General features: G+C 39.3%; 5 protein-coding genes across 6 annotated transcripts in view; 4 read left to right on the top strand and 1 right to left on the bottom strand.

Moving 5' to 3' along the window:
- Nucleotides 1–3,190, top strand: part of kcna1b (potassium voltage-gated channel, shaker-related subfamily, member 1b) — a 5,090-nt gene extending 1,900 nt beyond the window's left edge. Inside the window, exon 2 of the mRNA XM_033990265.2 lies at nt 1–3,190. This exon is cut by the window's left edge and continues 1,228 nt beyond it. Within this exon, the coding sequence (XP_033846156.1) occupies nt 1–428 (428 nt within the window). The 3' untranslated portion in view covers nt 429–3,190.
- A 9,086-nt stretch (nt 3,191–12,276) lies between these two features.
- LOC117392310 (potassium voltage-gated channel subfamily A member 1) lies at nt 12,277–29,258 on the top strand. The gene is made up of 2 exons (XM_033990366.2): nt 12,277–14,877; nt 26,950–29,258. Exon 1 carries the CDS (start codon nt 12,602–12,604, stop codon nt 14,285–14,287), a length of 1,686 nt encoding a protein of 561 aa, XP_033846257.1. The 5' UTR covers nt 12,277–12,601; the 3' UTR covers nt 14,288–14,877; nt 26,950–29,258.
- A 933-nt stretch (nt 29,259–30,191) lies between these two features.
- LOC117391596 (CCR4-NOT transcription complex subunit 2-like) lies at nt 30,192–37,081 on the top strand. Its single transcript, XM_033989438.2, has 15 exons — nt 30,192–30,275; nt 31,541–31,672; nt 32,740–32,812; nt 32,930–33,077; nt 33,155–33,367; nt 33,677–33,756; nt 34,567–34,692; nt 34,784–34,914; nt 34,988–35,111; nt 35,396–35,552; nt 35,716–35,777; nt 35,849–35,898; nt 35,980–36,080; nt 36,159–36,303; nt 36,404–37,081. The coding sequence occupies exons 2-15, from the start codon at nt 31,553–31,555 to the stop codon at nt 36,488–36,490; spliced, it is 1,617 nt and encodes a 538-aa protein (XP_033845329.1). The 5' UTR covers nt 30,192–30,275; nt 31,541–31,552; the 3' UTR covers nt 36,491–37,081.
- Nucleotides 37,082–40,653: 3,572 nt separating this feature from the next.
- LOC117391363 (calcium-activated potassium channel subunit beta-4-like) lies at nt 40,654–50,639 on the top strand. Its single transcript, XM_033989151.2, has 4 exons — nt 40,654–40,873; nt 42,078–42,248; nt 48,945–49,072; nt 50,197–50,639. The coding sequence occupies exons 1-4, from the start codon at nt 40,709–40,711 to the stop codon at nt 50,507–50,509; spliced, it is 777 nt and encodes a 258-aa protein (XP_033845042.1). The 5' UTR covers nt 40,654–40,708; the 3' UTR covers nt 50,510–50,639.
- Nucleotides 50,640–53,787: 3,148 nt separating this feature from the next.
- The window catches only part of ptprb (protein tyrosine phosphatase receptor type b), a 17,337-nt gene continuing 164 nt past the window's right edge, over nt 53,788–70,960 (bottom strand). The window contains exons 1-40 of one of the 2 annotated variants that reach the window (XM_033989149.2): nt 70,786–70,960; nt 70,033–70,453; nt 67,673–67,810; nt 67,367–67,507; nt 67,030–67,290; nt 66,695–66,961; nt 66,418–66,531; nt 66,199–66,345; nt 65,991–66,108; nt 65,772–65,917; nt 64,889–65,155; nt 64,757–64,815; nt 64,473–64,677; nt 64,297–64,394; nt 64,060–64,225; nt 63,865–63,989; nt 63,641–63,785; nt 63,276–63,545; nt 63,037–63,194; nt 62,815–62,965; nt 62,631–62,731; nt 62,379–62,544; nt 62,025–62,300; nt 61,021–61,299; nt 60,581–60,730; nt 60,345–60,484; nt 59,817–59,953; nt 59,554–59,660; nt 59,365–59,470; nt 58,612–58,692; nt 58,099–58,116; nt 57,657–57,738; nt 57,492–57,582; nt 57,137–57,213; nt 56,927–57,061; nt 56,440–56,562; nt 55,587–55,750; nt 54,683–54,818; nt 54,437–54,557; nt 53,788–54,365 (exon numbers count right to left, since the gene is read on the bottom strand). The exon at nt 70,786–70,960 is cut by the window's right edge and continues 164 nt beyond it. In XM_033989149.2, the coding sequence (XP_033845040.1) occupies nt 54,334–54,365; nt 54,437–54,557; nt 54,683–54,818; nt 55,587–55,750; nt 56,440–56,562; nt 56,927–57,061; nt 57,137–57,213; nt 57,492–57,582; nt 57,657–57,738; nt 58,099–58,116; nt 58,612–58,692; nt 59,365–59,470; nt 59,554–59,660; nt 59,817–59,953; nt 60,345–60,484; nt 60,581–60,730; nt 61,021–61,299; nt 62,025–62,300; nt 62,379–62,544; nt 62,631–62,731; nt 62,815–62,965; nt 63,037–63,194; nt 63,276–63,545; nt 63,641–63,785; nt 63,865–63,989; nt 64,060–64,225; nt 64,297–64,394; nt 64,473–64,677; nt 64,757–64,815; nt 64,889–65,155; nt 65,772–65,917; nt 65,991–66,108; nt 66,199–66,345; nt 66,418–66,531; nt 66,695–66,961; nt 67,030–67,290; nt 67,367–67,507; nt 67,673–67,810; nt 70,033–70,453; nt 70,786–70,845 (5,979 nt within the window). In that variant the 5' untranslated portion in view covers nt 70,846–70,960 and the 3' untranslated portion in view covers nt 53,788–54,333. Of the gene's footprint in view, nt 54,366–54,436; nt 54,558–54,682; nt 54,819–55,586; nt 55,751–56,439; nt 56,563–56,926; nt 57,062–57,136; nt 57,214–57,491; nt 57,583–57,656; nt 57,739–58,098; nt 58,117–58,611; nt 58,696–59,364; nt 59,471–59,553; nt 59,661–59,816; nt 59,954–60,344; nt 60,485–60,580; nt 60,731–61,020; nt 61,300–62,024; nt 62,301–62,378; nt 62,545–62,630; nt 62,732–62,814; nt 62,966–63,036; nt 63,195–63,275; nt 63,546–63,640; nt 63,786–63,864; nt 63,990–64,059; nt 64,226–64,296; nt 64,395–64,472; nt 64,678–64,756; nt 64,816–64,888; nt 65,156–65,771; nt 65,918–65,990; nt 66,109–66,198; nt 66,346–66,417; nt 66,532–66,694; nt 66,962–67,029; nt 67,291–67,366; nt 67,508–67,672; nt 67,811–70,032; nt 70,454–70,785 lie in introns of both variants that reach the window. The other variant, XM_055231534.1, reaches the window with a different exon arrangement.

Genomic DNA, 70,960 nt, shown 5'->3' with positions numbered 1-70,960 from the left:
CCTTTTTTACTAGCATCCCGGACGCATTCTGGTGGGCCGTGGTTTCCATGACCACAGTGGGATATGGGGACATGTACCCTGTCACCATCGGGGGTAAGATTGTGGGCTCACTATGTGCTATAGCAGGAGTACTGACCATCGCCCTACCCGTACCTGTTATTGTGTCCAACTTTAACTACTTCTACCACCGTGAGACCGAGGGCGAGGAGCAGGCCCAGTTTCTGAATGTGAGTCAGCAGAACCTGGCCTCAGAGACCAACTCGAGCCGCCGCAGCTCCTCTGTGGTCAGCAAGTCCGAATACATGGAGATAGACGAGGATATGAACAACAGCATCGATAACTTTAGGGAAGCCAACCTGCGAACTGCCAACTGCATGGCTCCCAGCCAGAACTGTGTGAGCAAGGGCAAACTGCTCACTGACGTGTGAGGACGCACTCGGCGCCACTGTAAATAATGTAGAAATATAAGCAGCTTTTCTTCATCATCTAAAAAACTTCATTGCACATAGACTACTCAAAAGAGGAGGATTAAGTCAGGACAGAAATAGTCATTAAGTGGACATTTTATTATAAAAACTTATTTTTTATTATTTATTTCATTTTTAAGATGCTTGTAAAGCAAGACATTTTGAGGAGCTTATAAAGTAAAATTGTGGAAAATATTTTAACCAAAAATAACCATTTATTTTATCGCAGTGAAAGACACTCTTTTTTTTTTTTTTTTTTTTCTTTTTCAAGTCAACACTCTTCTCCAATTCGTTAACAAGCAAAGGAAATTCTAGCACATTCAAAATGATTATAAATCACAACTTGAAGCAGGTTTGATTTATACAAGTTGATAATGTGCACATGATGTATGATACAATCAACAGAGACATTGTTTGGCTTATAGCTGTATTACTATTATTTTTTTTACGGTAAATGTTTGAAACAGGAAACTGATCAGGCACCTTAACGGACCGATGGTGGGCTTTGTGGAAGACCTATACTGCACTGCTGCTGCTACACACTGGAGGATGATGCAATGCAAAGCTCCTTTATATAAAGCTTGGAATGCGCATGTGGAGGATCTCTCCTGTCTTATAATGGCATGCACAAGCCATCACCTCATTTCATGTCTTTTACTCACTTCTGCCCATCCTGGATCACGCTGATTTGTTTTCACCAAAAGTGCACTAGTTATTTAATTCATTTTAACATTGAGGTGTTGAATGTTAACTTATCAAGGAAACAGGAACACTTTTCAAAGACCATGGCATGATCAAAAACAAAGCGATAAGGCCTATTAGCTAAAGCTTTGTATACTCAGTGCATGATGTCAGGGCAAGGGGAACTGTGACCCTTCTCATTACACATCAGGTGCATGATGGAGCTAACTGCTAATGGACAAATCTGCTTCAGAAAATATCAAACGCTAAAAAGATATAATTATTCAAATACAACATCTTCCTTTATGTTTCTTCAAAGCTCTCTAATGGTCAAGTGCATGATAATATTCAATTGTGACCTACTTTTTATTTGACTTTAAAATCTTAGGAAGGATAGTTATAATAGCAAAACAGATTTCATTGCTCTAACTAAAATTAGTTGCCTAGTGCCTTGAACCCTGTCTCATTTTAGAACTGAGTGAAGTGCCTCCCAAAGAACAGCTCATCTTCTCCTGCCATAAAGATGCACTGCAGACACACAAACAGACATCACATTTTAGTCAGTCTCCTTTGCACCATGCATGAGGGATGACACATGGCAGCAATGCACAGCTATTGGAGGTGGTTTTCTATATAAAGATAACAAAAATAAAAGACAAACAAACAAAATTAATTCCTAAATAAAACTGCCAAACTTTGCACTGCCTTCTCATGCAACTACTGCTGACAAGATACTATCTTGACAATTTTGGAAACTGACATGCACCAATTAAATAAGTCTCTTGATTGTGTTAAAGTGAAGAGACTACTGTCTGACCACACAACACAACTGTCGTAGACATTGTAGCTCTAGATAGGTTGTGTATAGACAAATGATAATCTTAAGACTGGTTATAATGCAGCTTTAGATGCATTTAAAATTAATTGACAGCAACATGGTGATTTGGAAATGTGTTTACCTTTTTACTATTTATTGACAACTAAGGATGCTTACTGACACAATGTATTGTAACAGTCAATAATGGGTCTGAATTAAAACTGCTGTAAACCTACAGATTTAAATGTTACACCAGATTTGATCCTTTGTGATTTGGGATACAATTCTGAGAGCATGTAATCATCAGTAATTGTAATACCAATTGCTCATACAGAACATTCCTAAAGTTGATCAGCATATCACTGCCCAGACACCAGAACAGACCCAGTAGTTTCCATGCTCAACATCTGTATCTAAATGCCTCACAGTAGCATTGCATTGCTGTGTTATCATGCAGTTGTCATGAAAAAGATCCCTTTAATCATTTTGGATGGCTCCATGAAAAGCATGCAGTGAGTTGCGAGGAGTTATCAAATCTGAACATATTTAAAAATATACACTCCACAACATGGGGAGTTGGTTAGAGATAGTTTTCTGTATCTGTAACTGTTCATTTGTTTGAGTAGGCAAAAGTTCCTACAACAAACTTAACAGGACCAAATGCAAATGTAGTATTGTTTTTGCAGCAAAATGCAAGGTACAAAATAAACTGTTTTCTGTGTAGAAACTTTACTAAATATTACATTTTTTTAAAGTACTAATTTAAATACAGTTTATAGATTAGACCATCATGTCAGAATATATTGCAACAAAGCAATGGTTTTTTTGTTTTTTTAAAAATTGATTTTACAGTGAAGTCTACCTGCATGGTAAATGAAGCGAGAAATGCATGAAAATCATAACTAATGCTGGTGACATGTTTCAGCTCAACTGGTGAAAAACAATAACTATTATTCTGTCTCTCATAAGACTTCAGGATGGATCTGTTTTTACATTTATATGTTTTAAGTGTCTCTATTTCAATTTTGCCAAAGCCATTTCCCTTGAAAATCTACATTTTTGTGAAGGCCCACTTTGGGTCACCTACAACCATTTGTTTAATAGCCTGTTCTGGTTTGCAATCTGCTGGTGAGGCATAGTCTATAACCTATGCAAGGTTCTTCAACAATAACTGTCCATTTTGATTTCTGATCAAATAAATTTGGAAGTGGAATGGTGAAATGGTAATGAAATTGTTGCATTGCTATTTACTATTTATTTTTCCCCAAATATCAACTGTCAGTACAGCACACATTTAGTATATGACACGTCATAATATGATTTCCACTAGAGTGACTTATTTTACTTTGTTTAGTTTTAATGGTAAGACAGCTGTAGAGCATGTATTTATATTGGAGGGAAGCGCATACTTTGTGCACTGTAGACAGGATAACTTGTGCTTTGAGCAGAAAGAGAAAAATCTGAGTCAGAGAGGACTGATCTAAGAATACAACAGCATCACACTGTGTGCTAGCAGCACAGACATAACACTGAAGACACTTGCGTTTGGCTAATGTGTGTAACTGCCTGCTTCAAGCTAACACTGCAGTATACATTGTTACATTTATATTTATACAGTAGAGTTGGTGAGATGAGTTGGCCTGGTCTGTAGGGAGGCCGAGGGTAGGAGTGTGCTGAGTGCAGTTTAGGTAAGCGTTGGGTAAGAGTGGGAGGATGCACCAGGAAAACACAGGTACAAACACATAAAAACTAGTAAATGATCAGAGAAGTATTTTTTTTCACATATTAGTGTTTTATGGAAACAATTATGTTAACATATTATCTCATCCAAATACTCAGCATAAACTGACGTACTGTGTAACATCCACTGTTGAGCTAAGGTTGTTCTCAACTTCAGAACTTCTCCATCTCTTATTTGGCAACTCCACTTACTGATTACAGAAACCATTATGGCTATCAAATCAGTTTGTGAGTTTGTTCCAAAAATACAATAAACAACATGTCTTCTGTCCTTTAAAAGCCTAACCAGGGACGGGAGCTGCAAATTAGTCTGTGGCTACAAGCCTTATGTACATGGACATCGGTGACCTATATGGTGGCAATGTTTTCAATGTACTGTCCCTGTCAAATAAATAAATAAACAAATAAATAAATAAAGTAAACATAAGGACATTTTTGACAAAACCAATCATTTTTATTTTCTTACAAGCGTGAGTATCATGTATCCATGAGTTTGTAAAAGTTGAAGTTGCACAGCCCCACTGGCCCCAGCCTCAGTGTCTGGAGCAGACAGACTGACGTGCTGCACTAATGGCCTGTCTGTCTCCTCTTGTTTCATTTTCCATCGCCGAGTTCCAGCTCTTACCTGAGCTGACATCACTGTATTCAGGCTGAGAGCACTGAGGCAGGTATAGCCCTCTGCTCCACACAAAACACAGACTCACAGATCAGCACAGGGCAATCATTGGGTTTCACCTGCCTCCTCCATATGGGCTCACAGCAGGACGCATGAGAGAGCTGCCCTCGGCAATACACACATCCAGAGCTAGATTCTGTTTAATAATAATATTTAACTTACACTTGTAATGCGCTTTACAGGCTTGTCAAAGCCTCTCAAAGCACTACACTATAGTCATTATTCATTCATTTCCACACTTGGTGATGGTAAGCTACTATTGTAGCCACAGCTGACTGCAGACTGACGGAAGCGAGGCTGCCAATCTGCGCCATTGGCCCCTCCGACCATCACCTGTCATTCACGCACACACCACTTTCATACTAGGCAATGTGGGTGAAGTGTCTTGCCTAAGGACACAACGACAGAACTTGGTCCGAGCCGGACTCAATCCTCCGACCTTCGGGTTGGTCGACCAACACTCTAACCACTGAGCTACTGTTACACACTGTCACTTAGTTTGACTGGTGAAAATGAATACAGTCCCTTCAAAGAGCTGTCTAAAATATTAAATATTCACAGGGATAACATTAAAGTATGTGATTTGAAATTTTTAGAAAGTTTGTGCAAACCATTATAGTTTTTAAAGTTGAAATTAACTGCTGATTAAACCACGGAGACTTTCCCTGATTTCTGGTCCTGTCTTTTACAAAGACGTGTTTGTGTGTTGTCAGAAGGTCAGATTGTCAGCAGTAGCTCACTTTCTCAACACCTGCACAAGCATGTGAGTTTCACATGTCTGCTTTACAGCAACATGAGCTGTTAGCATTTTCCATGTCGCTCTCTTTATGAACTTCAATCTGCATCTGGCACCAGAGAAAGACAAAATAAATCACATCTCATTCCTGCTTCTCAGCATAGTGATCTGCCTGCTCGTGGTACAGGTTGTGGGCTAACAGAGATCATCATGTACAGGCATGGGACTATGACTTTTACTTTCACAGAAAAGGTCTTTGAAACACTTGGATAAATTCATTAACACACAACTTCAACTCTTTTACATTTCTATTCAAGCCTGCATAAGATATATTTGTTTCCAGGATGTTGGCCTGTGGTGAAAGCAGGTGGGGCCACTCACCTCTGTGTTCTACAGCGGGCTGGAGCATGTGAACAACAGAACTAAATGATTGATACCAAACAAAGCTCTCCAAAGCATAGCTGTAAATGATGGATGATTCAGGGCAGCGGTCCCACAGACAGCACACACTCTCCTGTTTCATGGTGCAAAGTGCAAAACTTGCCGCTGATTTTGTCGCCTGATGTGTGGTCAGTTTACTCCGCCCACACCAACACTTTTATACATTTGTGTTTTGACAGAATTCTGAACACCATAAGGAACTTTGTAATCATCTGCAAGGAGAGATAAAAAAAACAAACAAACAGAACAACAACACTGTGTCCCTGTTGAGTACTTTGTTAACTTATTACAGTAGTTTGTTATTTCAACACTTCTCTAAAATTAGACTTCTCTTCTGAAATTGTGAGTAGTTCATTTTGAGCTTGCTGTGTCCATTGTATAAGACAGCATCCTGATGCCGTGTGTGGGTGGCCTACTCTTTGAGTTGCATAAGCGATGCAGGTAAAATGTTTCCATGAGGCTCGTTGTCCCACAGCTATTATCACACATAAAGCAGCTTACATGGTTACATGAACTTTGGTTTTGTTTCAGCATTTAGGTAGTTATTTCTATAAATTATGTTAAATTTAGTATGTTTTACTGTTATTGATAAGCATAGACTCAGTGCACAAATCCATGCACAGGTCAGGATGATCTGGCAGCACAAAGTGGCCTCTGTAAATGCACAAAGGGGGGACTGTTTGCTGTCATGGGGAAGTTGATGTCTATTGGTGCATTTTTGTATGGACAAGGACGAGCTGGACATATTGCTCATATTGACCAAGTATTTTACATAGCCCGTCTAACCAAAAGTGTACTATTGCAATGTAAGCATTCAGGGATCAGCAAACGTTTGTCAGAATGAAAGCAAAGATTGACGCAAGAACAATTATTGTACTTGTCCCTGACAACATCAAATATCTAGCTCCATCTTGTGGCTTCTTTTAGTCATGACAGGTTTTCAATTCGAGAGGGCATAAGAGGCACAGATCATTGAATACAACATCCAATACTAAGTCCATCATATTGCCGTGGGAGGGATGCTGCGCTCGTGCTGGAGACGGGCCTTAGAAACGGGCAGATAGGGCTGTGCGTGTCACCATGGAAACCCGTGAACTGGTGAGTGGAGATGTAAAGACTGAGGGAGGAACATGACAGCTGCGAGACTAAAAACAAACAGGGCTACATTTGAACGTGCAATAGACTACATTTTAGTCCATCGGTTCACACATAAGCTGACTTCGGCTCCCTCCTGTGGCTTTAATCAGTCATGTCCTGATGCGTGGCACGTTTTAAACAGACAGGCTGAGGTCTAAACCAGGGCAGTCCTTTTCTGCTGGGCACTTCATCTTAGACAAATTTACCTGCCTTTGCACAAACGCGTGCATTCAGCGAGGCCACAAGAGGCACTGCTGCCACAGCGGCCACACACAGCTGACTTGATTTATTTTAATGTAACATTCAGCGGTGGTTATGTAATCAAGTGCTTGTGGCAGCATGGATTTTAGTATGCAAGAAAAATGGATGTCTGCCTCCTTGCTTTTTATTACACTCATGTTGTGAAATCATTATAGGCTTTTTACAAAATAATACTAATAGGCAAACTAATTTTAATCTATTACTATTACGCCTAGAGCTAGACCTACTACTATTAGGCTACTACTAATAGTCATCAGCGTCTGGTTATCAATTCTGGAGAACTGGACTTGATGGAGTAGGTATTTGCTGCCCCCATACTAATGCCCTTTACCACAACCTAAAGGGGGATAATCAATATTATCTGAGGGAACAAATACAACATTTGTTGTGTAACCTTTCATTTATTTGATGTATGTTATTTTATGTATTAACATTAATTTGGGGACATTAGTATTTTGTTTATTGCCTTGTATTTATTTTATTAATAATTCATATTTATTATTTTATGTTGGGTAAGGTACATTTACTTAATAATAATTTTGGTTCCTATTGTTTTGTTTCGGTACAGCTCATTTTGGGGAGCGCACCAAGGAACGCGCATTAGGGCGCGCACATGTTAAGTTGGGAAGAATTGAGAGTTGCTGAATAAAAACGGTTGAGCGGTGCACTGTCCTGCCGTGTTGGTTTTTGGGTAGCAAGGGAAACAGCAAGAAGAAGATAACACATAATATATCTAACTGTAACCCGACATATCCACAGCCTCCAGAGACTGGTGAAATCAAAATATAAGGGTTACAGTTGTATAGCTACTGTGCATATTTGTGATCTGACCATGCCATGCTGCTAAGAGTGTTCTTATTGGGGAATGTTGTTACTGTAGTGTGGAAATGTCATGTGGGGTGCACGTGAGGAGCGGGCGGCCTGTGGGACTGACAGTAGGCCTGAGTCACTCACTCTGCAACACCTGAGGCTGCGCGCTAACCCTCGTGCCCACCACTCTGTATCTTCACACGGCTCTGAGTGTGCGTGCAGGCCTGTGTGCGGGGCGTGTGCGTGGAGCTGTGGGGGTGTACTCGGTTCACCCATGAGTTTAAGGAGTCTTGACAGCAGATGCCTGCATAATAACATACAGAGAGGACATGTGCAAGCGGCAAAATCAAGGGCACCACGTCATGCTTGCCAGTCATTTAAAGTAACGGTTTTCCTCCCAGAGCTTAAAAACACAGATTATATGCAGAAAAGGCTGTCATGCAGCTAAATGGATTTGTAAAGCAGAGCTGCAGAGTGAAACCAAGGAGGATTTAAAAATAATATTTCTGTATATTGATGAGGTCTCGGGTTGCATAGAAGCTCATCCTTTAAATATTAAGGCTTAGTAGAATCTACACCTCCACCAGATTAAACAATCCTATTCAGTGTAAATAAATGTAAAATCTCTCTGTGCGCTCCAAATCGACAGATCACAACACAGGGTAAAGTGTCAAAATGAAGAGGCTTGCTGTCAGCTTGTCTCCTTGATCATCTGCCAGCCTACGTGTGCTCACATTCAGCTTTGGAGAGATGGTCATCATGGACATGATGGCAGTGGTTTAAAACTCCTCCATACACCTCCTCCACACTGAGTGCATCTGCTCAATCCTGTATCTATGAACAGTTAAAACTATCACAGTCAATTTGTATATATATATAATTTATACATGCCAAATGTGCATTGCTAGTATCTGCCCTTGTAAACAACACGACGTTAATGTTTTTTCAAAATCATATCTTAAATTCTTTATTGTGCATTTATCATGCTACACTTGAGGTTTGGAGAATACAAATGTGTTAAATTGGTATAGGCAGCTCTTTGCTCTGTAAGTGTGCACATGACAGAATATTCTGAGTACACTGTGTGGGCTACTGAGAGCGCTCAAAAGAGCCATATATGTGTGCACTTAAATGAGCAGTGAACTGGAAAATAACTGTGCATGGAATCCTCATCCTCCACTGGTCACAAATCACACCTCTGGCTTTAAACATGCAGCGGTGGACCCCCATCTCCAAAAATGCAGATCCACAGTGGAGTTGAGATTGGCTGCATGTGTTCAGAGGGCCACAGAATCTATTCAGATCACTAGATACAAGAAAAAAAAGAAATCACTTGTTTACAGCAGCCTAGGAAGGATATTAACAGCACACATACATGAGTCCTCAGTGGAATAGAATAACAAACACGCACACACACACAAACCAACTCAACAAAGGCTAGAGGGGAGATTAGAGATGTCCAGAAATAATAACATCCTCTCCACCTGCCCCTTTGCCACTGAACACAAGCACACGAATACTGCACAAGTGGAGTGAGGTTGTGTGGAGGTAAAGGTCTATCAGTGTGCCCTATACGCAGTGCCAACACACCACGGGGGTGACCAGGCGACGGACAGGACGGGGTGATGGGGGCGGGGCATGGATTGTGTCGAGGGATTCTAATTGACAGCTGTCCAAATCCCCAGACAGATTCTCTCTCTCTGACTGTGAGTGAATGCTGCCAGTGCCCCCTCTTGCTCTCAGACGGGGGTATTAAAAGGAAAGCATTAGGAAAAGTGTGGTATTAAAAGTCACACACACATGAACATGCACTTATAAATATATATACGTCCATGCATCAGGCACTAATGTATCTGTACAGCTGTAACATTATGGCACTGCTTCTTGCTGTCAGGCAAAAGGTTGCAGTGTAACCACTTATTTTAGATTAGTGCATAATTTGTATTTATTTGAATTGCCGATGCTTGTAGAGCTTTGCAGAGCTTATAAGTAATTTAGCTTTGTTTCGGTGCATGCTTTTGTGTAAATCAATTATTAATGGTTTCTTATTTGACACCATTGGGCTGTGTTTAGGTGATTTTTTTTAGCACAAAATAGTACTTTATGTTACTACTTACTTATATTAGTACTGATAAAGCTCAACATCTAAAACTGTTTAGGAAAGAAAAGAAAAAAAGTTCTGATGTAGATTTGGTTTTGTCCTGTTCTGTCCTGGTTAAGTCATGGTCTCATCCAGGTGAAGGCTGGGATCATAGTCCCATTTTTTTTTCATTCCCTGCATTTGACCCATCCTTTAACCAATGCCACTGGGGCAACCTGTCAGGAGAAGTAAGATGCTGCCGCACAGCACTACAGAGCTTAAGCTAGACTTGGTCAGGACTACTTTAGCTGAAATATGCATTATGCATATTTTGGGGTTATGGGGGATCTGGAGTGTCTGGAGGAAACCCACCAAGATGCAGCACAACATCAAACTCTACACACAAACTCTACACAGTAATCACCCAGGAATCAAACCCGGAACCTTCTTGCTGTGAAGCATGAGTGCTAACCACCCACATACGTTGCAGCCTTTACTTTATTTTTTTCTCATTTCATTTTATTTCCTGTTGCTTTATGCTGTGTTGTGTTTTTACCTTTACTTTTTTGACTCTTGAGTTTCGGGCACGAGTTTGTCAGTGCTGTGATCGTGGTGAACCTCACATTCATCTGCCCATCTGACCCTGCCCCAGCATTTAGGTGAACTTAAACTATTAGTAAGACTCTGATATTTGCATTGTTATAGACAGAAGCAGCAACCACTGCAGCTCTGTAATTAGAGCGCTAATTTGTGCTGCAGTTGTTATGGATGGTGGTTGTTAGTGGTAACCTGTTGTTATGGTTACTGTTTTCCTCTGTAACTGGCAACCATAGACTGTATGGCAACAGGACCTGAAGAGACTCAGGTCTCTAGGTAGGCATTTGTAGATGAGTTTTATGGATAGAGTACATAACATCCAACTCAAATCTCCTTCATATGTACAAATGTTGCATGGAATTTATCAAGAAACAAGTTTCTGAAACCGGCAAAAACACTGGGTTAAGACTATAGCCTAAAATTAAATATAAAAATCATAAATAAATCAGTATTATACTTTATAATCCACAAATGGAAAATACATGTTCCAAAATTTAAGAACGTGCAGTAAGACTTGTATAGCTACATGACATGTTAACAGCAGTGTAAATCTAACTTTATTATGAAAACCTCCTAATGGCCGTATCCAGTGCGTGAAATCACAGTGTTGCCGGTGGGCACTCACAGTGAGATGTTGCTGGTTATTATTCATGGCTGCAGTCTGAGGACAGTGCACTAATCCAGGGGCGGGGAGATGCACATAGTTCTTATCATGATGAGGCTGGGGCATTAGATAAGGAAAAGGATAAATATAGTGCTGGTGCTTTGTTTTCCTAATCCATCCATGGGGCTAAGAAACTAACCTTTTAAATAGGTCACCTCTTCTGCTGCTTTCAGAAATATATCAAGGCTTTTTGAGTCCACTGTGTGAGTGTGTTCTGTCTATGTGGGGGGGGAGGGGGGAGGGGGGGGGGGGTATATTGCTCTATGGTATAGTGTACATATTTGGGAGTACAAACTTATGTAGTGTGCTATATTTTAAATCATTGTTATTATTATTATTATTATTATTATTATTGTTGTTGTTGTTGTTGTTGTTGTTGTTGTTATTATTATTATTATTATTTCCCTTGCTGGGGATTAATAAAGTATCTATCTATCTATCTATCTATCTATCTATCTATCTATCTATCTATCTATCTATCTATCTATCTATCTATCTATCTATCTATCTATTTATTTATTATTATTTTGTTGTCGTTTTTTTTATTGTTGTTGGAAAGATGTAAGAAGCCTAAATAAAACTGCTTCATACTTCAAAGTCAGGAAAAATGAAATGGCTTGAGTGTGACCCTGAGGCCATGTAGAGGAGCACAAAGCCAAAAAAGAAAAAAAGAAAAAAAATGACAGTGAGACTTGTTGATGGAGCCCTCATGTGGAAACTAGGTCTTTGTGAATGCACTGTAGAGAGATGCATTAGGACTGTGCGTCCAGCTGCAGGCACACGTGATTTTCAGACACATTTATCCAAAATAAGTACAAGTGAGTGAAAGCAAAATTATTATTTCTGTCAAAGTGGCAACAACAAATTTTCTATTGCGTTGTTAGGACGGGATCAATTAGATACTATCCGCAGCAGATATTACATAACTATATTATGTCCAATTAAGTTAGACAAATTACTCACGACAAGATTCAAGACCTTGGTGGCCATTAATGTCTCCAAGTGCATTTGGAATCACAGATGCTCCGGTATGGCATTAGCATGGCTTCAGTTCAAGCGTCATAAAGCCAGAAAATAAACGGAGTGTCCTATCTCTCCTCCCCCAGAGAGCGCGCTACAGCGGGGGGAGGCTTGTTTCACATTTGCACGTTTGCAGACATTTCAGAGGCAGCTAAACGATCTGAACAGCACTTTTGACGTCAGGAATAATCATTCCAGCCAACTCTCTCATCCGGGTCTTCCTTTCGTCCTTTCCTCCAATGTATTTATATTTACATTCGGTGAATCAGCGCTGGATTTAAGCCTTAACAACAACAAAACAACTACAACAGCTGTAAGGCTGGAGCAGCCACGGGTTTGATTTGCACGAATCCATCGCTCTTTCGTCTGCGTAAATTTAAACTTTTGTGTGCGTAAAAGTACCAACTATGTTGCCAGCCTTTCAACTCAACAAGTATCTCTCCTCTTACCACCTTCCCGATTAATGGCTGCGGAATGGAGATAGCCTTGGTGAGTTTTGAGAACGGTGGAGCAAAGGGAAGCGGCGGAGGGGGCAACAATGCCGAGGACAGCTGCCGGAACGCGCTGGATGTCCCTCAAGCGGGTTTCGCGCAGACTGGACTCGGAGAGGACTACAGTAAAGAGCTGAATACTCACCACCACTATCAGCACAGCACTTGGAAAATTAACGACATGAATAACACACTGAGCTGCAGCGAGAACGCTATGGATGCGCTTTTACGCGCGGACCACAGTCCGCATCTGTTTGATGAGGACATGTTGGACATGGACATGGACGCGGAAAGCAACGAGAGGGTTCTCATCAACATAGCAGGACTCCGATACGAGACCCAGCTGGGCACACTTAACCAGTTTCCCGACACTTTGTTGGGCGATCCTGCCAAGCGGATTAAATATTTCGACCCGCTCAGGAACGAGTACTTCTTTGACCGGAACAGACCTAGTTTTGATGGAATCTTATATTTTTATCAGTCCGGTGGAAAGATTCGCAGACCTGTCAACGTGTCAATTGACGTCTTCGCTGATGAGATAAGATTTTACCAATTAGGAGAGGAGGCCATGGAGAGGTTTCGTGAAGATGAGGGATTTATCAAAGAGGAGGAGAAGCCGCTTCCCCAAAACGAGTTTCAGAAGCAAGTCTGGCTCATATTTGAGTACCCAGAAAGCTCCAGTCCGGCACGGGGCATTGCTATCGTGTCCGTCATTGTTATTACCATATCTATTATTACCTTCTGCCTAGAGACGCTGCCTGAGTTCAGGGATGAACGAGAGTTACCGGTAACAAGTCGTCTGGACAACAGCACTGCACCGCGGCCCTCTCTAACCTTCACGGACCCCTTCTTCATCATAGAAACCACATGCGTTATCTGGTTCACATTTGAACTTTTTGTGCGTTTTTTTGCGTGCCCAAGTAAGTCCGAGTTTTCTAAGACAATTATGAACATAATCGACATTATGTCCATCATGCCTTATTTTATCACCGTGGGCACTGAGCTGGTGGAGCAGCAAGACGAAGAACATCAAAACGGGCAGCAGGCCATGTCCCTGGCCATCCTCAGGGTTATACGTTTAGTCCGGGTTTTCAGGATCTTCAAACTTTCCAGACATTCCAAGGGGCTCCAGATCCTGGGTCAGACTTTAAAGGCCAGCATGCGGGAGTTGGGTCTGCTCATCTTCTTCCTCTTTATTGGAGTCATCCTCTTCTCCAGTGCCGTGTATTTTGCGGAAGCGGACGAACCTGAGTCCCACTTCTCCAGCATCCCGGACGCGTTCTGGTGGGCAGTGGTCACCATGACAACTGTGGGGTATGGCGACATGCGTCCTGTGACTGTCGGGGGGAAAATTGTGGGATCTTTGTGCGCCATCGCTGGTGTGCTCACTATTGCACTCCCGGTGCCTGTCATCGTGTCCAACTTCAACTACTTTTACCATCGGGAGACGGACCAGGACCAGTCCTCGCTTAAGGATGAGCCCAACAGCGGCAGGAACAGTCCTGAACCTAAGCGCAAAGGCAGTAAATCCTCCAATAAGTCTCAAGATGTGGAGAACAATGACGCGTCCGCTTCAGTGGAAAAGGCAAACATTAAAGCGAACAGCAGTATGGATTTCAAACGATCCCTTTACGCGTTTTGTTTGGACACACGGGAGACGGACCTGTAGCCCCAAACTAATTAAGTCCAATAATCTCACTGCTGGGCTCTTTGCACACCCCATCAGGAGATCAGGAGATGCTCACATAATAGTGTTTATCTTTAGGAAATTAAGTTTTTTTTTTTAATAAGCACACTTTAAGTCCACCAGGGAGTGGATCATACCAAGCTAAGAAACACAATGCAATCAAGATTTTTTTAGGAACAAGTTAAATTAGTTTATTTTCAGGAAAACAAACACATGCACATTACTTGGACTGTATGGACACATGTATATAATATAGGAAACAGCTTTTATTTTGATAAGGTCACGCTTGAAATAAGTTGCATTCATGAGGTAAACAAACCCTCATTGACTATTCTTTGAGAACTGGACCACAGCCTTGTAGTAGAAGTTTAAAGTCTATATTTTTCAAATGCAAATATCTCTTTCTTCTTGGTCTGTGGAAGATGGGCCTAACAAGGAGGGAGCCTTGATCATTACAGCCAAGAAAAATGTGTTTTTTTACTAAAAACAGTAAACAACCTATGGAAATGATAAAGCCAAGGAAGAGGACAGCACAGAGACCATCTGGAGAGATCACGCAACACTAGCACCAGGTCAGTGCAGAGACACATGCATTGTGTGAGAGGAGAGTTGTGCCAGGGCTTGGAGTGAGAGGAGCTGTCCTTTCAGCACCACAGTGTTCACTGTCCAGACAGCTTCTATCAGCTGTCCAAATGACATTGGGTTGCCTGATTACAGTATTATAAAATGACAATGAGATAACTGGTAGCATTAGATCTTATTTATTTATTTAATTAACATGTGTTGCCTTTTAAGAGTAAAAGAGATGGTTTAAACTCTATTTACAGTAGTTTAGAAAAAGGATCATGTTTATTGGTTTGGTGTGACCATATTTTCTGCATTTCTTTCAAAGACCAATTGAGACTCAAGGCTGAAACGGCTGCATCTTAATCCTTCTCAGTGTCAGCACCAATAGGATAACCAGAGCAAATGCAAAAATATACAATTTTCTGTCTTAGGTGACTTGATGCTCATTTTGTTTTCTTTTGTGTTGGATTCTCACTTCCCATCTCTGGTTTGATTACATAAAACATTTGTGCTTTTGAATGATGATACATCTTTCACAATTTATAATGACAACAGCTGTCTTTTGTAGAAGAAATCCTCATTATAACTTAACCAGTTTGTGATCAGAGCTGTAGGACAAGATTAACCTACTGCCAACAGGGCATCATCTGGGTGCATTCAACCGAGCTCCAATGTATGTCGTTAGTCCACATCTTCAATTAGTTTTATGTGATTTCACCCGGTAATTACAGCCCGCACTCTTGTGTATGCAGAGTTTTGAAAACTGGCATCTGATATAGGTTTGTTAAAAAAGATGACATGTCAAAAATACAGTTGTGTTGTTGCTGTTGTTGTGAAAACAGCAACAACACAACTGTATTTGTATTTGTTGTTGTTGTGAAAACAGCAACAGCAACAAAAGAACCTTAAATATGAGGGCCTATCTCTAGCTCTCTTGTTTATAATATTTATCATTTTCATTATAATGATCAGTATAATCAGAGTAATCCACTAAGCACATCATGTGTGGAACTTTACATTGCTGGTTAAACTTTCTACAATGCCTATTGCAGTAATCTATATACTGACATTCATCCTCATTTCCTCCAATAGCCCTCTGAAATATCAGAATAGCTTGATAACACCAATTATCCAGTTCAAATACGTCTGCTCGTGACTCTGCTTGCCGACACATTCTGGCACGCTCCAGGCGATTTACTGCTGCACTGTCCCCCACCCCGAGTTCACAATTAGGGGAAGTCCTCAGCTACAAACAGGACAAAATGACCAGAATGCCAAAACAAAGCTCAGAACACACATAAGTAAAGTTTTAATTACAAAATCTCAGCGGGACTATCCTGGTTAAATAAAGGACAATAAATAAATAAATATGAAGCTGCTCTGTTTAAGCAGTTACATATATATATATATATATATATATATATATATATATATATATATATATATATATATATATATATATATATATATATATATGAATATATATATATATATATATATATATATATATATATATATATATATATATATATATATATATATATGAATATATGAATATATGAATATATGAGGTGAGGGATGTATATATGTATGTATATACTGTCTCTCATCTCGCTTAGGCTGGAGTTCCCCTGGACCTCAGCTGCACATGATTTAAAACATAACATAGATGCATTTATAACATCACAACTGAAACATTCGGTAAGGAAAACATTTTGAATTCATCAATATTGGTTCAAGGAAACATTTTTATCTGGTTAACAAAAAAGAAACAGAGTGAGATCAGAGACAATAAATATGGGTTCAAGTAAACGTCATTCTCATGGCAACCTAGAAATAATGACTCCACAATGTACTCACAGTGGTGCACATACATCTTATGATCTCATGGTGACTTAAGATGAGGATGGCCCACCTGCAGAGACAATGTAACAAGAGCAGTGATTTATTTACATTCTATGGAAGAAAAGCCTTTAAATTACAATACAACTTTTAGAACATTTTCATGGCTGTTAAGACCTCTCTGTCCCTGTGTGCCTAGCATCTCATAGTGTGACGAGAGAATGCCATTCAAACTTGGCAAAGCTGTGTCAGCAGAGCTTGGAGATTAGAACTCCATTATGACCAAAATAAACATAGAAGAAATTGTGATTGAGACATGGTTTCAATCACAATTTCTTGCAACACATTCCAAAACTCAATTTCCATAATCGCATTAATAAGGTCTGATGGATTTCATGTTTTATTTGCAAATTTATAAAATAAATAAATAAAAAAAACAACAACTTTTAAATCCTTGGGGAGTTTTGCATGATAGAAGGCATCACAAGAAAAAACTTTAGCTGCTGTTGAACCAATTATACTACTGCTATAAAATCCATCAAAAATGATAAGCTCAGTCAAAACAGGGCTGTGGTGTGTGGACAAACTGTGGTGAGAAGGAAGGGGAGGCCACACACTCTTGGACTGCTCTGGGGTCATGGCAAACTGTAGTGAAGAAATTACATAAGAGTGCAAAGGGAAGTCTTCTCCAAAGAGCTTAGGTCACACTCCATCACATAGCTACAACTGTACCTCTTGTTCACAGAATGGCATAGTTCAGATGGTGACAAAGTCAGTCTGACAAAATGACAAGAGTCTCCAGAGACTATGTTTTACATAATTTGTGCTTGTGAGCAGAATGTAAAACACTACATACCACCATTTGAGGCTGAGCGCTGTTGTTGTCAAGATGATGCGCTGCTAGTATTTTACTCACTTTACTCAAGATGGCGTTACCTTTCTTAGGGAAATGAATGTTGAAATGAATGTCCTGTGGGCTGTAAAGGCAAAATTATTATTCTATTTAGCAATCTGCTAAGAAAGTGGGTCACTAATTTTTACAACCCTTGGAGACACCAGTGGTGTATGTTTTTTCAGAGCACATGTGTGAATCCCTCAAAGTTCACTAGTACTCTCACAATCAAGGGTCTAGTCCTGCTCTGCTTTTGACTGAACCAATGACATCTCAGAATGTTCATGCATGTACAGCTGTTTGTGTGCTAAAACTTTCCGGTCATATGTGAAAAATGTTCTCTGTAGCCAGATCCTCAGAGGATAATTACGTATAGCATTAATGAGGCACAAACAACGAACAAACATGAAGATTATAATTAAAGAGAAAAACATATTGCACGCACAGCTGAGTGACTGTCTGTTTAACTTTGGCTTGAACTTTCTGATGGATATGTACAACATATGCTGTTTTGTGAATTTACATAATAAGCAAACAAATAGTAGATCACAAACGATAAAGTTTAATGCTTTCAGTAATAGCCCACTATATAGTCATGTGAAAAGATTGCAACAGATGCATATTAGCACCAATAAATTAAAATGTTATCAATAGAAAATGTAGTTTTTAATGATTCAGTTATGCTTATGCTGTGCACAAAAGTCAGGGCATCCTATATTTTAAAAAGAACAACTGTAATGACCAGTTTTTGAACAGTAATGAAAATCAAGGGAAAATCAATATTATCATAAAAAATAAATAATAATAATAATAATAATAATAATAATAATAATAATAATAATAATAATAATAATAATAATATATGTAAACTACATAATTGGAAGGGTTAGTAAACATCAGAGGATTTTGCTGTTAACATTTCATTAAAAAATCGGATGGCTCAAAAAATCAATAATGAGATTTGGAGTATGCATGTAACTGCAGTCACTGTTCCAGTGTGACTTCAAACCAATCAATGCAATCAATAGCTCAATTATGTCATTATATTTTGAGTGAAGGAAGGCGTGTCGTGTCTTATAATGTTTTAGGCGGGCTGCTCAGTGGGCTGGAGGTCTGTGACATGGAAATGTTAAGACTCTGATGATCTTACGCAACCTAATTGTTTTGCCTCAGAGGAAAGCAGTTATCTGGGAATGGACAGAGACTGGAGTTGATAAAATGTTCACAAACTGTGCAGAGGAAAGGAATGAATCCCTTTTGAAAGTGTTCACTGTGCTTCCTGAACACATTCCTGACTCTCCCACCTATTGGTCTCATACTTATTTTAGTGCATATGTCTATTATGAGTTCAGATTGAAAACTGAAGATAGATTTTTTTTAAAGGTCTTATTTTACACAAAAGCCATGTTAGAATGTTGTTACCTTCTCAAAAACATACCTCCAGTTGTGTGTCTACATCTCCAAAGCTGAAAATACTCTGTTCCACCTTGTGATGTTATGTAGTGGTAGTTTTCAAGATAATAGCCTTTAGATAATTACCTTTTTTGTTCAGTAGCGATCCAGATCTGAATTATCTTAATGAGTGAAGGTTTATGGATCACTTCCTGTATTACCCCATGGCATCACAAGGTGGAACAGAGTGTTTTCTGTTTGAGAGAAGAACTCAGCCCAAACATGCAGAAGTCGTGTGTTAAACTTGTGTGAATGAAACAAAATACAATCAGGAAGTAAACTTTATAATTTTACTTACTGTTTGGACACAGGCAGCAGATGTGACATGCATAGAGGTAATTTCATAACTGTCGACCAAGGGCAAAAACACCTTTATTTTGTTAAATAAAGCTTTAAACTGTCAGAAAAATGCCTTCCTTGCGCATAAATTATCCCTGAATTTTGGACAGATTGTTGATGGCATAGGCAGGGATTCCGATTTAGAACTCATCACTACTTCCTTTTTTTTTTTTTTACTTTTCTTCTCAACTCTTTTCCCCCCCACAAAAGGCTAATTAAGTGAATAAATATTTACCGCAAGTACTATCCCACCAAGTAATAATTAGGAAAAGACGAATCCCTGTCGTATGCACTTTACTGAAAATAAAATCTGAGTATTTGTTCATAGGAGCGGGCCTCTACATGGCAGTGGTGTATGTAGGTGCAGTGGATGCCTGTGGTGCTGCTGCTCTAGAGGCAGATGATGCAGAAATGATGGCACTGGGCGCTCATGTGGAAGCGTTGCATTCAGTCCCTCTGGTTAGATAACCTTCCTCTCAAGCCTCTTTGTTGCCTTATTTTCTGCTTATATGATTTTTTTCTTTACTCCCAGATGCCACTACTGACATTAGTCCAATACTTTCTTTTTTCTTCATATCTTTTCAGGCGACGCAATGATAAACCTTGACCTCTTCACTTAAGAGTCCTGTTCACTCTCCTTCCATAGTGCTTGCTCACTCCTCTGATTTGAATAGTATACATCACAATATTGCCAGATTATTGTAGATTACATATAATAATAATTACAGATTGACTATCTGTGTCAATAAATCCTTATACTGTCTCTAATCCTTTCATTACTGAGAGCAAAGTGCCTGTAGACTCCTGAGCTGTATAGACATGTTTTCTGCAGTGACAAGTCACACCTCTCTGTCTGGCAATCTGATGGACCAGTCTGTGTTTTGAAAGAGGGCTGCACTGTTGGTTGAGAGACAAAATGCTGTGTAGATGCTTTGCATTTAAGTGTGGCCCTTTAGTTATAAGGAAAATAACTTCTAATGATTCATCAACTATATTTCATGTGTGCTTTTTTAGTTTAAGTTTTATTTTGAAAGGGCAATATATAGAGATTATATACTAAATTATAAGTAAATGGCTAGTTTCTATCTGCGGTCTCTGGTTATAGAATAAACTATACAGTGCATTTAAAAAATCAAGTCAAAAATAACAACAAACAATACCACTCACACATGCACATTAGATGACCACGTACAGCCAAATAAATAATATATAATAAAGTATTTTGCCATGCAGCCATACCACACTGAGGTAGGTAAGGTTGGGCCTGGTTTGTACTTGAAAGGTAGGCTGCTGGGAATATCTGGTTCCACAGTGAGCAGCAGTGGCTCTAGTCTAGTGTATGCTGTTGTTGTCTCCTTAGGCAAGACACTTGGTCAGAGGGGCCAATAGGGCAGATATGCAGATTTGCAGCCTCACATCTGTCAGTCTACCCAGGGTGTCATGTGATGATGATGCAGTAGCCTATTCATTCAAGTGATGTTTTGGAAAGCAGTGCACTTCTAATTTTCATGGCAGAGCATGAAAACAAATTGATCAAATAATTTGTCACAATACTGTCCTGATCCTAAATAATTTAGTTTCCTATTTACTACAAATAGGTAAGCTAATTATAGGCTAGTTTGACTACATCAGCATCAGTTTTGTTTTTATCATAAAAAAAATGCAGCTGGTGAAATTGGTAACATTCCTGATATAATACAAATATTCTATAATTATATTAATAACTGTCAGGCCATTGAAATATTAGCATTTTGGCTGTTTACCCCTGGTGCTTAGCATTGCCATGTTTTGTCATCTAGAATGAAAACTCAACTGACTGAATACTAACTCAGCATAAAAACGCACCAGAGATACTGACACGTCTTTACAGCCACCAAACATACATCACACCATTACATCCATACATGTATAACACAAACACTGGAGTATATATGATACATGTATAACACAAACACTGGAGTATATATGATACATGTATAACACAAACACTGGAGTATATGATACATGTATAACACAAACACTGGAGTATATGATACATGTATAACACAAACACTGGAGTATATGATACATGTATAACACAAACACTGGAGTATATATGATACATGTATAACACAAACACTGGAGTATATATGATACATGTATAACACAAACACTGGAGTATATCATCATCTTTGAGTAGTTTTTTCTGATTATAGCTCCCATTGTGCTAGCTCTTTAGAATGTAAAAATGCTTTCTTATAAGATTTACAATAAAAGGTAGCCTATATTTTTGAGTTTGTCGCATATACAAGACACCTATTATAAATACTATGGAGTATTTACTATGTATACTTCTTCTATACTCATACATAGTATGATCATTAATGACCACTTGCATTGAAAAGTCCATTGTCTATGGCAGAAATTAGGGCAAAGGACTAAAGGGACTGATTCACAACATCAGAATTAAAGTAAAATAATATTATAGTAATTTATAATTTAATTTAATTTACAATAAAATATGATGTGTATGAGGACCATCATACTCATTTGGGTGTTTACAGCCTGGCGTTTATGAGACAAACCAAATTTTCAAATGAACTATAAATTATATAAACTTTATAATGCCCCCCTGCATAACTTTTAAGAGGTCTCCAGAGGGACATATCACAAACTGCTTCAGGTTAGGAATTTCCACTAAATGTTCAGATTTTCATAATTTGCTAATTTAAACTTTTGCTTTCATTAACAAACTGCAGCTCCCACCCCAAATGAATAGTAGGAAATTATTCACAGGAAACTCATCAACAAGCAAGAAACAATAATGAATAACTTTATCATATTAATTGTAATACTGTGATATAACTCCAAAGGGACATGCCCTAATGTGGGATACTTTAATCATTACATTGCATTTTTACTGCCAGTGCGGTAGATAAAGTAGTTATACTGAGATCGTGCATTGTATTGAAGGGTTATTTATGTAGGTCATGTACAGTATAGTTGTGGCCTGGTGGTATTTCTTATGTGTACTTACCCATTCATTTTTGTGGTTCCTAGGTCATAATCAGCTACAGAGAGGTGGAATAAAATAGATGACATTCAAACAGTCCTCATGCTGTGAAACTGATGATCTGATCAGACACTTAAAATGAAGCTCTATTGCCATATGCAGTCTTCCTGGTTCTTAATCAAAGTACTCAGAGAGGGGCCAGTGTCATGACTGAACCGAAATGACAAAGGAGATGCAATTATTTAAAAATCAGGACAAACTGTCCCATTTCATTGGCTGTTTTTTGTGTAGATGAACACTGACACACATAATTTGAGCCTGCAGTGTGATGCTGATGATGCCCTTGAGAAGCGCTGCTGTCTGTCCACATTTGTGATTTCAGCTGTGGCTGTCTGCATCAGGGCATGTGTTGTACAACCTCTCCCGAACCCTCTCCTAATTTTGTATTTTGTCTGTAGACACAGAGTCAGCCCAAATGGCTCTTTAGTGACGTCTGATTCACAGTGCTGTTTGTTGTGCCTTAAATAGGGAAAGTCCTATTGGTGGTGTGTTGTGATTATTTACAGACGAGGGGGCAGCAGTGCATCACCCACACCTCTGTCTTTCTCAGCTCCACGTGCACGTTCTGCTCCATGTGCCACATCACTTATGCATGAACACACAGATTTAATTACTGCGTAATAATTTCACCATGCCTAACCCCAGATATAAATAGTATAAATATGACTCTGTGGCTGTACTGATGATGATCAGAGGTCATGTGGAGTGTGGTCAGTGTCTCCTGCTGGACAGTCAGCACAGCTTCGATTGACTTTATCACTGTTAACTAGACACGTCCAACCAGCCCTCAGGCCAACCACTGTTTACACACATATTTATTCATGTATAACATATGTGAACTGTGAGGCACAGCTGTTAACACAGCTTTACCTTTGGGGCAAAGACTGACCTCTGCTATGCCCAAGGGCCATTTCTGGACACACTGAGTCCCTGACTCAATCAATAAGATTCTTAAGTGTTGTGTCTCAAATGTTTGAACTTTCTGTGCCAAGATTTAGGTAGATAGACATATAGTATAAATGTAAGTTATAATGAACCACAATTCACAGTCACATCAGTCAAAATGTTTTGGGCTTTTATAGTGCATGGACACGCAAGGATACATATTTGTTGCATTATCTCATACTAAAAATACAATAGAAATGTCCAAATAATTGGACAGTAAGCATCTGCCTCTGTGAATTCATGCAGCAAGCTTGTATTATAGCTGTGTGACTTTTTTTGAACATCTATGGAGCTGAGAGCTGCGTCGCTCCTCAGCTCTTCTCACTTGAGTCTGGGCTCCTCGCGGCTCCTCGCGGCTCCTCGCGGCTCCTCGCGGCTCCTCGCGGCTCCTCGCGGCTCCTCGCGGCTCCTCGCGGCTCCTCGCGGCTCCTCGCGGCTCCTCGCGGCTCCTCGCGGCTCCTCGCGGCTCCTCGCGGCTCCTCGCGGCTCCTCAGCTCTTCTCACTCATGTCTGGGTGAGGAAGCGGGTGTGAAGTCGTAGGATGTTGCCGACAAACTGAGCTGAATGTTCTTTCATTCATTTCACTCAGAGACTGAAGATAGAACTCAGGCACTGCAACGAGTAACATGTGAAAAGGGAACATTTTACAAAATTTAAAAAGTCCACTGGGCTTTGTACAAGAGGTGCATGTGGTAGAGGTACATCTTTGGTGGTACCCATGAATACAGATTTATTCCAAAAATCTTCCCCAGAGTACCATATCCTCATATGGCAAATACACACTAAACATGAGCTGTACAGAGACTAGCTTGAATTTGTGTCATTTACTTTAATAGCTGCAGGGCACTTCACTAGAGCATATCCCTGTTAGATTTCCCATAAATCCCTTTCATGTAAAATGCAGCCAGATCATGGGATTATGTAGGCTGGGTGTGAAAACAGATTTGGATAGGGTCAATTTTGTATCAGTCCATCCAGATTTAGATCCTGTCTGTGTGCGCTTAGAGCTGAAATGAGTGCGTATACTTTTAAAACTTTGGCCTATTTGTGTAAATGTTCTCAAAAACACTTTGGCTCAAGTTAAGTCTTGTGGCAGCAGTGGCTCAGCTCTCACTGAATGTGAGGCCATGTTGCGGCTGGATTTGCAATGGCTCTTATCAGTCCATAATGACATGCACTATGGGCTCTGCAATCTTCATCAGGTTCAGAGAGGGTCAGTGCTGATAACACACACGTACATATCACTGGATATCTTCTGTTATAGGTTTAGAAGTGTCAGACTCTGGAGAGTGTGCAAACCTCACTGCAGGGATGTGTTCCTGGTCTGCCCAGGGCAGTTGTGGCTGCTGAAGGTTACCAACACAAATGTGAGTGAGTGACTCACCATAAAAAACCTTAAACTTATCTGAGAATCATCCATATAAGTTTAAGTCCGCAGTATCTCTGATTTGTCACTCTGCCTCAACGATAGTCATCTTTATGTAAAATAGGAACAGGACTATGGTCTGCCCAGGCTGTTATGGAATCATAACCTATAATAATTACGGTACATTTGACTTGACAGTGTTGTGCTATACAATATTCTCTGTTTTTAATGTTGACATCTTAAGAAAATTTTCTAAAGGGCAAATCTCCATGCTTGCTGGACGTCAGTGTTCACTTTCTTTTCACAGAATTGACAGAATTGAAAAAAATGATGTGTGAGCTGATTTGTTGTTTTGTGCCATTAAACAAGGCTCTCTGAAAAAAATATATTTAATGAAAACAGAAACGTTAGCTGTGGGTCTTATCTTTTAACTGAGCAGTAATGACTCTGTCAACAATGTATAAACACATATGACTCTGTCTTTAATCTGCTTTGCGTCACTCACTGCAACACATTTATACTTAAAATAGTCCAGAGGGGATGAGACTGCTGGAGTGAAAGAGCACCCAAATGTCATAGTTTCATCTGAATGTATAACAAAAGGTCAGCCAGCCTATGTGCAAGTCCTAACCTTTGTAGGTAATAAAATTGAAACCTACATAGTCTGTTCAACATTGTACCATGATCTCTCACATAGTAAAGATGTGCAGGAGGGTAAGTAGTACTAAAGTAAACAAAAATAAGAAGGGACATGTGCAGCTCTAGCAAAGAGCCTCCCTCACAGACACTCAAGTATGTCCTGCAGCACCTCCTAGTGCCTATTCAGAACATCAGCCACAAATAGATTTGAATGGTGTTGCCTTGTTGGAAGATTTAACCCACGAAAAAGAAGGCCAAGAGTGCACAATGGATGATGGCTGTACTGTCAGAAATATATTGTTACTGAAGATCAAAGAGGCTGTAGGGTTTCAAAAGTACTGCAGCACCACTTATGTTATCGCTCCTGCAATTACCCAATTCTTTGTGTGGCTTTTGTGCTAGTGAACTTGTCTGCAAAGTTTGAAGAAGAATTAATTATATCTCATAACTCTGAGATAAAAAGAAATGTATATACTGTGCCTTGTAGTAATCAAACAAGCTATAGGTATGAGACGTATGACATAAAAATCGAATTGAAATGACACATTTAAAACTATTTTAAAAGTATACTATTTTATATTGAAAACTAGTTAACTCTTGGTGGAGAACAGAAAGAAAAATACAACATGTGGACAAGCACACTACACTATATTCCACTAATAGTCTGGCTCTGCACAGATCCTACAAAGACCCAGTGATCACAGGATCATCGTTGATTGAGTAGTTCATTCAGAAAAAAACTCAAAACAAAACATCAGACTAAAGGCCAGACTAAAACGATCTTTGGGGCAAGAAAGTATTCAAAATGTGGTACTTACATAAATAGAGATAGATCTCCAATTATTTTCAGTTCATTAGTTCGAGGAAATTCTTTGAGAATCATCAACAAGAACATATTTTCTGTTATAATTCAGAAAATGTCTCTAAATGGTTGCATTGGGTGTTTTGAGTGAAGCTAACTTATCCTGGCTGTGTTTGAGGCTTTTGGTGATGGAGAAAGTGAGGTTCTCCTAAATGCTGCTGAATGTGGCCTTGTGGGCTGTTGCATATGCTGTGCTGGATTACACTGATCCAACTTAATGCTTAAGACCTCGCAATCATTCATAACTACAGGAGCAGTTGAGGGAACATGCTTCCAGCACCATCTGCCACTGTGGGTGGGATTAACTTCGAGGAAGATGCTATGGGGGTGGGCAGCCTAGGGTCACATATAGACCCTGTGTGCATCAGAGACACAGCATGCTCCTGTTACTATACTATATAAAAGAGCTGCAATGTAAAGTATGCTACTTGACAATTAGTGTCATTATTACTCCACTTATTAATTGTATATAATATGTTGACCCATTCATGATTATAGGTGAAAAAAGGACATTTCACCCCGACCTGATCTAATGTATGATCTCACGTATGTTGGCATCCACTGTCCACACAGAGGGTAGCAGAAAAATAACTGAGCATGATAACAATGGCATCATTAAAATTGCATTTTGTGATAAAGTGAACAACATTGTTTTTAATGCTCCTCTTTGCCTGATTTGTGTTCACAGAGAGTTGAAGCCCTTCCAAAAGGAGCCCTCCTCACCTCTGAGACACTCTGCTGCTGCTCTCCACCAATGAAGTCCACCCAACTCCTTTTGCAACTCTGTGCCTTGAAGCAAATCATCACTCTCACATTGGAAGCACTTGATACCATAATTATTGATCTCTGCCTGATTTGAAAGAAGGATGGGGATAATGCTGTTCTCGGGAAACTAAGATGAGCGATTTTTGGATCTATTTGGTATCAGATGTATTCTTTTGAACTAAATGGTGTCATATCAAAGAAGACATGTTGCTGTGCAATATCAGTGGATCTTTATTGTCATGTGGATTAAGTCATTTTTTGTTTATTTTTGTAATGTTTTCTTGATTTCTATTTTTCTAAGATTTTAAGCACGTTTAAGTCAGGTGAGAAGACTAAAAAGAAATATGAACAATGGATGATGCAGGATCTATTTTTTTTTAACTGGATGCCCTCCTGCCTGACTAGGGCTTAAGCCATAGTCTATATAAGACAAATGAGTGTTGTAAACACGACCAAAACTGCCACATGCATTCAGGGTCTAACCATTAAGAGCACATGCCCCAACTCCTCGTCACCACGTCTTAGCTGTGGATTCAGGCGACACTTTGTACTGTTTGGCTTGAATTTCAAGTATTTATTCTCTGCCTGTGTGTGGCCTGTTTCTCTTGCTGTTATTTTGTACTTCCTCCTACATATCAACTAAGTAACTATGTATTATGAGTATGTAAGTGTGAAATAAGAATGAGACTGACAGAAAAATAGAGCATAAATTCTCAAATTGTGGCCCACAGACACAATCATCTAAAAGAAATGCACTGGGTAACATTTTAGTCACACTTCTCACTTCAAAGCAGATGCAAAACAAAAACACATTTATTATATTTAAATGTTTTATATTTAGTGATGTACAAATATGCTGGCATTTAGTAGTTACTTACAATTGTCACCAAATATGATAAATGTAGGTTATTATAATTACTAGTCAGTGAAACTAGAAATGTCCCCAACACTTTGTTGCCTACAAAAAAGTTCTATCTGACAAAATATTTCACAATTGCTATAAACTATAAAATAATTTAAGCTGTTCGCTATTTAGATATTTCTTTCGGAATAAGGTTCTCCACTCTTCTAGTCCTACTTTGGGTTTACTGTATAAGAATAAGACATAATGATGTTCTGCTCTGGTGAATACTGGCCACAATTTGAAAATCGTGTGTAGTTTATTTTCATGCATACCTCCTGATTTGACAGTAGTAAAGTGTGATCCTTGTGTTTCCTTGAAGCTGCTATCCCTCCTTGTCCAGCCTGTTCCTTTTGCATAACACTGCCTCGGATAGTAACTCCAGTAAAAAGAAAATATAAAGTTTGTCCATCTGAGAAAAGTGCAGATTTTAGGCTGCAACTTTGGATCTATTAGAAATGTGTATTTACAATATTGAAAGCATTAAACACTACTGTTGATATGTGATATTCTTTCTCATGTTCAAACCAAAAACAGGCACAGTTGTGCCACTGACCAAAAAGGCTTACTAAAGATCCCCAAAAGCCTGTGTTGTTAATGCCTTTGGGAAAATGAAACAAAAATGAAAACAAAACATGCAGAAAGCATTTACTCAGCAGTGTTGTATTTTTAAACGCACCTGAGTCAGAAAGCTCACTTCCCTGATTGACATATCATTTTGATCCAGAGTGTTTAGGGACTTTAGTAATGCTGTCGCCTTGATGGCATAATATCAAACGTCTGAACCTGCCAGCTGCCTGAAGAAAGCCAAGAGCACTTGACATACAGTCCCTTGACACAGTATTTGAATGTGCATGAAGAAATGAGTTTCCCAATATTCTATGACATGCTTTGTGGACATACCCAATATATTATAGTTGTATTAATGAATTGTAGGAGAATACCAAAACTAATTACTGAAATGAGTGAAATGTAAACACTGGATCTCAACGCTCAAACGCTGTGATCCTGTGTTCAGCATGTACTGCCATATGGCCCATAAGTGTATTTTATATCAAATAAATAAACATTTGTTCCATTCTGACAGATTTTTCACTTTACCTCAGTGCATAAATGCATGATTTAATGGACATCAGCCCTTGAATCACTGTAACCCAGGGATATTGTGATAGTTCAGCCATAGAGGCGGTAGTGTTTGTGTGCGAGGGGAGGCAATAATCATGTGTGAGACGCGGCCTCCATTCATTGAGAACCTTTACTGGCACTATTCCCAAAAATATTGCTGCCAAATTGGTTAAAAGCCAAACTTTCTCTGTGTATAAATGGTTTAAGTGTTTCACATGCTAAACCTCATCCTGTTAATGTTATATTGTGTTTTAACATGATTCCTGTTTGTTAAATTGTTGAACATATGCAGAAGAGTAATAAAATTTAAAAATATGTCTCAAGTGTCTTGAAAGCAGCATGAACAGCCTTTACAGACTCTCAAATAAAAACCATGCATGCCTAGCTTCATAAATAAAATACCAGCTACCTTTGTCAAACCCACAGACCGTATCCAGTAGTATATCAATACAGCCTATTGTCAAAACTCAGTTTAACAGAGAAGAATCCTACTGTGGTTGTCGTACAGTGGGTAAACTTGAATGTCATTATGTAGAAACAGCGCCCCATCAGACACAACAGGAAACTGCACATATTATACATAAAGAAAGAGCCTCTCATACAGTGCAATGCACAATAGGTGTATTGCACTGTATGAGAGGCTACTACTGTTGGTCACCTTTCAGTCAAAATGGGTGTAGTCAAGTAGGCTTCATCTGCTAAATTTAAAATAGCCAAGCAGCCTCAGGTAACCTTTAGGACTCAGCGAGGCATATAACTATAACTGAGACAAGATCATCTTTATGTATCCCACAAAGGGGAAACTGCAGTGTTCCAAGATCATAAGAATATATGAAGAAAATATACTTATTTACTTAAATATACTTTCAAAAATAAAAATAAACAGGCCAACAATTTAAAAACAGTCTAATCTTTTCTGTTTCTATGACAGATTCATAATTGACATGGCCCATAGGCATGGGCTTACTAGACAGACACGGTTTGTCACCTAGAAGAAAATGCATTGGCTGTTTGCTATATAGTACAATTAGTAATGTCTATGAAATGTCCCCAAACGACAAACATGCACTGTTTTACTGTAGAGTTGAAAAGTTGAGGCAAACTACCATGGCCTGAGTGATGGAGGCTCAGAGGTCAGAGGCGAAAGGCATCCCAGCATCCTCGCTGATTGGCGAAGGGATGTCGGCCATCTTGGATTGTAGCGGTGAAGAAAGATTGATGCGGTGAGTCTTTTTATTCGTTTAAAACCCTTTCCTTTTTGAGAAACTATATGTACCGTAATCCCTCCAAGATATGCACGCGTAATACAATGCCACTGCGAAATGCCTGGCACATGGGTACGCACATTTTGTTTGCTAAAACAAGTAGTCGCTTTCTGTTGTTGTTGTGTGGAAAACTCACGGACGGAGGCGCAGTAGGCCCAAACACGAATAAACAGTATTTTGTTCGTCAAAACTGTCAAAGTTAGACGTAAATTACAACTCATTTTATATTGTAGTCGCTGTAGCTGTTGTGTCATTATCTGTTGAAGTTCTCTATATGTGACATTTAGCCAAAAAGCATGCATTGTACAGAGTGTTAGCTCATATGCTAACATGTATATTGACATAAAAATAGCTATTAACGTTAGCATAGAAAGCTAGTACACAGCATAAGCTACTTCTAGTATTTATCACAGGTCGTTCGTGTTATTTGATAGTGAAGTACATAAATAGCCGGTTACTCTGTACTCTGTTGGACCAAAGTAACGTTAAGTTTGTTAAAGCTAGGTTGTGGTTACTGTGCAGCCTTTTTGCGACACTGCTGCACCATGAAATTAGCGCTTATTGTTTGTTCGTTTTTAATTAATCCAAAAGTATCACTGCCAATGGCAAGTAGTCTTGTGTACAGGGACAAACATAAGTCTCACTGTCGGCAGAAAACATCTGCATGCTTAAATATAATAAAGTTATAATGGACGTGATATTAGCTGTTCTGATTTCCATAGACATATACCACAGAAATTTCGTCTGAACCTCTTTATAATGTAAAGACACAGTTTAAACCTAAACAGTAATATCTTTAAGCGTATCTTTTTTTTCATCTATACAAAGTCTATTTCAACTCTGACAAAATGCTATTCTAGTGACCACCTTTTGTGGCATTATGTGTCTATTCTCAGTATGTCTAATGAAATCATTATGTTCCACTTTATTTTTTCTTTTTGTTGTCTCTATTCGGGAATTTAGACTTTAAAAGCACTACTTCTTGTATTCCCAAGAACTGCTTGATGACATGTGTGCATGATAAATTAAGATATATTTGTAATTTTATTCAAAAATGATATTCAAACAAATGACTTGCTAACCCTTATGCTACCACAGAAGTACTCTTGCATTGCTAGGCTCTGATAAATGACAAAATGACTAATAATGTTCTTAAAAAGTACTGAATCATGTGCCAAAATGCATATTTGAAGCAGTTTTTATGTTTATAATGTGCTTTGCAGGTGACACGCGGCATGTTTGGTGCTAACCGGAAGAAGTTTATGGAGGGAGGGGTAGAGAGCGATTACACAGATGACACCAGCCTCTACTACAGCCAGCAGTCCATGTTCCCTCCTCACCGCGCTGACAAAGATGTGAGCTAAAAGAATATATACAATTATATCTGTGTGCACCACCTCATATGGAATCCTGTTACTAGACAGAAGTTACAACAGTATTGGAAAACACATTGTACCTGTCCTCAGCAGCTTTGATATGGCAAATTCAGTGGAGATTTTTCCCTACACAGTAAGGTATTCTAGCCGGAGGTAATTCCAATCCATCATTGTGATAGATATGGTTCTACTATTTTTATCTGCCATTATTTAAAGAACGTATTTGTGAGGCATTTTCTCATTTTTCTTGGATTATATAGTCATATTTCATAGTTCCTGATTATTTGTATTTCCCCTTTTTATACAGGACATATTCAGTGCTTTAATGTCTGTTTCCCCTCACCACCTTTGCTGCAGCACTCCTCTTAGTTGTTCATTTTTCTGTGGATTGACCTAGTGCCAGTGCCCACAGTGTGTACATCATATTAAAAACTATTTTGCAAACAATCCATAAATTATGGAGAATCCTCAGTGAACACAACCTCTGCAGCTTAATATCAAAAAGGGTATAAGAAGCATATATGTTTTTGTAAAGATGATCAAGTGTTTTTGTACGAATTATCCAAACACCCATCCATGTTGCCCCCTAAGTCCAGTATCCCCTGACCACAAATCAATCCGGTATGATTGAATATCCCCACTTTTTAAATTTAATGTGACAGAATGATTTCAATTAAATTCATTTATGCTTATAGAAATGTTGTTTTGAGTGGCTTTGCTCAGTCATATTAACCAAAGAATTGGTCAAAACAGGCCATAGATTTCTTTTTAGCTGCCTTCCACAAGAGCTTATAAGCTCTTTAGAATGTCATCACATAGACGTAGCTTATTCAGAAATTTCCAACTTCAAAACCAGAGCTGCATTTTTGGGCCGTTAAAAAATGTTTCACTGCAACCCTTAGTATTGTCATGTTTTTTTTAATGTATTTTATACCGAAACGCGTTGATGTACTGTATTTGGAAAATCACATCTATTTTTATGACAATGCCGTACAATCTCTAATGTTGAAATATTATTTAACTGAAACTGTATTTGTTTTGTTCAGATGTTGACATCTTCTTCTGCCTCTTCAACGGGTCAATTGTCGCAGCTAGGAGCCAGTTTATATGGCCCGCAAAGTAAGACAGACTTTTTGTCAAATCCTGTTCTTTTTGCTTTGTTTTAATATGAAAAATATCAGCTTGTGCCACTTAGAATAAATCCACACAATATACACTGTTTCTTTGTCTGCTCAGGTGCTTTGGGTTTTCCTATGCGTGGTATGAACAGTGGTGGTACGCCTCAGCTAAGTCGAACTGGGTTAAACCAATCTGCCAGCCAGCTCTCCAGTCATGCCAGTACATCAAACACAGGCACAATGCACACGCCACCTTCTCCCAGCAGGTACACTCTCAAGACCATGCTTTTTGTGGGCTATTTTGTTGAACCCAAAGCTACAAAATGTGCTTGCTGTGTTGCAGGGGTATTTTACCTATGAGCAGAGGAAATGTCTTGAACCATAGTCAGCAGGTGGGCGGTCCTACGGGGCAGTCTGGAGGGATTGGAACAGGAGGAGAGCGAGGTGGAGGCAGTGGGGGCAGGAGTGGCAGCATGGGCAGCCCGAGCCGGTCGTCACCCAGCATCATTGGGATGCCCAAGCAGCAACAAGCACGGCAACCGTTTACAATTAACAGGTAAGCCACTAGTATCAATTCAGTACTACTTTAACAATTATGACAACTGCATTAGGTTTATTATGAAATGAAGAAACAATTTGTCTCATTAAATAGTGTAAAATCTACTTGGAGTGGGTCTAGATTCCCCATTAACACAAAAACATGGATATCTGTTTTACAATTACTATGTATGTTTAAATTTCTGGGTTAGCGCAGCCAGCTCTGTATATACAGAGAAACTGCATGTCATACCAGGCTAGTGTTTCTCTATGGTATGTTAACTTATTTTTCTAAATAAATCATGTTTTTGTGTGTGTTTCTGCCCAGTATGTCAGGGTTTGGGGTCAACAGAAATCCAGGCTTTAACATGAACAACTCCTTATCTAACAACATCTTCAATGGCACAGGTAAAAGTCCAGGCTTATCTCACTTAAGCCGGCTGCTCACTAGAGTATTTTAAGCTCTTTGTGATTTTAAGATGTTACACAAAGTGTGCAGACCACAGATATGTGGTAATTTTGCTCTCTCTCTCTCTTTTGTCTCTCAGTTTCTCCTCTGATAAAGTTGATTGCAAGCATATTTATGGAGAGACAAATCAGGTCCTCCTAGAACTCCTCCTAAAATCATTTAGTGTGCAGCTGGCCTGCCACACATTACAAGATAATTTGCCAGACTCTTTATTTTACCTCATATGTAATTTTTTAAGCCGCTGTACTCCTCATGTGTTATGTCAGACCGACTTTGAGCTGCTCTGCCATAACAAAACATCACTGCAGTAGCAAATAAAACAGTGTCAGGGGACGCCGTCTGTTCCTGACGCAAGAATATTAAAGACATTTATCTGAACTACTGACCATATTACACAAATAATAACAATTTTGACTTGCATCTAAACTAGAACTGCAATGCTCTGACCTTTTGAACACTTAAAGAATCGAGTGAGTTGCTTTACTCTAGACAGGAAAAGCTGATGCGAGGTTCACTAGATTGTTAGCTCACAACCTTTAGCTTGTGGTGTCCAGTCTTTGCGCTGCAGTCTTTGCATTTGGAGATTTCAAATCTCATCTAATTCTCCTTTGGCCTGTGATGTGCGCTTTTTGTTGCACATTTAAAAATAATTTAAGAGTCCTGTAGTGTGTGGTTGTCTTTAGTTGCTTTCACATGTTTGTTTGCATAGAGTAAATTAATATTCTGTTTGTCCTATCTTCTGTCACTAGATGGCAGTGAAAATGTGACAGGGCTGGACTTGTCAGATTTTCCTGCATTAGCCGACAGGAGTCGGAGGGATGGAAATTCAAATCCAACTCCACTGCTCAACCCGCTGGCCGGTCGAGCGCCCTATGGTAAGAAATCATGTATTGAACTTCGTTTAAGTTAAATAAAAGTAGTTAAAGTTTCCTAATGCAATTGACACGTATTTCTGTTAATGTTTAGTTGGCATGGTAACTAAACCGTCCAGTGAGCAATCACAGGACTTCTCCATTCATAATGAAGATTTCCCAGCTCTCCCTGGTCCAAACTACCAAACAAAAGATCCAACAAGCACCAATGAAGACAGTAAAACGGTTAGCATGATGTTATATGTAGTACAAGTCTTGTGATGGGACACAGACACCAATTTGTTTGTATTTTCTCTAGAATCTGAACTCGTCAGGGAAGTCCGCATCAAACTCAGATGGTCCAAAGTTTCCAGGTGACAAGAGCTCTGTAGCATCGAGCAACAACAATCAGCAGAAGAAAGGGATCCAGGTTCTTCCAGATGGTGAGACATAATCTACTTAGCCTCCCAGCAGCAGCGTGTAGGCCTGCAAAATTAATCATAATTAAATCAAAACAGCAATTTGAAAGGACGCAATTAGCAAATGGCAAAGGCTGGCATTTTTTATTTACTATAATTCCTTCCAAAACAATAATATATCCTGTGTTATTCTGCATAAAAAATATGATGTCTATGTATGATTTTCAGAAAAAAAATGCAAGAAAATGTTTTTCTCTCAGATCCCCTTAGCAGCATGCATTTCTTAATGTGTTGTCTGTTACTTTCAGGGCGGGTGACAAACATACCTGCTGGCATGGTAACAGATCAGTTTGGGATGATTGGATTGCTGACGTTCATCCGGGCAGCAGAGACAGATCCAGGCATGGTGCACTTGGCGTTGGGCTCTGACTTAACCACACTCGGGCTCAACTTGAACTCACCTGAGTAAGGCACATTTATTTATTGTATCATTCTCCATGTTGGTCTTGTATGTTTATTCTTATGTAATGTTTTATAATGTATATGGGTTAATTACCATTATTGGAATACTTATTCTCTAATAAAGTCTTGTATTGTTATTCAATGGTCTATTTTCTCTCCTGTTTAGGAATCTGTATCCTAAGTTTGCGTCACCGTGGGCGTCTGCTCCTTGTCGGCCACAAGACATAGGTTGGTTGTTATAAATTAAAGTCTAAACATTGGCCATAGCCTGTTGTTTGAACAGTGTTTCCTTTGTGCAGACTTCCATGTCCCTTCAGAGTATTTAACCAACATCCATATAAGGGACAAGGTAAAATCCTCCACAAACCAAGTCATATCACAATGTTCTTCCCTTTTTTATATGTTTTTTTTGGCCCTCTCTGACTTCCAGTTAGCAGCTATAAAACTGTCTCGGTATGGTGAAGATCTGCTGTTTTATCTCTACTATATGAATGGAGGAGACTTACTACAACTACTGGCTGCAGTAGAACTGTAAGTACAAAGCTGTACAACTAAGTTGATGTTTATTGTGCCATATATAGAGATATAGTGATGAACTGTTTGGTGTAGGTTTAACAGGGACTGGAGGTACCATAAAGAGGAGCGGGTTTGGATCACCCGAGCCCCTGGTATGGAGCCCACGCTGAAGACCAATGCCTATGAGAGAGGGACCTACTACTTCTTCGACTGCCTCAACTGGAGAAAAGTGGCCAAGGTACAAACATATGTTTTTATTTTGACACTTTTTAATATTTAAAAGTACAAAAGTGTGTTATGTCTTCTCTAACACTGTCACTCCAACTTCTCATTTTTAGGAGTTTCATTTGGAATATGACAAGTTGGAAGAGCGACCTCACGTTCCCTCTACTTTCAACTACAATCCTGCCCAGCAGGCCTTTTGATTGGCTCTCCTATCTCCTGCCATGTGGCCCTTTTGGCTTCACAATCACTCACTAGGTTCTTCTGTTCTACACACAAAAAGCAAATCTGGCCAATTGGGACATGGGACAACATGTTCTATCTCCTCCAGAAAAGACTCTGATTTTAACTTTTCAGATTATGTTTTTCCTTTACCTCATTTTTTAATTTTACCCTCCTTTATAAGTTTGCTTGGTCTGTTACATGCAGCACAGCTTAATTACAACATGCACAGGCAGCACTGTCAATAACTGTCCATCTGATTGAGTGATTCATATTTCTACTCTAAAATGTGACTATTTTTGTCTAGAGAAGTTTTTCACTTCATTTTAAGAAGAACTAGATTTTAACTCAACATTATTGATCACCTTTTACGATGGATAATTATTTTGTACTGTGCTTGCTGTGTTGCAACTGTTCGTTCACTGTAAAAGAAAAGGTTTGTGATTTCACTTTATTCCTACCTGGTTTTTGGCATTACAAATCATACATCCTTGAGCAGACAGTCAGCACAGTCAGGAGAGGAAATGCAATGTACATTGTAGCACTATTTCATAATAAAAAATGAAAATCTCTTTTGTTTTGTGCCTGCCTATTATGTGGAAGTAATCTATCTCCCACGTTTTAAGACCAGTAGTTATTATATCAGAAAGTAAAAAATGCTCAGTGTTCATATTTGATCATATTTATATGGTGCATTGGTTATTTCTGTAAACTGACATTTGTAACTGCCTAAATTTTAAAATTATAGCACTTTTTCTACAAAGACATTTAGTTGATCACAAACAGTTAAGACAGTTATATTCCTACCACATGCTTTTATTTTTATTTTTTTTATTTTACACTTTGAGTTAATTTTGCTGGTTTGTCATTCATTTTTTTTTTTTGTTACTTTCTAAACTTCACTGGGATGACATAGGCTACAAAGAATGCATTCAATAGTAGTGAATGTAACTCAAGAAGATACAGTTCCCCATCTTCAGCTGTTAACGTTATATTAGACGGAGGGAGCACAATGAATGCCAACTACAGTGGACCACACCTGTCTCAGCAGCAGTCGCCATCAACAACAACAGCTTTTTGACACAGCACCAAGCAAATGACATACAACTGGTGCGTGGACTGAGGCACTTGGCTGTTTGTTTTATATAGAAAATGGCAGCTAGAGTTTTAAAGGGAAACTCTAAAATAAATATTCTGATAATGAAACTTTATATGGCATTCTCATTTTGTTTTCATAATTTTGAGTCCTTTTAACTGCACATTATATACACTCTTCTGTATAAGCTAAAATCATCAGTGTGGCTACCAGGCTATGGAATAATATAGTCACCATTCCCCCGTTCAGATTTAGCCTTTTACCTGAAAACATCAAAGTGTTGAACGCAGTGAGCCACACAAACCACAGAAAACACTAGCACTTTTCATACACAAGAGGGCGCCACGTCACTAGACCATTGACAAAAAAACAGCAGGAAAGTTTATCTGCCCCTGAAGCATCTTCTTTGAAGTTAATTTGACAGATAAATAAATGTTTCTTATTATGACTTGGTTTGGTGGGATAATACCTGTGGTAAATATTCATTATAGTTTGCATCAGTCAAGTGGTCATTTGTCAAAAAAAAGTATAAAACAAAATGTTGAAAAATACAAGAAGCAGCAGTGAGTTCTAACATTGAATCCCTCTGCCTGTTATCAACTCTATCCAAAATGCAGAAACAATTTACATACACTAAAGCAATTTTATAACAGTTTAAATATTAATTTAATAAAATAAAGGTTGTTATTTATTTTTATTTGTCATATCTAAATCTGTTGTGTAATTTACACATGTTTTGTCTCTTGTTTAAATTATGGTTGTTAGGTACATCCATCTGCTGCATGTGTACAGTCAGGAAGTCAAATTATAACTTTCAAAAAACTAGATTAAGCAAGATTTTTTAGCTAAATCTTAAATATAATGATGTTAACTATGTTGATGTGAAAGGTCTAATATGCACTTAACACTACTACAGTGAAATGCCATTATGAAGTGGTGAATCTTGGTTCTGCACTTTTGAACAGGAAGTCAATTGATCAGTTTCTATTTTTGCTGACAAACTTGTCTATGGGCTTCTCAGCTTCAATAGACAAGTTTCACTCAGTTGTCTGTAACTAGAATTTTATAGCATTTAAAAAAAATGTATCTGAATTCAGGTTTGAACACCTTTAACTACCTTTTGTCTTAGTTGTAATCTGTCACATAAATTCTTAATAAGCCGTGCTACTAATACATCTTGTGCATTTACAACCTCCATAAATTAGACCTAAATATTCATTCCTATTAGATATGAAAAAACATAAACTACAGTTGGCTTCTGTAGTACTGATGAAAGTCCATTTTAGCACAGAGCCTGATGTATGAATGACGGAGCTGTGGTGAGTGTGCTCTCATTCCCTGGAGACTCCTTGCACGGTCATGTCTGTTATTATTTGTAATCTTTTGATCTGCAGAGATGGTAATAATCCGGTCACATGCCTCCCTGATTACAAATGCATAATACTAGCTTTATTTTCACCAGCTCCGTTTGAGATTCTTTTTTTTTTTTTTAAACCATCAGAGAAAATTGTCTGGGCTGTATTCAAAATTGCCATGAATGCAATGTCTCCACATTGGCACCGTGACACAAAATGAATTCTCAGTCCTCTTTACTGTAGCCTATAGTAATGTGCAAAACTATTTGCTCACTGTTTTGCAACATGACCAATAAATAAATGATTGACAGCCTATGAAACTTCTGACTTATAGCCCATGCTCCTAAAGGCTCCTCTACCTCTAATATTTTTTTGTAATTCAGTCCCCAGAATCAAATATTGATTTTACTGAAAACACCTTTTATTTAGGTTTTTCTTTCATTTATTATACATTCATACACTCTGTGGTACTTATAGCCACAGCTGACAATCTTCACTCACACCACATTAATCCACAGTTAATGTGGGTCACATGTTTTGCCCATGGATGCAATGATAATGTACACTGGTCCAGGTAGGCTTCAAACCACTGAATTTTGGGTTGGTGGAGCACTTAAATCACTGGTTAGCCAATTGAAAAGCAGAATGATCCTGGATGAGAAAAATCTACCAGCTAAGGAAGTCTTGAGCCTAGCTCAGCATCTGGGGCCATCTGGAGAGGGGTCCCTGGGCACACTGCTCCTGACAGGAGGTCAACTTACCCTGTGGAAACAATAAAGCGTACTTTACTTCACTTTAGGTTGGCAAATCCTTTGACTGAATAAATCTAAGCGCTCTCTGTAGTCACTATAAAACCCCTGCACCACCTGTAGTCATTATGGTGCAACTTAGTATTTGGAGCTCAGTGAGGCATGACCTGATAAGCAAATTCTTTTATATCCTCAAGCAAGGTTCAGTTGTGATTGTACTCCATTTTTTTACCTTACCGAAATTAGAGTTAAATTTAAAAGAGCACTTATATTTTGGCAGCAGTTTGGCCTGAGTGAAAAGAGCGTATTTGTGTGTGATGTGCTGTCTCTATGTTAAGAGGCTTATCTCCTGCTGCATGTAACCGTGAGAGAACAAGCAGCCGCCCGCACAAAGTAAAACACAAATCTGGATTGAATCATCATCAGGCCACTGGGGAAAGCCACATACGTCACCTGTAACAGTCAGAGTTGAAGATTATAAGGCAGAGGCCTGTTCACAGTGAAGGACAAAGACAGTTTTAAATGTGTGGCTTAACTATGGCCTTATTGATTATGTGGTTAGTGTTTTAATACACTCTACTCAAGTGTAGACGTTCAATTTACATAGACATTGACCTTTGTCTAGGTTATAAACTGAGGTTATAGTTCTGCCACATGTTGAGGAGCATTTTTCCAATAAAATCATGTGTGTGTATAACCTCTATGTCCTAATTCAACAGGTGAGTTTCCACGCACGTGGGCGTGTGCAGGGCTTGCCCGTCATTGTGAGCTTAATAAAAGCTCTGTGACAGACAGATGTAAGAATAAAGCCGGTGGACAAATTCAGAGAAAACACCGTCTGAGGTGGAGGCGGGAGCACGTGAACTCACGGACAGATAAAACCGCCCAGAGAGGCACCAGCCGGGCTCAGATTTCCCCTCTCCGCAGCACGACACGTCCACGCGCTCCTCCTGCCCTCCTCTCAATGCCGCTGTGGGTGGAGGGCTCCGCGGGGCTGCCATGGCGAAGATTCGGGTGTCGTACGAGTACTCCGAGGCTGAGGACAAGAGCATAAGACTGGGACTGTTCCTGATCGCCTGTGGCATCCTCAGCCTTTTCATCCTGGGCTTCTGCTGGCTCAGCCCCACGCTCCAGAGCCTCCAGAGCAAACCGGCCAACTGCACGGTGAGCCCGGCCACAGCCGCACGTCCACCCGCGTCCCGCGCGTCTGTAGTGTGACTGTGGTCATAGTGTGATGCCTCAGCCTGTTTTAGCACTAGATACATTTCAAAATGATTGTAGTTGAATATTGCATCAGTTTGTCTGCATTCAAACAAGCCTGAACAATCGAATCTTCCAAGTTACGCTATTTGTGTTGCATTAGCAGAAATAAAATGTGTAGTTGTTGCAGTCGCTTTATAACATGGATCAAAATCGTCTAATTGCTTATTGATTTATATTTAAATGGTGACTTCCAGACTAGGGCTGCTAATAGGTCAGCAACTCAATAATCCCAGTGTCTATTGCCCATATGTGTGCTGTTGTTTTGGGCTTCTCTCTGATAGACAGTGATAGTGCAGCTTTATCTCATCTCACTCTTTTACCCCAGTGTGTTAAACTGAGACTGACAGAGGTCTTAAACATACTCCATTCATCTACTTTCATTCTAGCCTATTTTATATTACAGGAGTGATGTTGTTAATACATTATTTTGTTTTCAAATGTATGCTATTTGTTATTATAAAATGGCTTTATTGCTGTAGACATTTAGTTTAACTTACCTTTGTGCTTTATTCATGAATAACTTTAATAAGTCATATTTTGTGGGTCTGGTCCCGGTGCTGTGTCACTTTCATTATGGACTACAGAAACTGTTTGCACAGCATTTCTGAGCTTATCATGACATAAATTACTATTGGCTACAGCATAAAGTCCTGCTTACTGTGACTGATGAATTCAAGCTTTAGCTACATTATTTTTGTACCAGTTATAAAATGTAGGCCGACTTTTTCAGTTGTGCCCTACCAGCCTACTAACCGTAACAACTAATCAGACATAACATTGACTAATCCATATTTGTAATAATGATAACTAATAAGATAATATGTGTGACCATAGGCTTTATAAAATTAGTACCCTGATGGAGGAGGTATTTGCTGCCCCGATACTAATGCCTTTTACCACAACCTAAATTACCTAAAGCATAATCACTGCAACTTTATTTTGAAAAAAAAATAAAAATAAAATACAGCCAAAATGGGATGTACAAATGGTCTCATCCTCTAATAAACTGTTTGTGTGTTAAAATGTGTGTTGCTAGTTGGGCAAGGACAGGTAACTAATAGCGCAAGTAATAGTGACTTGTGTGTGTGTGTATATGTGTGTACAGGTGGTGTCCGTGCTGCGACCAGAGGAGATGTTTGAATGTGTGTTTACATGTGGGGCGGACTGTAAGGGCACGTCCCTGTATCCATGCCTACAGATCTTTGTCAACAACTCAGAGTCAAACTCTGTGGCCCTGCTCCACTTCGATGAACAACAACTAGTTCTCAACCCAAAGGTAAGATTATGTTTATCTCTGAGAACTACTGTGCTGCCGTGTGTCAAAGAAGTTAGATTATTATTAAATATGTCATTTGTGAGTGTACAGAGAGGAGGCAAGCAGAGCAGGTGAAATCTAGATTCTTAGAATCAAAAATGACAAAGGGCTGTGTGTTTGGGTTTATCTTATTTCTGTCCTAAATGTTTGCACATTTGCACAAATTAGAAAGTGAAAATGTGGAGAGCAAGGAGAGACAGGACTTGAAGTCACAATTATTGCTAATTTGTATATATTTCCATAACTTATTGTTTTAAATTTCTAAAATACACAAAAAATCAATAATAAATTAAAATGTGTCCCACAAAATTTGTGATAATAGTATAATTGTCGATAGAAATTATAATTTGATATAAATGCTTTATAAACACTGCCTTTACTCCTGCTAAATTGTTTTGGTGTATAATTTATTCTAGGTATAAGTTCTGCTTCCACTCCATATACAGTCTTTAACCTTCTCTAGGCATTAGCTGCAAGGGGCCTCTATCTATCCATTTTCTTCCGCTTCTCTGGAGCCGTGTCGCGGGGGCAGCACTCTAACAGGGACTCCCAGACTTTCCTCACCCCGGACACGTCCTCCAGCTCCTCCGGTGTGACCCCAAGGTGTTCCCAGGCCAACTGAGAGACATAGACCCTCCAGTGTGTCCTGAGTCTTCCCCGGTGCCTTCTCCTGGTGGGACATGCCCGGAACACCTCCCTACGGAGGCATCCATGAGGCATCCTGAGCAGATGCCCGAGCCACCTCAGCTGGCTCCTCTCGATGTGTAGGAGTAGCGGCTCTACTCCAAGCTCCTTTGACTGAGCTTCTCACCCTATTGCTATGGGAGCTTCCAGCCCATTTCAGCCGCTTGTATCTGCAATATTTTCGGTCATTACCCAAAGCTATAGGACTATAGGTGAGGGTAGGAATGTAGATTTACCGGTAAATCGAGAGCTTTGCTTTTCGACTCAGCTTCTGTACCACAACGGACCGATGCAGCGACTGCATCACTGCAGATGCTACACCGATCCTCCTGCCAAATTCATTCTCCACCCTTCCAGCAAGTGGCATGCAAATTAAATTGCTATATTCAAATTTCATATTGTAACTGTGTAATTACCAAAATTCCATCCATATATCACAGTAGATAAATATCTCACAATACTATAAGGTCCAGACCTGTCCCACTGCCAGATCAACTGAAAGTCACTGATGTAGAGCATGTGAAGTAAGTAATGCTCAATTATGTAATAGCTGCAACCGTGGAGGTCCCAAGCCAGAGAAACATATTTGTTTGTCTCTTTACTTCAAGCCAGGCATCGGGAGAATTTTACCCTGATTGGTTTTCCTTGTGCAGCTGCCTGAAGTCATGAATGGTCCAAAAATAGACCCTTGCCGTCCATGGCTCTGAAAGAGGCAGATAGACACAACACATCATTAAAGTATTCAGGGAGAGCCCCATTAATAGGGAACGGTAAACAGCTGACATGTGAAGCTGACAGTGTGCGCCTCATGTTCAGTTGCTCACGCACAACATCACGACTGACATTTTACCAACTGTCCGTAATATTTTGGATAGTATTTCACTCAGATGCCCTCTTTAATCATTTTGTTAGATTTATCTAACCGGAAGACTCTGGTTATACACTGGACAACCAAGATAACACACTTTTAGTTTTAGTTTTAATATAAAACATATTCTGATTGTAAACAGGACTATTTTGGCAAAGTAACATTTGGGCAAGTTTGAAGCTGTATTTACTGTGACTCAGACATTTAGGGAATCCCAAATCCCATCCCTTTTTATATCTCAATCGTGGGTAATCGTCTGACCTCCGGAGAGTTTGTCAGTTTTGCGGTGGTGAAATCACTACAGTTAGTGGCCATTACTCTTCTTCAGTGCACGTCTGGGTCGTCGCTACAGCAACCAAGTAAATATAGAGGGAGACAGCGCGTCATCAATGGTGCTTAGTTGCCATGGTGACCACAACAGGGATGATGTAAAGAGGCAGGAGTATGCGAGAGATAGATGGACATGTCACGCCTCGTTAAAGAGACTTTCTGTGATTTTAAGGAAAGAGAGTTTTGGGAAACGTTTTACCTCAACATTTAAAGATCAGCTAAACAACAAGTAAAGATATTAAAGATTAAACATTTGAAACAGGGCTTTTCCCATCATATATCCAAATGTGCAATATCATACCACATTAATCCCAGCCTAGATCACGCTTTCAGTTTGTTCGTAATTCACAAATATTACTTTTTATTGATGGAAATGTAACTAAAGTAGACTCTGGTTGTGAGTGTGTGAGGAAAAGTAAATAGCATATGTCAGTGTTTTGAAAGCATAAAGCTGCATTTGGAAAATTTCTCACCATACTGGCAGATTATTACAGGGTCACATTCTACTATATATTATTGTTATACTGATAAACCGCTCACTGGTTCATCCAAACATACAGTCATGAATACATATGTTAAAAATGAAAATCTGTTAATCTTACCATCCTTAGATTCTGTGTTTGTCAATTCTTAGTTATAGAGCTATTTATTTCATAACACGGCAATTGCAAACTGATGCGACTGACTGATAGGTACAACAAAAATCAATTAAGTACATCTCTTACAGCCATTACAGAATAAATCTATATGAGATGTGCCTGGAAGAATAGTCACTAGTTCAGCTGTTTGTATGGATCAAATGCAGAGACAAGATTTTCTTCACGAGGGATCATTAAAGTATATCTTAAAAGGTTCAAAGTGCTCTCACTGTACTACAATTTCAAACTTGATTGCAATATTTATTCAATTCAATACAGATTTTGCTATCACAGTGATAATAAAAACTATATTTTTTAGACAACAGAAGGAAATTCAACACAAAATAATAGTAGTCTTTTTAATATCATAATATGGTCTTATAGTTCTGATAGTACATATAGGATTCGAAATTTTAGCACTAATAAAAACAACTCGCTACTTGCAGCTATCCATAGGCAGGTCCGTCAGCATAGTCTGGCAGCACTTTGTCCAAAATATAAAATAATATCCACAGCTGTCATAGGTTTTAACTATAGCAGACAAAAGTATATGTCTTCTTTAATCGCTCTGCTGATCCCAAAGTCTTTTTTTTCATTTGTGTGACCTTTTACCTGTAACTAATGAAGGCGGCAGATGGACAGGGGACATTTGTGACCTGTGCAGTTGGTGAAGAAGCAACTGTTCAGCAGTTCACTCAAAGACAGACAGACCCAGATGGATAGAGAAAGAGAGAGAGAGAGAGAGAGACAGAGAGAGAGAAGGAGTAGGGAGCGAGGAGAGGGAGAGATAGACAGAACGAAAAAGAGGTAATTAGTGTAGTGTCCTTAGGGGGTGATTAGTTAATGGAGCCGCCTGTGGACCAAATGAGTGACATGACATTAAGATCAAACTCAGCTGGACTGACAGACATCAGCCCTGTAAATGTATGAATGGATGTTAAATGGTACATCGAGCTGATTTGATTCTAAAACATTGACTCGAAGCACTCATATAAAAATTACTCACTCTTATAACTGCTGTTTTATTTCCTTTTTATTTCCTTAATGTAAAAAATAGAGTCTGAATAAACAGCTGAGCAAATATCTGAGCAGATAGCAACGGCCCTACTTTTTTGTCATTATGAAACGCAACGATAGCAAACTTTGAGATGTTCTAATTATGACCATTCCAATTGCAATTTTGATGTGATGAATCAAACCAAATCAGATCGGCCTTCGCACAACTTCCTCAGATGAGTTCATGTTACACAATCCTGTGTAATCCTGACTGTGTGAGTGTTTTAGAGCCCTGCAAAACCAATAGTGCGCAGTGACATTTAAATAGTCCAATGTAGAAGTAAGCCCTGAGCTGCTGAAGACTTAGACTCTCCTCAGGGCTGTTAGAGAGAAAGGAAACAGGTGAAAAGGAAATGTCAGAAATTATTAAAGACAAATAATCTCCTGACTCCGGGCCCTGGCAGAGGACACTAATGTTCCTCATGGCGTCCCAGTTAATTAATTTAGTTTGCATAAAATTACATTACTGTGATCGTCATCCTTCTGTGATTGCATAAGGCATTTCATCATTTTGAGGTGAGTTTAATGTCTGCTGAGTTTTATCACCTTCAAGTTGTTGTTCACATTTTACAGCATTGTCCCATTGGCCATTGAGGTTATAACGTATGAAAGAATCTTTTAAGTTATAATTTTTTTTAAGTATTTATTAAAAATGTCTTAGTATAACAAAAGAAAAAACATACTGCTACTATACTAATTAAAGTCACATTAGGATTTGAAATTGCAAAGTAAGACTAGGCTACTGTAACCTCTAAATCACTGTCCATGTCTACATTCCCTAACAAGTTTAACTGAACACTGAATATTAATACAGTATGTGTTCAATACGCTATAATCTTTAATACATGTTTAGTGGAGCAGTCAGCTGTACAGAGATGGCCTATAGATTTCCCACAGCTCCTGTCATTTACATTTATGACAAAGTTAAGCCATAAATGAGGAAATTACTTAGCTGCTAATTGGCTGAGCTGAACCACCCACCTGCCTCCTTCTCTTCCGTCTTTTCTCTATTTTAGAAACCAGTCATCTTTGCACAACTGCTGCTTTTTTACTGACAGGAGCAGAAAGAACACAATTACTTTTGGATAACAAAATCATCACTCGTGCCAGATGTCCTCCTTCATGTTTTTGTCCATTTTACAAGAGCAGGAAGTAGGTTAATTATGCATTGTATTTGTATCAATCATAGTAACATGTCAGAACTACCAAATATTTAATGTTAATATTGTAATGTAAATAGGTTATGTTGTGTTTTAACAGGTGCATTATACAACTCATACATTTTATACAGTTCAAATCAGTATAGGACCATTAAAGGGAGAAAGGCACTCTGGGAAATCATTGAGTGAAGCCGTCTCTAACTGCAGTAAAAGAAAAATGTAGGTCCATTTTCACACACAAAGGTTTTTAATCAATCTCAAGTTTAATGAAGGGCACAAAACCAAAGCTACACAGCCTGTGTTTCTGCGTGCAGTTGGTCAGAGAGTTATGGGCACATTTGATAGAAGGCCAGAGGAGTGCTATGAGCTCACACCCATTAACTGAACAGTCTGAGGTTGGAAAGAAACAACCAGAATGCAAAGAGAAAGAATGAGCATGAATACATAAACACATATTCATCCTGACTGCTAGATAGACTGCAAAATGTGACTTTAAATTGCATTAACCAAAATCACTCAACAAACATATATTAGATTTACATTATGTCTTTTTGTTAAAATTTTGGCTTTAGGAGTTGTACTAAATAAACTAATGCAACTCAAAATGATTTCTCTGATTTTACAGCAGTAAAAACAGTGTAAACATTATTATTTCTGAATTGAATAAATGAGCATTTATCCACCTTTAACCAGATTTATTCATGGCTTTCAGCTTCCTTTCCCTCCCTTTTCACCTTTCCATTTTGAGGATTTTTGTCCATTAATATTTAGTCCCAAACAAATATATGATAGGGTTCAGTATTTGTGGATCATACATACTAAACTTACAATATCTTTAGCCTCAACAGTGAATCACCAATAAAGCTATATGAACCCCTGTCCTCCATCTGAAATTGTGGCAATTATTAAATTTACTTTTTTTAATCATTCTTGTACTTGGTTATAAAGTGTACCATGTTATTGTCATATTTTTGTTGAGAATTTGAATTTCTTAATTGCCACACTTTAAACTTCTCTATGCCAATCACACCATCATCATTATACCAGCAGTTTGATCCACAGTGACAGCCAGGCACCAATCAGCCTCCTGTGATGCTCTTGTGAGTGAGATGCTGAAACTAGTACAAGCTTATCTGCATTCTGGGAGACAGCCTGTATATTATTTAAGGAAACCTGCTGGGTAAGCTTGCTTCGTAGAAACCAGAACAACAGTAAGAGCTAGTCTTCTTGTGTTTCTGCAGCTATTACAATAGTCTGACAGCAATATGGTTCACAACAGAAGGATGGAAGGATGGAAGCATGTCAGCATAGTTGGTATTTTATATCTTCATGCTTCGTAACGCATTTGAGTTTTGTCTATTTACCTGATTTCATAGAAACTAACCAACAACATAAAAAATGTGTTGTGAATTACATCGATGGGCAATATAATGGTTCCAGTTTCGGTATCAGCTGATAATGATTGATTTTTGTCTGTACGAGTATCAGCAGATATTCAGTACCAGTATTTTTCCAGTACTGTCCCAGTCTCTGCGTGCCAATGTGTCTTTCCCAGATTGTCCTCAATGCATCACGTTTATCTTTTTGAATAGTCATAATGGAAATAGAAGAGACTTTTAGGTTTAAACCAACTGAATTTTAGCATTGAAACTGGCAACTTAAGTGAGAGACTGTGTGAGCCTAATTCTGCTCTCTGATTAGATAATCATCTTGAGAACTAAAACATCAAATTATAACATAAACTTCATCATGTTCATTGTTTTGTAATTAAAAATAAATCAGCATTTTAATAACCAGTGAAAAGCTAAATTCATTTTTTAATATGTCTAGTTCATATCTGGGGACACAGTTAGGTCATGTTTATTATTTTTTTTAAAATCATACTATTCCTACACTAAAGATACTTTGTTGTGTGTTGCAGTGCTCGTATGTCCCTCCATGTGAGCGGGACAACCAGAAGAACCGAGACAGTGTTTTGTGGTGGCAGGATTACTTCACCAGGGAGGTCAGCTCACAGTCGTTCACCTGCTTCTTCAACCAGCAGAGAAGGTGAGGCCACTGGGGGCTCACTTTGCAGTGCTGAGGCGGAGGATGTGTGAAACTCACCTTGGTGACAGATCATTGTTTCCAAGGAGATTTCAAAGCTGTAGTGAAGAGCCTCCGCATTTACTGCAGGTTTAACGTGTCTTTCTAATTATTACTTTGTTTGGCATAGTGCCTCTGGTAAAACAGCAAAAAAACAAAAACCTTTGCATCAGACAAGCGTCAACTTGTTTAGAAAAGTGGGAAAAAGTGTTATCTCTGATTTGGACAGGTGGGTTCTTCAAAACATTTTTTAGCATTGTTGTCTGCTTTAATAGCAATTATCGATTAGTTTATTAGAAAATTTTTAAAATAACTCTAATTAAAATACTGATTGGTGCATTTTTGAAGACTGGTTAATAATAGGCAAAGTTGTAGACAAACATATGAACTCAGTCTAACAGGAAAGTGTAAATAAATAAATAAATCTTGTTCTAGAGTAGTTAGTATGCTGTAAAACCATTGAAGCTGAACTAGGATCCTTGTAACATTAATACCACACTGAGATGAGCCAGTGGCTTAAATTGAGGTCAGCACTTTTAGGGAAATATATGTATAATGAAAACTGAAAAGATGGGAAAACCCTGAGAACTCTCTTTGTCAGCTTAATCACCCAGTTACACAGTGCTTACCTGAGACCTTGTCTATTTTTACTGCTTTTTTTTTTTTTTTTTTTATCTTAGCAGCAGAGTGAAATAAGGGCCCAGTGGGAGTTTAATGTGTGTTGCATAAGTATTAGGTGAAAAACACCATAAACAGTGCATGTTTAAGAGAATATACAGAATATAAGAACAAAAAGCAAAAAAAAATAAAATCTTGGATTTAGGTTCCATTGATCTTGATAATTTAAGCAACAACTACTTAAATATACATCCCACATTTATTAATACAATTATGATGTTTTTTGTTGAAATCTCATGTTAATTAGTATAATCATGAATAATGTTTGTGTGCAGCTTTGTATGCTACTTTGCTGCGGTTATTCCTATCCAAATCAGCAATAGAGGCAACTGAAATCACCAGTATTTAATAATTTACTTTCTGTACTCTACACAGACTCACTGTCACTGTCCGTGTACCCCTCTGTGCAGGCCTGACGACGTGTTGTGGAGGCGTTCCCATGACACCAGTGTGCTGCTCCACTGTGTGCTGTGGCCGATGGTTTCTCTGCTGTTGGGCACCCTGATCGTCCTCCTGACTGTGTGCGCCCGCTCGCTGGCTGTGCGCGCCGAGGCCTTGCAGAAGAGAAAGTGCTCCTATGAGGTATGCCAGGACCTGAGCAGTACCGTCTCGGATCGTAACAAGACTGTAGACCCCCTCACCACAAGTTCGAACCCTGAGCTCTCATCTCCGCCGCGGACATTGCCTCTGTTTGCCATCCCAGTGCGTAGACGAGATCGTTAACACTGAACTGGACTGAAACTGAGCAATTGGCAACTGGGATGGAAATACCCTGAGCCATCTGTGTGTGGTTCAAAATGGCAGATGATGTTCAGAATGACAGATTTGACTGAAATCTGTTGTCTCGATTTGAGCTGCCTGCACTGGAGAGTTCTGCTCCGAAGCGAAACAGGGAGGGTATTTTAGACAGTAACAGTAGCAATTTATATGGCACTCTCCAGACTCAGAACCTGAAATTCTCCTCTGACTCTGAGTTTTAGCTCAATCTATAGTTAAATGTTTTTAAAAGATTCCTCTTGTAGCTCATTCCCAGTAGCCATAAATGTGCACTTTTATCTGAAATCTAGAGTATGTGACTTCCTGTTTCCTCTCAGTTTGTATCAAAATGGTATAAACACGCTATTTACTGTAAATTTTTGAATCAAAACAATAGCCATACTCTATATGTATATGTTATATTTTATGTAGCAAAGTAGCCAAAACACCCTCAGATGTATTGTGTTGACTATCAATACCAACCAAGCACTTCTTATATTGGAAGAAATTATTATTTATTTATAAGCAAATGGTAAGTTTTAATGTTTAAGGTAAGATTTTACAATATATTTTATGTACAGACCCAACAGTAACAGCGCTTGACAATGTAAAAGACTTTTTAAAATAACGACAAATAGAAAATGTTGACCAAAGTCTGTGGCATTATATTTATGAAATGAACTTAAAGGTCGATGGAATTAATGTGAAGCTGTTTCGTTGTTAGTCAGTTTTGTTAAGGATGTTTAACTGCTCAAGTCAGTTTCAGAGTATCTATGTATTAGGCAGGGGTCTGAAAAGTACTTATTGACGCTTCTGGGTCTCATTAAGCAGGTTATACATACAGTACATTGTGAAAAACCTATTAGTTTGGAGCCAGAGGGTTGAATTAAAAGCCCTTGTGTAGAATAAGGTTTATATTTTATTTGTGTTCCATATTATTGAAAAGTACTATAACTCTTTTGCTCAGGTTCACCTGGTGCATAATCATGCTTAAGGGGATGAATGTCCTCAGTCACCGCTGTAGCGCTTTAGGACAGTAGCATCTTCTACATCTTTTGTATGATTTAATTCTTGAATGATAAAACATTCAATTTAAAATGTAAAATTAAAAATTAAATTAATATTCTTATCCGTCTTTACCTTCCACACAGCAGAGCAGGCTGATGTAGCAACAGAATTCTGTATATCCTTACAATGCACCTTACAATTCAATTGCATTTTTTGTTAAGCACTTCTATAACTGTTAAGGTGCTGTTGGGTGTTTTTAAGGTTCATCCCTACGCTGTTTTGATTAATTGTAATTTGCTTTTTCATATTGTGAAATGGGGACAGATTATGGAAAACTCAGATTATGGTCAACTATGGTAAAAGCCATTGTATTTCCTTGTTTTTGAGTCCTGAGCCATCTCTCCAAAGAAAATGTGTGATGTAGCCTTATCGTAGCAGTCTAATATTCTGATGAGACTTACATTATCAACATCTAGTCCTGTCACGATAACACATTTTAAAGCATGATATATACAGAGAAATACTGTGTTATTGAAACTACCGGTACTTTAAGTCAGTGACACTAGCAGAAGGAACCAATAATTAGCCATCGACCCATGCATACGTCCATTTTCTTCGACTTATCCGGGGGGCTGGTTCATGGAAGCAGCAATCTAAGCAGGGACTCACAACTCCACTCACCCGAGACACTTCCCCCAGCTCCTCCGGTGGGAGCCCAAGGCGTACCCAGGCCAGTCGAGAGGTACAGTCCCTCCAACGTGTCCTGGGTCTTCCCCAAGGGCCTCCTCCCTGTGTTACATGCCCGGAACACCTCCTTAGAGAGGCGTCCAGGAGGCAAACGCAACAGATATCTAAGCCACATCAGCTGGCTCATCTCAGCATGAAGGAGCAGCAGCTCTACTCCAAACTCTTCCCATGTGAATGAACTCCTCATCCTATCTTTAAGGGAGCACCCAGCCACCCCGTGGGGTCAGATTCTCTTCTTCAGTACCCTGGAATAGACCTTACCAGGGAGACTAAGGAGTGTGTTACATCTGTAGTTGGAACACACCTTCTGGTTCTAGTTCTTAAACTTCTTAAACAATAATTAGCCATAAAAGCTATTTATTGAACTCTCTACAGTGTAAATCTTACCCTATTAAATAAAAATGGCAAACATCACCCCACAATTGCAAAGTACACTCAAAAATATGTTTTTACAGCTTTCATATACTGAACAATAAATTTATGGTAATTATCGTGACAGGCCTATAAACATCATTTAAAGCCATATGCAAAGCTGTGGCCAAACCCATCCCTGCTCTTCATTGCTGAGTGTTGAAATATTTGTCTTACACACTATTTAAATTGTTTGTTTGTTTTGGTCAAACTGTTTGAATAGGGGCAGTACTATGTGTAGTCTCAGTATGTACTTACCATGTTTTTGCTTCGTATCTTGTCCTTTGCCTCTGCTCAGTTCAGCTTTGACCTCTGTGATCAGGTTAGCTGCTTATATGTATTTTCACATGCAACAACTATAGTGCCTGATAGAGACCTTTAAATAAAACACCTTTTGTGCTTAAACCGCTCACTCGTTTCACCCTTGACTATTTCAGTACAGGATCAGACAGGAATGGTTTGTATGAAGGCCATGTCCTTTCATCTGCCCTCTAGTGTTTCATTAAAATAATAAAATCCCATCATAATCTCAGAGTGACCTCACTGTGGACAAGAGGAAATCATGAATATCCAATGACTTAGTGAAGTAAGCTGACCCTTTGTCTCCATGACCATCACATTGTTATATATATAACCTGTGTTTCCTGGGGTATTACCTTTAATACTAAAATCATGATTAAATCCACTCGAAATAAAATGTTTCTTAGGGGCACTTCCTGTAAACTCTTATAACAGAGAAAAACGTCATTAGAAACTGTGAAAAGAGTAGCATTACTTGTTCTTCCCCTGACAGACTACTGTGTTCTGCTGCAATGCACACTGTGCAGTTGTATCACACTTTATTTAGGAGTTGCTGCATAGTTTACATGGGACTAAGCAGTGACAAGCTGAGGCCCATTATGTGGGTTACCCATTTCTGTCCGGGACTTGCTATGCCCTAGATCAATATGGAAATCTAAAGTTTGAAACTGGCTCCAACAAAACACAAAAAAGTTTGGCGGGTGTAGTGACAAAATGAGGGCAGTTGCAGTTGCAAAAAGTAAAATGCACTAAACAGTTTCTAAAAAACAAGTTAGGTTAGTTTATACATTTTTTATTAAATTTCATTTAAAATCCAATGACTACACAAATGAAAACAAATAAGAAACACTCTGATAGAGAAATGGCACTTAAAACTTTTTAAGAATTAAATCAATACTCTATATAAACAGTTAAATAGTGGTATATTTGCTTCCAAGTGGTGTTTTTGATATTACATAAGATTAAAATAGCTTTAAGCATATATAACATATTTTTGAATATAAAATAATTTTCATGTATATAGTATTTATCATAATATAAGAGAGTATTACATCAATATTTACATTCAGCAATATGTGTAGACTTAAATAAACAGCTTATTCTTCATGTGGCAGTGAGAACATAAGAGCACTGCGTCAAAATTAATGCCACTTTTGTCAAACCATCTGACTAAAATTCAGTTTGAATAGATTTGTTTCTTACTATAGCAGTGCTTCCACACAGTGCATGCTACAGGTTTCTGAAATGCTGCTGCAAATCACGTGCAATAATTTGTTTGGAAGAAACTGTCACAGATCATTAGAAGCTCAGTCCTGATCTTCAGTTTAGTCTTTTAAACGTCCCGTGTAAATAAAATCTGGTGGAAAAAATGTGAGCTCATGAAATAACAACCTAAATCAAACATGGAGATACATTAGTGTAACTTACCACGGCAGTATTCGGGGTTGTAGTTTTCGTATATGGGGTACAGGGGGTTCTCCTGCTCACTGCGGTGCTTCCGGGCTCGAAGGACGTCTCTCACACACTGGTGCAGGAAGGAATACTGACACTGCAAAATACAATACACAATATATTAATTTTATATTAGACTCACTGCTATGCACATAATTAAAACTATTGACTTTTGTAAAAATCCCAAAACACAGAGCATATAACTGTGTTGCGACAACATACCTCTGTCTGAACCATGTGTTGACGGTGTAGTCGGAGGTCAAACACACATCCATACAAGTCTATGGTGCCTTTGGAGTCCAACTGCTGCAAAACCCGATCCAGAGCAATGAAAGTTCCAGTGCGACCAACACCAGCACTAAACCCAAACAAAATTATAACATTTGTGATAAGTTAAAGGTGCATTATGTATCTTTGCTGGTAGTGCTTGACACTTGTCTTCATGAAGATGTTATTGCTTTGCTTGGAATGTTCCACACATGACATTAAACTTTTTATCACAGAGACAAGCACGGAGACAATCATACGACCTGGTGGCCAGTTACTGGAGAGGTGACCCCAATCACAGTAAGAATGCATGCTAAGTATTTTTGAGCAAGACATGCACCTGTTATTGAATAAATGCTAGTTATACAAGTTTAATCCCATTCTGTGGAACATTAAAAGAAAAAGCTGTATCATCTCCAATCAGTGAAGTAGTAGACTGTAAGCCTGTCACAATAATGCATTTTGAAGCTCGAAAAATTGCTACAGAGAAAAACTGCAATAAACACTAATATTGAAACTTTATGCCAAGGACACAAAGCAGGATAATCCCACTAAACCAGTGTTTAAATATACTGTATCATTAAAAGGCATGAGCTGCAACAGATAAATAGCAGAGGTAACCAATAATTAGCCATAGTTATTTATGTAAGCCTCTAAAGTGCAAATCTTAATTTACTGCAAAAAACAAAAAATAAAGGCAAAAATCTCTCCACTATTGCAAAGAAATTGTACATATGAGAAAAACTGAGCCCCAAAATATATAGTTCCAGGTTTTTATATAATGAACGATAAACCCATATAGTAATTACTGTGATAGGCCTAGTAGACTGCAGTAGAGCGGAGTTATTTGGGGTCCTACCTGCAGTGAACAACAGTGGCCCCAGTGCTGGGAGATCTGTCCACATAATCTCTCACTGTTCGCACAAACTGTATGAGGGACTGGGTGCTCTCTGGGACTCCATGATCAGGCCAAACGGTGTAGTGAAAATGCCGCACCAGCCGAGGGTAACTGCAGCTGCTCTCCTGTGTCACAAACAGCATTCATTCAACAATATTAATATGGAGTGGAGAAGTAGAAAACGGAGACAAGATTGTTAAAATGATATAAATAATGATGTAAAAATGTGTATCTTATGGGGAAAACATACCATTAATAATAATAATAATAATAATAATAATAATAATAATAATAATAATAATAATAATAATAATAATAATAATAATAATAATAATAATAATAATGATGCCTTAGACTTATATAGAGCTTTACCCAGTACAGTTTCTGCATTATTCATTTACTCCTAACTTGGCAGTGATAAGCTGCCCTTGGGTAGACTGACGGAAGCAAGGCTGCCAATCTGTGCCATTGGCCCCTCCGACCATCACTAACATTCACGCACGCACCACTTCCAGACTAGGCAATGTGGGTGAAGTGCCTTTCCTAAGGACACAACAACAATTTTTGCCACTGGCACCCCACTTCCCAGAATTCCCAGAGGTCTCCCAGCTAAGTACTAAGTAGGCCCGGTCTTACTTAGCTTCTGAGATCTGACGAGCTCAGGCTTTGACAAGAAGATTTTGGCCTCCTCATGTCATGTGATAACTCAGTCCTTGAAGATTGCCTATCACTACCAATGAAGAGCAGTGAATGCATTTGCACAGTATTTATCTTTTGCAGAGATCTTTAGTAGTAGACAAGGCTGATATGTTACCGAGGAGATCTTGAACTCTCTGATGGTCCACTCGGGCAGCACAGACTCTGACAGCATCTGGATAACCAGGTCCCCATAGTACAGAGGCTCCCTGTCCGCAGGCCAGTACTGGTCACACTTCACCTGTTAACATGCTCACATGTTACAACTTTCAAATGATGTTAGTGTTTTTGTGATAATAAAATAGTTGGCTGTGGTCAAATACTTTTAACTGTAATTGAGTACATTTTTGGGGTACTTTTTTTAGTTAATTTTAAAACATGTACTTGTACTTGTAACTGAGTACAATTATATTCATATAATTGTATGAAAGTACAAATTAAGTAGCAGTACTTGTAATTGAGTAGAATTCTAGCCATGCATCGGTAACTGTACTTTTACTTGAGGTCAAATTTTGTACTCTTTCCTCCACTTTGGTAATGTTACCAAACACACCAATTAAATAGATTAACGTGTGTGTGTGTTTGTGTGTGTGAGACTGACTGACCCGTCCTTTCTCCACACACTGCGTCACCATGACAATGTTGTAGACACCATGTTCCCACACCATCCTCCAGAAGTCGTCCTTAGTGCCAGGCAGGGGGCCCTGGGTGGCAATGTACTCCCTGCGGTAGTTGTTACCCTGAACAGTGAGAGTTGAGTGTTTGAGTGTTTTGCACGTTTGTTTCTATGGGTAACTTGTCTGAGTGGAGCATACTGGGATGTAGCTGGCATTGATGTAGTCTGAGCAAGGGTCATCCTCCAGGTACGACAGCTTCACTCTGGTGGAATCATCTAAAAGGATATCATGTCACACTTTCATTAGCTCTGTAATAGTATGCAAATGTTACAGAAAGAATATAGCAATTTCTATTTCATTTTAAACATTTTTGGTGACATGAGTGATGCGAGATAACTAATCGTATTATTGAAATCATGTTTTATTGTTTAACTACACATGACGACATTTTTATTCATTAAATGTGTGATTTATAAGGTTTCAGATAATAGCAAACACATTGAAATAGACTTTATCTAAACAATTTAATTCAGCCTTTAGCATCAGTGCTTACAGGGCAGGATGTTGTTGTAGCGGTTCTTCCCTCGATTCTCAGGCAGCCGTGACAGATCCATGGTCTGGTTTCGACCCACATCTTTCAGATCCTAAAAGGCAACATGCTCCATTATTTAATGAAACAAGCCTGAGCAGCAGTTTGTTTCAAATCCAGAGTCCTCACCTCGAACTCCTCTGACAGAAGATAGTTTGAATCAGCCTGAAGTTTATTCAAATGTGACTCAAAATGGCAGGATTTGACTGGACTGAAAAGCAAAAGACTGTATTTAAGAAATTCAGAGGTTAAAGGTGCACTATGCAACTTTTCTAGTGGTCAGGTATACATGGTGTTATTGCCTTGTCTGGAATATTCTTTTGTGTTTTTAAACTAAGCTATCTGGAGTTAAACAAGTGACCAGACCAAGTTACAGGTTAGATCTGCGGAGATGTGATCCAACTCACAGTTAGAATGTATGTACTTTTGAGCCTGTGATTGAATAAATGCAAGGTAGATAAGTTTAATGACATGCTGTCTTTTGAACTTTCCAGCCAAAGCAATATCTCCAAGGAGACGACCAGAAAAATTACATGATGCAGCTTTAAATACATTACTGTTAAATACATACCTGGTGACTCTGCGGTTACTGAAAGACAGAATACATAGATTAATATGTAAACAATAAATGCTAAAAGCTAATCATACATTTTTTTCTGAAACTCCACCTTACTAATTCCATTTTACAGTTGTAGATGTAGATGTTTCCTTTTTTACAAATCTACATCAAAATGCAATAAACAATTCTATAAAAATGTTTGTATTGTATGCATACCAATTATAATGGCTTAACTCAACCCTCCAGAAGTGTTTTATGGTTGAACTATTGAGCACTTTGTTTGTGCGGTGCTAATGGAGAGCAATGAATACACCAAAACATCTACACCTTAATTACCCGAAGCTGTGGACTGTGGTGCTGAATGATGAGGTAATCTGCCAGAGAGAGGACTTTATTGAAAACTAATATTTCACACTCTCACTTATTGGACGTAAGTGGTATTGGGAACTAATCCTTCTTTGTCTCTATCGTACACACTGAGTAAAAATAATTACAGATGGAGAGGCAGTGATCGGTCACACTCACCTCCGAACCCCCATATACATCCCTGAAGCTGGCACCTCCTTCCACATGCTCATCCGCACCACTGGGTTCTCTTGCACCGCCCTGCTAAAGAACAAGTCAACTTACAAACCACCTCTAATGTAAAGGTGAGGCTCAGACCAAAACATACCACTACTTCATTATTTGAAAAAAGATGTTTTATTTAAAGTGGGACTAAATCAAGTTTGTACCACTGAACTGAGCACATGGATTTTTATTTTTTTTTGTACCATACTCTATAGTTCCTAGACCATTTTTTATTTTATTTTTTCATTTTAGTGCAAAACTATGCTAATTTGCAGCTTTGTGATCCAATCAAAAACTGTTGTCATGAGAGACACACACCTGCAGGGGGCAGAGGAGTGCAAATTCAAATCTGCCATCTATTGGTAAAAAAAAAATAAAATCTAACAAATTTGCAGATGATAGCTATTAGTCCTCCAAACTCAGTCCATTTTAGCTGCTTATTAAACTGTAACTGTGGTAGAAATTTAGGTGTTTAGTCCCACTTAAAAAAAAAAAGTCAGAAATCTGTCTAATCTTGATCTAGTACCGTTGCAATTGGATTATTCTTTTAGCTTAATACAAATTTGAGCAACACATGGACAGTGTAAAGAGTTGTTTTGAAATTTCCCAGCATTGTCTATTTTCTTCTGAACTCGAGGATGTCATACTTGAGATTAGTTTTTGGCACTATGGATCTTAGTATAGAACAATGGTGAGATAAAAACATACACTTTTCGCAGCCTCTGTCTGTACATCAAAAGAGCTGCTACTGCCACCATGACGCCAATCAAAAACATGCCAGCACTCAAGCCCTCTACAACTCCACCGAGAGGTTCTGTTCAAAATACAAAATAAATTAACATAGTTGTTGATCAGGCATTTTAAAAGGGTGTCGTGTTTATTATTTTGGTTTCTCACCAGCATGAGTCCTCAGGGGAGCAGACAGGTAAGTGTCAGTGAACAGTGGCTGGGGAAACTCTCTGTGGTTTTCATCAAATAGTTTGGTGAAAGCTCGAACACTCAGCCTGAAAAATAAAATGGTAAACAATGAGTGTGATGTGATGAGTGTGACTCCTTCCTATTGGCAGAAGTGCATAGTACTCAGTTACATTTACTCAGGTATATTTATGTTTTCACAAAATTGCCTCCCTCTGCCCAGTAGAGAGTGTAGTGAGTTTTACCTATAAGAAGTTTTAGGTTTCAGTGGACCATCACAGAAGTCACCATAGCTGTCACTCAATAAGAAGTCATCATCATGGTAGAGGTCGCAATTTCCCCCCAGCCGATCTCCTCCTGCCCCAAGGTTCACCTCCACAACCTGCAAATCAATTTAACAGGTTATCAGTCTTTAACTGTTACCACCTTTGCTTTTATAATTACCAGCACTTGAAATAAACGTTTTGCTAACTGGCTTTTTCAAAAGTTTCTGGACAATTTTAAGTAATCACAATTGCAGCAGGTGTAATGATGTATAATTTGTATTAAAGTATACATTTAAGCTGCAAAGTTTGTCAGGATTGATTAAATGCCGGGGTGGGTGATTAAACCAAATTAAAATATTTTTTAAATTAAGAATAAAAATGTAAGTTGAATAAGTACAGTTTATGAAGACTGTGTATCAAATTCCACTGGCAATACAGGCTATGTGAATGATTATATTAATGTAAAATCTCTTGTGTTTACGTGAAGCCCTGAGTTACATGCTGTACCTGTCCAGCAGAGGTCTCAGAGTCCTGTGAGCATCGACTGGGGAAGTAGGCAGTCTGGTAGGCTCTAACTGATGAGTTAGTGATGTAATCGCGATAAGATGGCATCGGGTGAAGCTGCTCTGGCTGCAGAATCTCATTGGCTGTGGAAGGACAAACAACCCAATAATGATCAAACTCAGTTTCTGATGACTCCTTTGGGTAATTAGTGCAGTCCTGAATATAATGAAAGTGTTTACCATTAGATTCAGCCACAATGACAGTAAAGTATCGAATGGCTCCATTGGAGTCACTGAACCAAGAGCAGTTGAAGCGAAATAAAATGGACGATGACGTGACTTTTGAGGACCTCTCGCTCACACGGACAGTAGGAGCAGGGACTGGAGGCCCTGATGGGAAGAGGTGTTACATTTGTTAGTTTTTCCGACTGTAATTACAATCTAACAAACTGCATCTTGTTGTCATTTACTGATCCTTTTGTATTCAGGGTCTGTTTGAACAAGCTTCTATTTAAACAGCTGGCTTAATCAACTTGAGAGGACTGTGGGCCTGTTGATTGTTATTGCTGTGTGGTCAACACTGGGTGTGGTGTGTTTGTTTTTGAAGTAGGCCTACATTAAACAGAGCTTGAGAAAGACATTTTAACACAATACTAATGTGCGTGACAGTGTGAACTCACGGTCTATCATGGTGACAGTGGAGTGTGTGGTTGGTGCACTTGTCTGGCCTGCTGAAGTCACTCGGACAGTAACAGAGTACTTCTTGTAGGCATCCAAATGATCCAGGGTTACTGTGGTGACGCCCCCAGCCAATCGTAAGGCAGAGGTTAGCTCCCTATCATCATGTCGGCGACACTCAACATCATATGAGTCAAAGTCAGACAGAGGAGGCACCCAGGAACAGGAGATCGAAGAGGAGGACAGAGGGAAGCAGTGGAGAGATCTCAGCTGGGATGGACCTGTACAGAATCCAAGGACACTAGGTGGTACTTGTATACATAAAAAGCTCACACAAGAGGCAGTGCTGCTGATAAACAAAGATATTTGGAAGGAGGATTAATGTTTAAACACACAGAGAAAGGCAAAAGGAGAATACCATTCATCAAAGAGATAAAAATCACTTAACATTATTTATATTCACTGTCTGAATCACTGGACCATACTGCAGTATATAAACTTTGCTTACTTATATTTCTCCAGGATCTGACAAATTGAGCTGTACCATGTTTAATTTTCCTTAGAGTGTAACATTATGTAAGAAATAGTGGGTCAAATAACTGCACCCCCAAAATGTCAGAGTTGTGTGTCAGTTTTTAGTTTAAACCCTTTGTGACTTGAAAAAACACAAGCCACAGTAAAATTGAGGTCATTCATATTTATAAGTATGTGGCCTGAATTTTCATTCCTTTGGGCGATCAGTTTTATCCCTGTAACCAAAGCCTCACAGGCAAACAGCATGTGATTAAAACTAGATTCGTACTAAAAACTGGCAGAAAACGATGTTCTCCTTTCACTATTCAAATCTTTTAATATGCTGCCACCTGGAGGTAAAACTACAGACATGCTGACACAAACTTATGTCAAATTAATTGTTTGAAACCCACAATATATGCCGTTAATGTACACATATTACCAAGACAAGAGTGACTTCTGATTCAGTTGTTCAAGGCGAAACTTCACCTACTTGTTCGAACGCTGTGCTGGATTGGCTGGCTCCAGGCCATGGACCCGTCTGTCCCCCCACTCACAGTCACCAGGGAGAAGTTATACAGTCTTCCAGGAAACATCCCATTCACAATGGCCTCTGTCATGTGCACTGGGGTGACTGTCAGCTGGTCCGGGGGGGCCCACTGCAAACTAAAGTTACTGTAGTCACCATGAGCAGGGCCAGCCCAGGACAATAGTATGGTGTCATTCGTTGGTCCTTGTTTGACAGAGAGGTAGCTGGGAGGATCTGGGGCTGATAAAGATAACAACATAAGAATAATATGAAAGCATATTTAGAAATGAACTGTACTGATGTACTGATATTTCTTACAAGTTCGCCCCAGAGCAACAGCGCTATTGATGAGTTCTCCACTGTGTGTGATGACCTTAGCTCGGTATAAACGACCAGGAACTAATCCTGAAAAAGTGTGACTATTACGGTCTGCCGCCATTGTTTGATCACTGAGAGAGGCTTCGTTTGAATCGTAAAAAAACACCTTAAGAAATATTGAATACAACATTCAGAGGCAAATTCCACACTGAAGCACTGGTATTTATAATATTCTTATTTTTGAGTATGTACCTGGTAGCTACTCCTGCCTCCTTCCCCATGGTGCCAGCTGACAGTGAGTCGGTCTGTATGGCCTGAACTCTGAACCTCCAGGAATGACACTGGAGCAGGCACTGCATCAGAAGATAGTAAAAAGGGCTAAAGCATCAGTTTGACACTTCACAAATTAATTGAATACAGTGACAAGTGCACAGACCTGTTCTGGCCAGCAATGAGGAGTCACTGCTCATGCCCCTGCTCAAGCTTAGCACCTGCAGCCGGTATAGATTTCCAGGAGAGAGACCCTCAAACATACAGCTCTGTGAAGAGGGGCTCACCTTCTGCTGATCCACCAACTCATTTGTGTCCTACACAAGATATAATGTGTTATGATCAAACCCCTCCTTGGAGGAAGAATCTTAAAACAAACAACTCCCACCTCTGGTCTGTCCTCTGCAGCCTCCTGTCTGTTGTTCTCAAGGACACGATAGAGGGACAGGTCATACATGTCAACATGACCGTCTGATGGACGCCACGAGAAAGAGAGGGAGGACATATTGGCAGAGACCACTGTCAAGTTGCTGACAGCTGCTGGGCCTGTAATGAATATGGTCAGGCAATATTTCATATTTTTTGAATTCCTAAATTTGACAACAATAGTAAAGATTTTAATCTTACGTGTTTGCCCTTCAGCTGTTGCTTCAAGTGATGGGACACCACCGCTCAAAGTCACCACTCTCACTTTGTACCACTTTCCAGATGTCAGGTTCTCCAGTTGCTCACTGCGACTCTCCATGGCGACAGTTCGATTGATGAGGACAGAACTGTCCTGGTCCAACAGCTGCAGCCTGTAACTGTCAAACACTCCCACTGGCCTCTCCCAGGAGACAGTAAGACTGTGTGTCGTGTGGCCATTATCTGCCTGAAGAGCTGTAACTCGAGCCGGAGCTGTCAGAATGAACAATTATTGATTAACATAGATATGATAATTATCATGTATTATTTTATATAAGATGTTTTTGTCTGTGTAAACAAAAGCTAACCTGCTCTGCAGCGAGCTGTGCTGTTATTGGTTAGCTTCCCGCTCTCTGACCGGACAGTGACAATGTAGAGCTGGCCTGGGGTCAAGTCCACAAACTCCCTTGAGGAGACATGTTTTTGGACAGAGCGACTGTCAATTAGGTCAGTCTACAAAACACAGAGATGAGAAAAAGTCCATGACACATCACATTATTATTTTATTTAAATGCAACTACTTATAAGTTACCTCAGTATATAGAGAGACTATATACATGTCTATATCTCCAGGTGCAGGTGCCCAGGAGGCAATCAGGCCTCCAAGAGTCTCTGTAAATGCTGGTATTAGTTGGAGCTTCCTAACTGCACTGGGAACTGAAGTAAGAGACAGGCCTCAGGTTGGGGAACTTGTGTTAATGTTAATTAGAAAACAAAGATGTTTTACCTGTTCGTCCCTCAATAAACTGTGCTCTTTGGTATGGCCCACTAAATGTAGATACCACTATCTTATACAGTCGGCCTGAAGTCAGAGATGTCAGCTGGTGACTGCGCACCTTACTGCCAAGTGTGACCGGAGGAAAAACTTGAGTGTCGTTAAAGAGCAATGTAACCTGTGAGCAGAAAATGTTTGGTCATCATTGATTTACATTTAGGTCGTCAGGATGACGTTTTTTCAAGACACCTCATAGTGGTCTACATCTCCAGGAGCAGGGCTCCAAGTAACAGTCAGATCATCCATCCCTGCATTGACCACAGACAGATTGCCCACTGCAGCTGGAACTGAAAAAAAACCAAAACATTTTATAAGATTTTATAAGACAAGGAGCTAAGAGAATTTGTGAAGTCTTTCAGACTGACAGGTGCGTCCATCAGTGGAGACAGTGCTGACATAGTCTCCACTCCAGGTTTCCACGATGACAGTGTAAAGTCGTCCTGGCTTTAGAGAGGTGAAGACACATTCATTGTGTCTTGCAAGTACGCTCTTGTTTTGTAACACACTGTTGTTGTAGAGGATTCGAACCATATAATAGTCAAGATCACCAGCAGCGTGACGCCAATAAATCTACAAAACAACACAATAATACACCACTATGGACTTTTGAAAGTTATTGATTTAAAACAATTTTTTTTTAAATAACCACCTTAAGAAAATCATCTCGTGCAGAGTGAACAGCTGTTGGGTTTTGCACAGTGGCTGGCTCTAAAAAAAAACAAACATGTTTTTTTAGAAATATTACAAACAAAAACTCCCAAAGCACAGTGCAGTGACTTACGGGTTCGAGCCTGCAAAGTTGTAGAATTCTCCAAACTGCCACTTCGTGTCACTATGACAACAGAATAGAGCCGCCCAGCCACCAGTGAGCTAAAAGAGCACTCTGGGGTGGAGGAGTGGGACACTGCCAGAGTATGAACTGTCCGACTGCCATCCTGAAGACGCACCATGTAACTGTCTACTGCCCCTGCTGCTGGTCGCCATGACACTTGCAACGCATCTGACCTCCCGCCATTGGAGGTAGTTATCTCAGTTACAGATGCTGGGACTGAGACAAAATGAAATTATTAACTTAGCACTACTAGGCCTAATTACAATTATACACAATAGCTTTATGAATTTGATCAGCTGTAAAAAAAAAAAAAAAAGAAAAAGAAACACAATTATCCATTGACTTACACAAATAATTTGTTTTTGTTTTATATAATTTTAATCTGTTTGAGGTGTTCAAACAGACATAGATACAGTCTGCCCTGAAAATAAATGGGACATTTAGTGAAACACAATAGGAGCTGGAGCAGGAAGCTGTGTGTGGGTCCACAGGAAGTCTTTGAGTGGAGCTTTGGGAGGGTCTGTGTGTCTGGAACATTCCATACGACAGTTTTGGCATTTCAGCCATTGTTTTACGACCCGTCTGATCTTATCACCCCTCAACCCAACTGCAACTTTTAAATGTTACGAAACTATTATTCTGTAGCTATATACTAACTGCTTGTAAGGTATTCACAACTTAATTATAAATGCTACTTATGTAAAAGGCCTAAACAACCCTCTTTTAAAACAAATACATAAGAAAACTTATTACATTATATTATCTTATTTTACAAACATCCAGAACAATTTGTTTGTGCTAAAAGAAAATCAGAGACAGTTGACTGGCTGACCTGTTCGTGCCTCCAGATTTGTAGATTTGGACTGTACTCCTCCACTGACTGTGGCGGCCTGCAGTCTGTACAAAGTGCCTGGTGTCAGGCCGGACAGCAACAAAGACAACGAACCCACTGGAAGACTGTAGTTCTGCACAATATTACTGTTAAACAGATTAAAACAGTTAAAGACACATTTTGTAGCCAAATATGTTTATTAAGAATTTTGACACAGACCTGTTCTGTAGCAGGGTTATCATGTATGACTCAACATCTCCAGGTGGTTTTTCCCATAACACCTGGAGACTGTCCACTCCTGCGGTGCTCAAGCTCATCTTCTTCAATGGCATGGGCACTGATGGTGAGACAGGTTTGGCATATACAGGTCTTATAGTGTAAGTTTATTCCATTCACAAAGTATATATTTGCTTAGATAAGTACACACCTGTCTGCCCTTCTACAGACGCTGAGCTGTTCTGCATCCTGCTCCTGGATACTACAGTGATAGTGTAGTGCCTCCCAGGAGTCAGCACATTAAAGGTGCACTCCCTCATATTCGCCTGCACCTCACGAGTATCCATACTCATATTACCTATGACATATGAAACCATGAAGTACAAAATGGCATTTCTTTGATAAAATATATTTTTTATAAAAATGTCACCATGGCGAATAATCAGGAAGTAGCTGTCTCGTGATCCAGATGGATGACTCCACATGGCACTAAGAGATGTCTCATCAGCATGACGAATATGCAGGTCCAACACTGGGGCAGGGGCTGCAATAACAGAAATAATTAATCCTAAAATATTTTATTACAAAACGTTTACAGAAATGTTTACGCCTGGCATTGTGACTTCCTGTAGTGTCAAGGCTACACATGAAAATCAAAAACAGTTGGATTTATCTTTTAAAGGATATTATTCTTGCAACTCACTGACCTGAGGATCCCTCACAGGCTTGTTCAGCATAGAGTTCTCCCCTCTCTACCCTCAAAAGGCCTTTGTAAAGTCGCCCCGGGGTAACACTAGTCCCAGGGATGGTGAAATTTACAGCCTCCCTGTTGACAGTTGTGTTGACGAGCTGCTGGGTGCCATCAAACAGGAAGAACCTATAGCCATCCCAGAAACCATGAGGGGCAGACCAGGACAACAAGAGGCCCCCATCCGAGGAAGGAGATAGGGCTAGTTCAGATACTGCTTCTGGGACTAAGGATAAATAGTGTTAGCAAAGATATACAACAAGAATAAAACAAAATGAGAGCTCATTAACTCACCCATGGTAAGTGTAATTTCTGATTGGTTTGACAGTCCTTGGATTGATGACATCATCGTTATCTTATAACTGGTCCCTGGTGTTAGATTATTGATGTTGACTTGTGTGGCATTGGGGAGGAGATGTGTCTCCCAAACTCTGGTGTCACTGGTAAAGACGGTGATGATGAGAGTATCCAAATCCCCCTCAGGCTGTTGCCATGACAGCAACAGGCTCGTGCTGTTCCTGTCATCAAGTGTGATGTTGGAAACTGCAGCAGGAACTAAGGAGAAACACAATTTAAAAAACAAAAACAAAACAAGAGGCATGGAACCCTGTTTAATCTGACAACTACTTACCTGTTTGGGCTTCAATAGATGTGCTGTTCTGCAACCCTCCAGACTCTGTTACCATTGTAATGTTGTACTTTCGTCCTGGCATCAGGTTTTTGAGTGTATATTGGATTGCTGTGCTTTCCAGTGTTTCATTTCTTATGAGATCTATGCAAATAATACACTTCTTAGATTAGTTTATTGACCACTTCATACCAATACACTAAAGCATAGATTTGGCACTACATTGCTAATTTAACAGTGCTATTTGAACTTGATGATGGTGATACAGGCATGTCTGATGTCCAACTAAGTGCTCCTGTTGTAGCTTACCTGACAGGTGTGTGGAGTATGGATGCTGCCAGAGCAGCAGCCTGTAGCGCTGTGTCCGGCCTGGGCCTGCCTGCCATGAAAGGCCCAAGCTCCGTGTGGAGCTGGATGTGACTGCCAGCCCACTGACTGCTGATGGACCTAATAAAAGAAAGATACAAACTACAGTATGTGCACTATGTGCAATAACCTAAAAAAAAAGGGAAAAAACAGACTCCAGTACATGCACTTCATGCCTACTAGGTGGAAATATAAATATACATGCTATACACAAAAATACTTTGGAAATTGTCTGAGAGCTGATTGAATTGGATACCACTTAATCTTTTAGTATACATTATACTGCACTGAGACTTTGCCTGTAGGCTATTTGTTTGCTGGACCCAATTAGCCGTGGTTGCTTGTATTGCTTTGGGCAGGACTACTTCTGCCACTATACAACTACTACCAATTTCTTTAAGTATCATATATTGTGTCATTTTTTTTGTGAATTGTGTCAGGTATGGAGGTTGTTATAATGTTAAAGTTCATATTGTTGAGCCACATAAAGCTCAAGGCTCATTAAGGTTTCATAAGCCACCTTTTGTTCTAAACCTGCTGTCCTGGTGTTTGTGATGCTTGTGAAGATGTGTAAATCATATTCCCTGTTTTGTACATAGCATCATGTGATGTAAAATGGACATGAGGCCTATAGAAAGGTTTAGTCATGTCATTGTGAACTATCTGTGTTTTTCAGATGATCCAGAGCTCTGTCCATACCTCCTGTGGCCATCTTAATATTTATCACACTGTGTTCAGACTAGTCGCCTATTTAGTGTGAAATATAGATTTGCATAGCATATATCAACAAGGCTCAATTAATAATATAGAGATACATTAATGTCAGGGTTTTGTTTATCTGTCTGGTGTGATGTCTTCAGTGGTTACATACAGAAATGTGGCGAGTGAAAGGTCAGTGTAGCCAATGTGCTGGTGAGATAAGAGGTCAAACACGAAGCAAAAAAAAGTACAGAGCAGAATGTGGAGCTGCTGAGAAGGTTACTGTGGGGGGCTCTAGTACCACCCCATTTCCTACACACACACCCCTTCCCACTGCTTCCCACAGTACAAAGAAACAAAGGAGACAGGAAATGAACCTTGAGCTCGGCCGTGTTGGAAATACACACTGAAGGCCCAACTTCTGTTCTGGACATGGTCCAGCCCCAACACACACAGACTGTATATGCTATTAGTGGTCTATCAGTCGCTCCCAGCAGGGTCACTGTTCCTGTGGCTAATCACTGAACTGCAGAGAGGAAAACTCCATGATATTAACTCAGACACAGACAGACCACCGTTCTTTAACTACAGGTCACTGAAGATTAAGACAATAGGTTAAAGTTGAATTTATTGTTTCAATTTATGTAATGGGTGATAATGAAGTATTTTGAGTGGACCAGCAGATTCACTCTGCCACTGCATCCAGCAGATCAGTATGTGGATACAAAACAACTTTCTCCAGTTAAACTCAGTCGAGACTGATGTCATAGTCTTTGGCACACAGAAGAGGAAGTTTCAGCAGTCATCTCCAGTGTCTCTCTCATAAACCTTCGAATCTGGCTAGAAATCTATGAGTAATAATGGACTTAGACTTGAACTTTAACAACCACAACAAATATATTACATCTGCAGCTTTTTACAATCTAAAAAACACTGCAAAAATCAAATGTATAATGTCAAAACCTGACTTGGAGAGACTTATCCATGCCTTTGTCTCCAGTAGATCAGACTACTGTAACAGTCTGCTCACTGGCCTCTACAAACAAGCGTTAAGACAGCTGCAGTACATCCAGAACACTGCTGCTTGGGTCCTGAATAGAACCAGGGAGTGCGAGCACATAAGTCCTGTGCTCAGGTCTCTGCACTGGCTTCCTGTTGCTCAGAGAGTAGACTTTAAAACAGCTCTGCTTGTGTAAAAGTCTCTCCATGGCCTAGGACCAAAATGTATCTCCCACATGCTCTTTTACATCGACCTGACGAGTGGCAGTGACCTCTTTCACACCATGTCTTAGGTTGTTTTCAAAAAGTTTTCAAAAGTAAAGTAAACAGATCTAAATCTAGTGTGTGCTAGGGTCACTCGACAGTATGCACTAACATGTGTGAAAATGACATGGCATCCACATCTCATGTCAGTAGCTATGCACTAGAGAGAATGCAAAAGAAAGTTACCACCACAGCCCTGAAGTCAAAATGTGTCTTACTGGTTCACCAACAGCTACTGGTCTAAAGGTCTGAGGAAAGTGATGTTGCCTTTTGTAACCATACTCTTGTCTGACAAAATGTTATCCTATATAACCATTATAGGTGGCTGTCTGATCACTTACTGGTGTGGATGGTGAAGTTCTGCACCTGCCTGTCTCTCGGTGAGTGGATTTGCAGATAGTAGGCAGTGCCAGGCTCCAGTTGCTCCGTGCGACAGGTAAAAACTGCTCCTTCATTGTTCTTTCCATTGTTATCGCCCAGTTCATTTGTTGCCAGATAATCGTGTTTTAACTCCTCACTTTTATTGCTTCTTTGAGCTTTGTTTGTGCTTTTTATCTGATTGTTCTCTATCTGATTGCTCTCTGTCGTCTTTGGGCACTCAACACCGTCAGTTTCAGCTTCTGGAGATGATATTACGAAGGAACAATCGTGTCCAGTTGTGGTGAGCGTGAGTGAAATGTAGTCCAGTCCTGATTTTTTTTCAAACACATCAAAAACACATTGTCCCTCTGATCCTTCTGCGTGAACGAGGTTGACCCAGGCCTATTATTGAGAGACACAGTTAGTTCACCAATCTGTGAAATTGATTTCACATTGTAAAGTCTTTCTCTGCAGTATGTGAGTAATTGTCAGTATTGTGTAGATATATTTCCAAACACAGCACCGTCAAATTTTCCAACCACTGAAAAAAAAGCCACTAAAAGTATGTAAGCAAAAAGAAACATAAACAAAAAAAAAACAACAAACAAACAAAAAACTTACTTTTTTACTAATCTAATTTTGACAAGAATTTTAATTTGTCTAAACCCCATATCTATTGTCATGGATGGAGTTTCTTTATCTTGATTCATAGGTTTAAAGGTTAACAGACTCACATGGAGCAGCAGGAGGGTCCACAGCCTGCGCAGTCTTCTATCAGCTTTACATTTGAACATGATGATCCTTTAGATTCACACACAGAGCACACATCACCATAATCCCGAGGTACACACAATTCCCTGAGATAATATTGACAGACAGTAGGCGTAAACCTTATTTCTTCTTCAGTCA

This window comes from Periophthalmus magnuspinnatus, chromosome 23, assembly GCF_009829125.3.
Source record: "Periophthalmus magnuspinnatus isolate fPerMag1 chromosome 23, fPerMag1.2.pri, whole genome shotgun sequence".
Lineage (NCBI taxonomy): Eukaryota > Metazoa > Chordata > Actinopteri > Gobiiformes > Gobiidae > Periophthalmus > Periophthalmus magnuspinnatus.
This window is presented reverse-complemented; position numbering and strand designations above follow the sequence as displayed.

What these genes read in the sequence shown, in the direction of transcription:
- LOC117392310 (XM_033990366.2), top strand. Translation starts at nt 12,602, where the DNA reads ATGGAGATAGCCTTGGTGAGTTTTGAGAACGGTGGAGCAAAGGGAAGC.
- LOC117391596 (XM_033989438.2), top strand. Translation starts at nt 31,553, where the DNA reads ATGTTTGGTGCTAACCGGAAGAAGTTTATGGAGGGAGGGGTAGAGAGC. An exon ending in CAGTTTATATGGCCCGCAAA is followed by an intron (nt 32,813 to 32,929) that starts GTAAGACAGACT and finishes TTGTCTGCTCAG; the next exon opens with GTGCTTTGGGTTTTCCTATG. An exon ending in CCAATGAAGACAGTAAAACG is followed by an intron (nt 34,915 to 34,987) that starts GTTAGCATGATG and finishes TATTTTCTCTAG; the next exon opens with AATCTGAACTCGTCAGGGAA.
- LOC117391363 (XM_033989151.2), top strand. Translation starts at nt 40,709, where the DNA reads ATGGCGAAGATTCGGGTGTCGTACGAGTACTCCGAGGCTGAGGACAAG. An exon ending in GCAAACCGGCCAACTGCACG is followed by an intron (nt 40,874 to 42,077) that starts GTGAGCCCGGCC and finishes ATGTGTGTACAG; the next exon opens with GTGGTGTCCGTGCTGCGACC. An exon ending in TTCTTCAACCAGCAGAGAAG is followed by an intron (nt 49,073 to 50,196) that starts GTGAGGCCACTG and finishes CCCTCTGTGCAG; the next exon opens with GCCTGACGACGTGTTGTGGA.